This window comes from Hordeum vulgare, chromosome 7H (genome assembly GCF_904849725.1).
Source record: "Hordeum vulgare subsp. vulgare chromosome 7H, MorexV3_pseudomolecules_assembly, whole genome shotgun sequence".
In the NCBI taxonomy this organism is placed as follows: Eukaryota; Viridiplantae; Streptophyta; class Magnoliopsida; order Poales; family Poaceae; genus Hordeum; species Hordeum vulgare.
The window spans coordinates 447670243-447742331 of NC_058524.1; the positions used below are offsets into that span (position 1 = coordinate 447670243).

Below are 72089 nucleotides of genomic sequence, written 5' to 3' on the forward strand. Positions count from 1 at the left end.
TGGGATATTTGTGAATCTATAGGACGAAGAGGAACGAGACGAGGCGCTAGGGGGACCCACCACACAACAGGGCACGACAACCCGTGGGCGCGCCCTGATGTGCAGTGGCCCCTCGTGTGGCCTCCGACCTCTTGCTGGAGCTTTCAGGTCTTCTTTTGGTCGAGAAAAATCATAAAAAACTTTCGGAGCAATTGGACTTGGTTTGATAGTGTAACATGCATAGCCAAAAACATGCGGAAAACATCAAGTGGCACTGGGTTAATAGATTAGTGCTCAAAAATAATATTAATTGTTATATAAACACCCAAAAAATATCCTAGGATGACAATATTATAGCATGGAACAATACAAAATTATAGATACATTGGAGACTGATCAACGTCCAAGAGACTCGTTTCGATCGCCGAGAGCCCATGGAGACACATACACCACCATCCTTTATAGGAGTAATGTGTTAGTTGCAAAACATCCGTATTCAAATGCTAATGAGAGTCATTTCGACTAAATGCCTTTACATATATTTTTGTTCTCGCTTCAAAGCTCATGAGAGTCATTTCGACTCGACATCTTATCATGTCGAAGTGCCCCTTTTCTGATTTGTTCTGGCCAAACCAATGACATATTGATGATTTACATTTTTGACGACATTTTAACAATTTGAGGTCCACCAACCGGAGAGAGACCTGAGTATTCCGTAAAACAATGTGCGCCTGCAGCGGTTTTCGGTGCGGTTCACTTTTGGGCTAGTGACAATAGTGAGATATTTCGACGTGGCTATATAAGTTAAGATACCAATAGAGAAAAAGTCCTCACATATTAATCAAGCCACCCCCCTCCATCGTTCCTCCACAACCCTTCGCTCTTCGATAGGTCCCAACCACGACGATCGATTTAGGGGCGCAACCTCACTAGCCGGTCTCCACATTCATCCGACGTAGCTAGTGTACACCTAACCGCCTCTCCCCTCCTTCTCCAGCATCTGTATTTACTGCCGGATTGTTGCATTCGACCTTTCAAAACATCCTCGCCTCCTACTTGTATACTTCGGCTCATCCCTATCAATGGTTGGCGCTTCGTGGAATGATAAAGCAAGACGAAGGCCATGAGCAAAATCAACATCAACTTTGTCGAGGAACGGAGGTAATTCGAACTCTCGCAACCTTGGTTCTAGATCTAAATCCATATGTTTTGATTACCATTTGCACCTTTGGTTGGCGAATTGCATCCTTGTGTTTTTCTTTCTTTTCATCTTGATGAAATACAATAGTTTTTATTTTTGATGTAACATAGTACTGTAGTAGGTAAAGTTGGCATCTTGTGGCAAAGGTGTCTATGTTCATGTCCTTAGCCCAAAAGGAAAAAAAGAGAGGAAGAAACACAAAACGCTGAGCTGGTAGAGAAAGTATTTGCACCACCAGCGTCATAAACGAGTACCGGAAAGAGACAAGGAAGCCCCAGGTGTTCTCCAAACCGAACGGCGCCGCATCAACAACCTACCGCGGCCGTCTGATCCAGATCGTGCGGCGTGCCGCCGGCGTGACACCTCTCCCCCTCCACGAGGTCCAGGCGGAAGAAAAAGGAGCGATTTCCCCCCCTCCTCCTGGTTATTCACATCGTCTGGTTATTCACACCACATTGAGCAGAGGGGAGAAAATTGCGAGGAGGGGAGGAGGATTCCGAATCGCAGTTGCAACCCAGTAATCCACTCCACCACCGCACGGATTCGATCGCCGCCGCCGCCGCCGCCGCCATCGCCTCCCCCCACCGCTGTAGGAACCCTCACGGCGGCCGCCGCTACCCTCCCCCTTCCCTTCGACTAGGGTCTCCTTTCGTGCCGCACTGCGAGCTGCTAGGGTTCCCCTGGCCCTCGCCGGTTAGGGTTCCCCCGTTGGCCCCTCCTCTTCAACGGGGTGCGGGCGGACGCTGGGGAAGAAGGGCGCCTAGGGCCTCACCGCCCAATGGCTCCCGTCGCAAGGCGGGGCGCCAAGAGCGTCAAATGGAACAGAGAGCCGCAGCTCGGGGACCTCGTCCTCGCCAAGGTCAAGGGCTACCCTTTCTGGCCAGCCAAGGTCCAGCCTACACTCCTCCCCTGCCTGCTACCTAGGGTTTTTCTCCCCCCATAGCGAGCCAGTTCCCTCCCTTTCTGCATCTTTCTTGGCCACATCTCTGCCTGCCTGAATCTTGATATGTCTAGGATACTGACATGTGCTTCAGTCTTGGGGGTTAATGCTACTTGTCTATGCAGGTGAGCAGGCCAGAGGATTGGAATCAGGAGCCCACCCCGCGCAAGTTCTTTGTCCTCTTCTTTGGCACCAAAGAGATGTAAGACCATCCTCAATTCCTCATGCTCAGTAGTTACTAGCTCCTTTTGTCGCCATGTTTAACGGTATTCTAACTGCCTATTCTACCGTTGATGATTTCTTGGATAAGAGATTTAAGACCGTCCTCGCGCTCATTAGTTACTAGCTCCTTTTGTCGTTATGTTTAATGGTATTCTAACTGCCAATTCTACCGTGGATGATTTATCATATATAAGAGATGTAAGACCGTCCTCGTGCTCATTAGTTACTAGCTCCTTTTGTCGCCATGTTTAACGGTATTCTAACTGCCAATTCTATTGTGGATGATTTGTTGGATAAGGGATTTAAGACCGTCCTTGCGCTCATTAGTTACTAGCTCCTTTTGTCGCTATGTTTAATGGTATTCTAACTGCCAATTCTACCGTGGATGATTTATCATATATAAGAGATGTAAGACCGTCCTCGTGCTCATTAGTTACTAGCTCCCTTTGTCGCCATGTTTAACGGTATTCTAACTGCCAATTCTATTGTGGATGATTTGTTGGATAATAGATTTAAGACCGTCCTTGCACTCATTAGTTGCTAGCTCCTTTTGTCGCTATGTTTAATGGTATTCTAACTGCCAATTCTACCGTGGATGATTTATCGTATAAGAGATGTAAGACCGTCCTCGTGCTCATTAGTTACTAGCTCCTTTTGTCGTCATGTTTAATGGTATTCTAACTGCCAATTCTACCGTGGATGATTTATTGGCTAAGAGATTTAAGACCCTCATCGTGCTCATTAATCATTAGTTACTAGCTCCTTTTGTCGTCATGTTTAACGGTATTCTAACTGCCAATTCTACCGTGGATGATTTATTGGCTAAGAGATTTAAGACCCTTATCGTGCTCATTAGTCATTAGTTACTAGCTCCTTTTGTCGTCATGTTTAACGGTATTCTAACTGCCAATTCTACCGTTGATGATTTATTGGCTAAGAGATTTAAGACCCTCATCGTGCTCATTAGTCATTAGTTACTAGCTCCTGTTGTCGCCATGTTTAATGGTATTCTAACTGCCAATTCCATCGCGGATGACATGTCGGATACATGAATGCCAAACGTCGTCACGCTCTTGATGAATGCGCCACTTCATACTTGCCTTTTTCTGTTTGTATTCTTTACATTTATCACACAGCCGAGATCACATGCAGGAGACACTAATACTCTTTTGTAGTTATTTAGTTATTTATACCCAATCTGTTGCCTCAAATTCCGTTAAGTTCATCCATGTTAAGGTATGCCATGAGTGGGTAAGTAGTTACGCATTTTTTACTTTGGGAACATTACTACTCTGTCTCCTACAGTGACGACATATTTCTTATGTACTAGGGAAAAATAGATGAGCAGATTTAAGGCCTCAACCACCACACTCTGTAATCAGAGGACAGGGCGATCATTTGATTCTGATTTAAATAAATTCTTGTACTGCAGAGGTTACAGTTTTTAATCCTGCCTATTTTATTTACCCGAGCGTTAATTAATCTTACTTTCGGCTTGGGTGGGTAGATTACTATATACTAGATGATGCCCCAAAATAAATAGTTGCTACAAAATCATCTAAAACTAACGGAAACAAATTAAGCTTAAAACAATAAAAAATACGAAGCATATAAAAATAAAAATAAATTAAGTTAAAAGGATGTCGTTTTTAACAAAACGGGAAGGGTGAACTACATAGGTATGCTACAATTTCCCAAACATATATTATCAGTATAAAATCTAATGTAAAAAATTAACTTAGACTAACATGCATGAATTGACGATGTCACAGCACTGCATGTATAGAGTATTGCAAAATAAATAAATAATAATTTATAACTTGCATGCATGATTTGCTTATGTGGCATGATTGCATATCTAGGATAAATAGGTAGTGGGTTGTCGCTATTTAGGAATAGTAGAAGATGACATGCATGCATGACTTGCTTATGTGGCATAGCTGCATGGCTAGGAAAAATAGGTAGTGGGTTGTACCTATTTAGGAATAGAAGATCCTATATCTATACTAATAAATCCCTTTGGTGTAAAAGTTTAAGTCCTGTGATTATTGTCCCCACCAATGACCTAAGGTTACATATTGTTGTGCAAGGTCAGTCTAGGAGGTACAGTTCTTCATAGACTGAAAGATGAGAGCAGTATTTTTTACTTTTAATTGATTTATTATGAAATTCTCACTCTTTATTTCTAGTTTTCAATTATTCGTAAGTACTCTTGACCGCTCCTACAGCCTTTCATTTTCTTCCAAATAGTAAGAATGAGAATGTTATTAATTCTATTGTAACTTGAGCCTGTGCAGCAAACGGACCTACATAATGTTGAGTATGTTATTCTCAATAAATTGTTGTAGGTAATGATCTTTAGACCTCTTTAAGTTACTTTGGTGCTAATAGAGCAACTAAATTACCCCACTTGATTGATTCAGTCGGTTGCTTTAGCTTATAAGGTATTTTCTACGTGGAGTATTTCTTTAATTGCTTTAAAACTGTGTCACCATTTTGTCTAGATACAATATTGATTTGTGTTTCCCTTGCTGTCTTCCATGCCTGTGTTCTCTTTGCTGTTTTGAGCTTATTATGACAACTCTTTAAAGGCTAAAGTAAAATAATTACTTGATTGCTAATGAATGAATATCTCCGACAGTGCTTTTTTAGCTTTGCAAGATCTCCTGCCATTTACAGAAGAGGTGAAGAGTGACTTGGTAAATCAAGCTCGAGAGAAAAGATTTCCAAAAAGACATGCGAAAGGTCTTGAAGAAGCCTTGGTGGAGATATGCAAGGCCTATGACGAGCTGCCAAAATCATCTGAAACTGCCAATGGTGTGTTGCCTGATCGAACTCTTGATATGAGTGTGAAACCTACAGAATCCCTTGTAAAGCCACCTGATGATGGTGAGATTCCAAGAGTGGAACACATGGAAGTTGATAGTTCTGTGGACAACTTGAATACTTTAAGGCACAGTTCAGGAACCGAGGAGAATATGAAAGATGGTGGTCATGACAGAAAGGATATTTTGCCAACAGGTATTAATAGGAAAAAACCTGCAGAAAAGGATTCTGACCTTCCCAAGAAAAAGAAGCCTGTCACATCGAAATCAGCTATGGACATGCACCTTGAACAAATGGAAGTTGATAGTTCTGTGGACAACTTGAATACTTTAAGGCACGGTTCAGGAACTGAGGAGAACGTGAAAGATGGTGGTCATGACAGAAAGGATACTTTTTCAACAGTTACTAATAGGAAAAAATCTGTAGAAAAGGATTCTGACCATCCCCAAAAAAAGAAAGCTGTGACATCGAAGTCAGCTATCAACATGGACCTTGAACAAGCACGCTCACCAACCTCTCTCTTCTCAGGAAGAGAGACTGAAGACCAGAAAGTTGGGAAAGAGGGCCATCCAACTGAAGGTGTACTTTTGGACTGTAATGTAGAGATAGTTTGTGCCCTTGAAGTGCCAACGAAAGATAAACCCAAGATGCAGTTGAAGAATGCTGACAGGGAGGAAAACAAGCATGCCGATGGCACTGGCATTTCTGGGAGGTCTACTCCTGAGGCTCTACCTGATACTGTACCAACCAATAGTGCTGACAAAGAGAGCGGAGGATTTAAAAAGCTGAAACCGAGGATGAAACAATCACTTACAGACAAATCGGAGAGAAGGGGCCCTAACAAAGTAATGCTTGACAAGCCTAACAAGCAGTTGACTGGAAAATCACCTGTTGTCTTGTCTTCCAATAAGAAATCTGTACCTGGTAGTGGTCAGCGCAAGCCGGAGGGTAGCAGTGATATGCGTCCGGCAAAGAGGCCAAAACTAGTAGACAGAGCCAATGAAGCAGTTAAGACAGGGGCAAAGAGTGAACTTAAGTTACCTGTTGATAATGGAAAGGATAGTTCTGTGAAAAGTGAGAAATCCACTTCCGCGGGAGCCAGAAACAACACATTTCCTGAGACCGTAACTGCTGATGGCAGGACACGGAAATCAGGTGTAGTTGTATCACCACTGCCAAGGCCACATTCTGAGCGGATGGAACAGGCACCTGGTTCTGCAACCAAGTTAACTGCTTTTGAAATTGCTAAGAAGGGCTCCAGCATGAAGGAGGATGGCTCACGTGTTGGTAGGCCATTGGCACAACCCAGGAGAAGAGCATGTCGTTTCGATGATGATGAGGAGGAAGAACAACGGACCCCACCTCATAAAACTGTGGCCAAATCAATCTCCACTCATGTAACCCCAACAGTTAAGATCCATCAGACAGGTACTCGGGGGATTCCTTCATCACAAGTTGGCAATGTTTCTGCAAAAAAATCTGGTTTGGCAAGAGAAGAGAAACCCAGAAGTGTTGGGAGGTCACCTGTGAAGCATGAGCCAATTTATTCACCAAGTCAAGGTAAAGTGCATGCTAGACCACAAATGACTGGGAGAAAATCGGCGACCATCTCAGTTGATACTTCTTCTGCTTTGGGTAACAAGATTAACCCGGCAGATCGCAAATCCTCCGGCCAATTAAAAAATCCAGGATCATCTGAAGTGAAGAGACCGCAAGGTAGTTCTTCTAAAGCAGTGTACCAGACATCTGGGAACTCCCATTCTCAAAGCCATGCTGCCTTAGAAAAGAATGTACTTCTGTCTAAATCAGAAAATGCCAAGGTTAAAGCTAAGCCCAGCACACAGATAGCTATGACTGTTGAGAATAGGTTAAGTGCCACTTTGTCAGATGAACGAAGCGGGAAGCTGGATCACTCTAAAGAGGACAGGTATACTGCTTTTAATTTGCTATAAGTTTCTTTCTTATGTTTTTTTTTTGTCTACGTTCATACATGGTTAGCTATGCACTTTGTTGATGTTGCAATTTCCTCTTATGCAGATCAAATTTTGTTGATAAAGCAGATTTCGCTGAGTCTAATGCTGACTCTGACAAGTCAATTAAGGATCTTATTGCAGCTGCTCAAGCAAGGAGAAACCATCTTGCCTCTGGTCAAGGAAATTCTGATGGCTCTTCTCCACACAATGCTGTTCTTGCTTCTGCAGCGTATGGCTTGCCTGGACTAAGTCCTAGTCCTGTTTTTCACATTCCGTCTGCATCAAGAAATGCTATTTCAGAGGGTGACGTCATGCAATCTCAGGATTCCATCTGTGAACCTGGTCATCGAGTTGATCTGAAAAAGCCAGCAGAAACTGACCATGAACATGAAAAGAGTCCGAAACCTAAGCAATCCAGCGGTTCACTGGGTGGTGGTACTGATGCAGCAATTGCACGTGATGCCCTGGAGGGAATGATAGAGACACTATCGAGGACAAAGGATAGTATAGGTCGTGCTACACGTCATGCAATTGAGTGCTCGAAACATGGCATTGCTGAAGAGGTACCCCTGCACACCCACACCCACACATGCATTCATAGACACACACACATTTTTCGATCATGTACATTCATTAACCCACATGCCATCAGCATTGCCTTTTCATCACAAGCAAAGTACCCCTATTAATTTAATTCATCATATGTCATCAGATTGTTGAGCTTCTCGTAAGGAAAATTGAGAATGAGCCTAATTTGCATCGCAAAGTTGATCTCCTTTTTCTTTTGGACTCCATAACACAGTGTTCTCACTCTCAGAAAGGTAAGTTCTCTTTGTATTATGTTGCAGCAATTCACAGAACTATGCATTTCTTTAAGCCCAAGATTTAATTACCTGATTTTTGATTACTTAGGCGTTGCTGGGGCTTCATATATTCCCAGTGTTCAAGCTGCATTACCTCGTCTTTTGAGTGCTGCTGCTCCACCTGTAGCTGGTGCTCGTGAAAACCGACGCCAGTGCCTCAAAGTACCAACTTTAATACACAAATTTTAGTTGTTATTTCCACAGACAATTTTCATTTCTGTCCATTTGCTTTGTAGGTTTTAAGACTGTGGCTAGAGAGAAAGATTATGCCAGAAACTGTATTGCGAAAATACATGAATGACATAGAGGTGCCAAATGATAACACACACGCTGGTTTCCTGCTCAGGCGACCGTCCCGAGCTGAGCGTTCTGTTGATGATCCTATTAGGGAGATGGATGACATGCTTGTTGATGAATATGGGAGGTATTATGTGATCTGATAACTGATATACTCTTTGTCCTTTTTTATTTGATGTTTTAGAACCCTTACAATTAAACCTGACACCAGGCCACCATTATGGTTAAAACTCTCAAGGGAAGGTACAGGACTATGTACTAGCTTTGTCATCGGAAGTTATTGTTCTATTAATTTAATATAATAATATGAATAGGAAATTACATAAAGGCAATGGTCAAAGCCACATTTGGTCTTGGATACACAAGTCAAGACATAAAACTGAAAAAGAAAGGAGAGCAGGGTTACGTACTAGCTTTGTAACTCAGTCTAACTTCCATTTTAAAAAACTCAGTATAACTGGTTTTACAAGTTTCTATGATGGGTTCCTTAACAAATATTTTAAATCTATAATGAGTACCACTTAATGAACCATTTCAGAGCATCTCCAGGAATATAGGGCGAGCGAGTCCTTATATAATGGGAGATCACTGTTTGTGCTCTTCCACCAGCGGACTACAAATACCTCCACCCTATTTTCTTGTCTACATAGATAATGACAGGTGGAACCCACCCATCATTGGGTCATAGTTTTTCCTTTACTTTTCACCAGCAGTGCCCGTTTGAGAGCTCACAATGGTTGAGCTCGAAGGCGGATGGCGATGGCAGGTGACTGAGGCAGGTGGTGCAGCAGAGGCCTTGTATGGGCATGCTGGCGGCCTTGTATGGGCATACAGGAAGGTATAGGATAGGGTATGTTAGAGAAAATAAGAGCGTACAGGAAGGTATAGGATAGGGTATGTTAGAGAAAATAAGAGCGAGCAAATCAAGTTATATCCGTGTTGGGCGTGGCTGGGTCTTTTAAGTTTAGGAAGATATAGTTATGGTTTGGTCTCTAGTTGTGATCTGGCTTGTGAATCAATTCACTTGCCTCGATAAAGGCTATGTGTATTAATTACTGAACGAAGACTCAATAAGTCAACTAAGCTTCAGAATGTCACTACCATGATGGTGATTAGGCCCGGTGATGGTTAGATGAGGTGAATAGCCTACACCACTTGTCTTTCAACCCTTATCCCTATCAAGATCCATGACACATGAAACGGTGTCACTGACACCTCTCATTTTATAAGAAAGCCAGTAAACTCAGCAGTCTTTGTGTCAGATAGACAGATACATGTTCTGCTCAAGACATAAAACAAGGAACTGTGTTTTATACTTAACTGGTTGCTGTTCTGTAAAATCATGTACAACCATATCTGTATCGTACTTTGACCACATGCTTTGACCACAGTAAGGCCCTTAGGTACTCTAGGGCCTTCATTATATGTTCCAACAATCCAAGTGTGTCAGCTGATTTTGTTCACCTACCTCTGTGCTGGAACTTATGAAGTGGAGTTCCTTGAGATTTTAGTGGCTGTATGTGTGGTATCATCTTAATTCAACTCATTGTTGACATATGTCGTGTTTTCATTTTTGTGGTTTGTGCAGTAATACAACCATTGAGTTCTCTGGAATATTATCATCAACTGTCTTTGTAAATGATGAGGATTTCCCTCGGATTGATGGGTCGTTACCAGTTATTTCACTGCGAGTTGGAAGGGGTGGGATAAAAGAAAGTGAAGAGATTATTGCTCCAAATTCTGTTGAGGAACACATGACGGTACTAGAAAGTGCAACTAGTGATGCTGTAATGGAAGATGCTTCAGTTTTACCAAGGAACAGTCAGCAGATAGAGAGATCTGCCCTGATTGAGCATGATTCTAGGCAGGAAGCAGGTTCAGAGGGGGCATTGACTAATCAGTACGAGCTCCCCCCTCTACCTGAGGGCCCTCCACCACTTCCATTGGATTCACTACCTCCCCAGCCTTTACCTGAGGGCCCTCCACCTCTTCCATTGGATTCACCGCCTCCCCCACCTCCTTTGCCCCCTTCACCACCACCTGCTACACCACCTCCGCCGCCACCACCACTTTCACCATCTTCGCCACCTCCACCGCCACCCCTGCCATCTGGACCACCTCCACAGCCTGCTCCACCACCTCCTCATCCTTCAATCCCGCCACCTGTTCTGTCATCTCCATCATCACTGGGTTATCAGCATGCCGTGCCAGAATATTTTAGGCCTCCCAATGTAATTGTTTTTCAACTTACTTTATTTAGCAGGCCCTGTTTTGTTCTTGGTTTAATAATAAAGATTTTTGGATGCAGGGTAACCACCTAACAGGAAATTCATCAATTCAAGGTGTTGGAAATACGCCGAACTTTATGCCTGCTGGACCAGTGAATGCACAAGCTCCAGTTAATTATGTGCCATCATTGCCACCAGATTATGCAAGCAACAATATCTTTCTGCCACAGCAAGCTTCTAATGGTAATTATCAGTTTCAGTCTGGTGTATCTTTTCATCAAGGGGCTTTCAGTGCTTTTCCATCGGCACAAACACCACCAGTTCATCCCCATGCTCATCACACACACATGAACCCCATGGGCCAACAATCTGTACCACCTCCATGCAATTCTTATGGTGTACAAGCCTTTCCAAATAGCCAAAGCCAGTATACATCGGAAGAACAGTGGCGAATGGCATCTGGTAACTTCAGTCCAGATGACCAGCATAATACTTGGTTACCAGGTGGCAGATCATTATCTTGCTCAGATGGGTCATTCATGCAGGATGGTATGTTTGCCTGTAACCTGGTTTATTTATCTTATATTTGAGAAACTTGAGATGATAATGATTCACTTTTCTGATAGGATATCCGAGGTCGAACATTGACAGATCTTCAATGAATTCAATGAGTCATCAACATGCTGTACTTAACCATTTGCCATCTGGAGCACCACATCCAGGTTTTTGGCTTCTTAAAGTTCACATTGTCACTATTTTTTCCTTCTGATAGCTTGCGCATTCAAATGAGTCTTAATGAAACTTAGTAAGATCCATTGATAACTACTCCCTCCGTTCCTAAATATAAGTCTTTTTAGAGATTCTACTACGGACTACATACGAAGCAATATGAGTGAATCTACACTCTAAAGTACTCCCTCCGATCCATTTTTCTCTGCGTATAACTTCAATCCCGCATACCAAGGACAACTGCGCTCACTTTTTTCTGGACAAATTTGCCCTCGCGTGGATTCTATTTGCATGGAGTAAAAGCTGCGTTGCTTTAACCGTGCATGCAGTTGATTGGTTTGCCTGCAAGCATGCGCGCATACCTGGCTATTTCTCTGCATGCAACAGCTTTCTCTCTACTCATGAGAGGCAAGCGGCCAATAACCGCGTGGGAGGCGAGTAAATTAGGGAGATGAATTAACTGCAGGCGTTGCATGCGAAGTGAATTATTAGTGGCAGATCTGGTAAAGGCCGCTGAAAACAGGCAACATGTAGACTATACGGGAAAAAATGGAAAAAAGTTAGAAGCAGAGAAAAAATGGATCGGAGGGAGTATGTCTATATATACCCGTATGTAGTCTCTAGTGGAATCTCTAAAAGACTTATATTTAGGAACGGAGGGAGTAGATACTATGTACCCATTGTGCTGTGATGCCTCCTTGTCAGCTAATCTTGTGAATTTCGTTAAATAATCATTTGATGTATATAAGTTATATCTTTCCTTCTATTTATTTTTATTTTTAATCCTTTTGTTTCTATTTTTGTTTTTTTGACAGGCCATGTTGTTCCTCACATGCTGCCAGCCAAGCCTGATATTCATGCACTTAATTGCTGGAGGCCTTCTGGATGAACTTGTATAATTAACTATGCGGTAATCTCCTCTCTGTTGACACTTTGTACTCCCTCCGGTTCATATTACTTGTCTTGGATTTGTCTAGATATGAATTTATCTAGACATGTTTTAGTGTTAGATACATCCGCATCTAGACAAATCTAAGACAAGTAATTGGAACCAGAGGGAATATCACTTTTCTATTTGTTCCTTTGTTATCTTCACTGATCTTTAGATTAGTTGTCTACGGCACTTCCATCTATCTAGTACTGTGGTTGAGTTGACTTCTCAGTTCTTCACATACAGGTTTTGACATGGGAAATTGGAGACGTTGGGAGCCATTTTAAATGGGGATGCAACAAGAGGTGCTTATGTTAGCCTGTTCCGCGATGAGGATGTACTTTTGCCTGGGGAGTAATGATGAGATCTGATGTTAGTAATTGGAATGGACATTTTACATTGTAATTAGTCTTGACAGCGGCATCCAGCAGACTAATTGCTCTTAGTGTAAGCGCATGTTTTACATGAGACTAGTACTCTCTTGTTCATTTAGATGTTGCTTGTGGTGTGTTTCTTTGAGGAGTGCAAACTGCGGTCAATGTATTTTGCTCAGACGGTGTGTTAGACATAAGTATCAGCTCTTATAGTAAAATATTGGGAACTTATATATACAAGGGCATACTGATGGTATCTATGGTACTTTCTGCAGTTTGCTGTACCTGGACTGTTGTGCCTACTGTGCAACACATATCAAGTTTAAGCTAGATAAATCTAAGTGAAAACAGAAAAGCTAAAGTACCGTGCTTACTCTTATTCTCTAAGCACTGTGAGTTTGCTCTTTAGATAAACTTATACATCTCTCCTATCCAGTTATGTGTTAGCAGACAAGGCTAAAACTATGGGTTTATGCGGACATCATTTTAGTTTCCATAGATCGGTTGTTATTGCTGTATGCTGGTATTCATTCCAGTGGAAATTACCTGGTGCCCTATTGGGCGCCTGTGATAAATTTTGAGCTATTCAATTATTATTTATAGTACAGATATGCCAAATTTGTCCACACCTTAGGCCTCCTGCAGTGGGAGTATCATAGCTAGTATCATAGCTAGTATCATGCATGCCAAATAAGCATTTTTGGTGAGGTGGCATAGAATTAAATGAAGAAAGAGAGGGTTGAGTATCCTACCATGATACCATATCATAATAAATGCTATGCTGCTATATGTCATGCATGGCAATAAATAAGCTCATTTATAAGATACTAATCTTATGATACTATGCATTGCGGAGGTAGTATCAAACAGTAGTATCGTATGCATGATACTAACTTATGATACTACCCACTGCGGGAGGTCTTATATCACCAACATTAAATAAGCACTTTTCCGTGCAATGCTTGTTTTTTTTCTTTCCATTTTCTAGTCTATATTTCAACGTATTGGCCCTTCAAACTCTCTGTGCATGCATGGTATATACTGCATCATAGACATTTCAAATAGTGCATTTGCTCTTCAAGAAATGGATGTGTGGTGCCCATAGGGACACTAAATCTGTATTTGTTTCCCAAAAAGGTGCACTAGTTATAACTTATAAGCCCTGTACAAACTGGTTTTCAGTTATTCTAGTCTAAGTAAATAGTGCAAATTTACAGTACAACTTGCATTGAGAGAAACAATTTAATGGAAATAAAATAGGCATACAAGGTAGATTCTTAGTTTTGAAGGGGCAATATGTGCTTCCGGTATTCTTATGTGATTCATAACCATGGAAAACTGATCTGTTAGAAGTATATAGATCAGTGAGAAACTGGGAATTATGAAATTTTAGAAATTCTGCTATGTATCTTCTGATTTGGTTCTGCTCAAGATTTCCTGTGATGAGCATGATTTCTAATTAATTTTGTGGTTATTTTCCAGTGGACTTTCAAGTATTTTTGTATTCGTACGAAGTGGGTAGTAGGTGCTGGGTAGTTACAATGGACAGCAAACTGACTGAATCCTGGGAGTTATAAAATCTAGGAACTGTACTGTGTGTCTTCATACTTCAGATCTGATTTTGTGCTGTTCTATCTTTCCATGATGTATATTGACTTTGTGATTATTTCCTATTTATTTTTGAGTATTTTTGTTCCTGCGAAGTGAGTATTGGGTGCTGGCTACCTAATTCCCAGTGATACGCAGATTTGTCTAAATGCTGTACACACTTGCTCCTTCCAGTTTATATGTGCAAATTAGAAATAGGCATCCTTTTTCTTGATAAGTCAAATTATACATGTCAAGTCGCAGAAAGATTGCTTAACTGTGACAATCTTTTATGTTTGTGTATTAAGTTGTTGGATATAGTTCTGTACTTTTTCTGAATAAAGAGAAGAGCTGTGGGGTGTTTGGCCCTGTAGGACACGGTAAAAGAATAATATAATTCTGTAGCCTGGGGAAGATTGATTTGAGTATGTTTCGACTGACTTGTTTCTGAATGACCCTTTGAACTTCTTGAACACTAGAATTGGTGCTTCCAGTTTTATATGTCCTCTTTTTAGGTCAAGTTTGTTACATGTACCCGTGGAAGATTAGTTGAAGCTTCAAGATTACATTGGTTTCGTGTGTTTATGAATTTGGTTGATTTCTATAGTCAGGGGAATAAACGGTGTGAGCATGCCCGTTGCTGTCTTATTCGTATTTAAGGCACTAATCCCAAGGTCCTTTGTTTGGTCTCTTTTAATTCATGGCTGCACTTGTCGCTGATTTCAGGGTTGGTTACGGCAGTTGACAATTAGTTTCTCAGCCTGAAATATAGTTTCATGATTGATCACTGATGGATTAGAGTTTATTTAGCTTAAAATCTGGTTGGCTGCATGGCTGCCAGCTGAACATTGCATAGGCCTTTTATGGCTGGACTGCTTATGGGTATGGGTGATTTTGCATGTATGTGCTATATTGTCTGAAAAATTACCTTGTCTGACTAAAATTTCTGGTGATATGGCAGGTCTGGAAACTGTACAAGTCTGGTGGCGTACGTTATGATGTGGTTTGGAGTCGAGGGGAGCTCATGTGGTGAGTCGAGTGTTCTTTTTTACCTGAGGGGATGGATGTTGAGTGCTTAGTTTGTAGAGAGGTAGCCTCAATGAAGAATTGTACAAAAGAGATACTCAATGTACAGCTTTTTGGGCAAAACTTTGAAAAGGGCAGTTGATGTACAGTCGATAATATGTTGTTATGCGTAGTGGGTAGTCCTTGGCGCAAGCTAGGGATGATGATAGATGTGATTCCTTATTTTGTTGGACAAAATGGAAGAAAGAACTGTTGTGATGGTGAGTTGAAACATGGAAGGGTGGCGTAGCTCATGTTCTCCTGTGATGGGTTCATCTCTCTGGAAAAGAGAGGCATGCATGAGATGTTCTTATTAACTGTGCGGGGATGATGTTCTCGGTTAGGGTACGAGAAATTTGACCCTGGTGGTTATTGTAAGCAGGATGTGTGGAGGTGGATATATATTCAGTGAAGTGTTTGTTGTTTGTTGTTGAGATGGGGACAGTGACCGGCAACAGCAGAGTAGTAGCTGATGCTTGGGCCGTTTGCCTGCATCTTCATCTGCATAGTTACATATAGCGAATGGAAGGGGCATTCAGGTGAAGGCTGAATAATCTATCTGCATGCTGCGCTGTGAGGAGTACGTACTATAATCAGTGCTTTCAAGGTAATCTTGTGCTGAATGCATGCCGTGTATCAACCAAATTCAATTTAGGATTTAGTTTGGGTGGGACGGCCGCATTCATGCCAGGCAGATAGATTAGGAAGGCGTGTTCTTGGCTGCAGATATCATCACAGAACCAAACCAAACCATCCATCCCAATGATTAGGGACCCTTACCTATTTCGGGCAGATACGTGCCATTAACAAGCCAGGCAATCGCACACGTATGCACACTTTTTTAGAAAGTTTTCTATACGAGGAAATAGATAAGAGTATACGATGTTAATACGCATGCTTTTTTCTTTCTTGCAGAGAGAAGAAAAGAAGAGATTGCTTTTCCCTTTTCATAAAAAAGTTGGTGTTTTCCATACGAAGAGATAGAGTATGATACCGACAAGCACACCTTCTCTTATCTTGCCGGGAAGAAAAAATACATAAAGTATGTTATCAATACGCATACCTTTTCTTGTAGATAGATATAGAAGACAATAAATAAAAATTAAGTAGTACTAGTACTGTAGTAGAAAAAAAAAAGCCAAGAGAAAATCAGCAGCAGCCAGCAGCGTAGCAACAGCAGCCGGTCCGGTCAGGTCCGGGTCCGGTCCGGTCCGGTATATTCCTTTGCGTTTCCTCTCACCTACCAGCCCTCTCTCTCTCCCGGTCACCCACCCTCCCCCTCCCCCTCCCCATTCCCTCTCTCTCCCCACCTTCCCTTCCGATTGTATTTGACAGACGCCCACGCAGAGAGCGAGACGCCCACGCACACAGAGACAGACAGACAGACAGAGAGAGGGCTCCTCCCAATTCCGCCCGCGGCCTCCGTCGATCGACCCACCCTTCCGTCCGGACTGGGATCGGAGCGGAGCGGAGCGGCAGCTCCTCCCTCCCCCCTGCCGCGGCGGCCACCGTGCGTGCCACTCTCCCTCCCTCCCTCGCTTTCCCCTCCCGTGCTCCGATTAATTTTCCGCCTGCTTCGGAGATTGCTTTGCTTCGCTTCGCTTGCTACGGATGCGGCGTGCGCGGCCGATCTCCCATCCTATACTAGTTCAAAATCTCCGTGCTAGGTTTTGCGCTTCCCAATCGATCCGAACCCCCCACCTTGTTAGACGAGTGCGACGGGTGCTGCGATCCGTATCTCCTTCCTTGTTAGGCACGCCCATTTTATTTTTTTTGATCTGCGAGGCGAAGGCCGCCTCCTCTGCTAGCATTTCGTGCCCCGTCCTGGATCGCCTTGCTCCGGCTTCTTAATTCCCTCATTATCGATTGGTTAGGGCTGCCGTCCACGAATTTACTTTCCGTGCTCGCCTTCTCCTCTTCCGGCCGCACGGATTGATTGCTTGCTTGGTTGATTGATTGATTGCTTGCTCCTCGTGATTCACGCGCAGTGCTACTTTTGCTTACCGCATCGCTGACAGGCAGATGCTGGATTGGATTTCCTGCTGCTGCCGGTTTTCCTAGCAGTAGTAGTACTAGCTTAACTTTCTCAGCTTCATATCTGGGAACTTCGTCTGTTTGTTTATTATTTTTGTATCAGCAAACCCATTATGCCTTCGCCCTCTCGGAAGCGTTTTTAAAGTTTGGTTAGGGTTTTAATATTGGGAGTTGGGATCGAACTAGCACTACTTGACTGCATGAATAAATCTTGGGCTGCAAGTTGTTGTTTGGTCAAACATGTACTGAACCTCGAAGGTCAACATGCTACCGTCACCGGCGTTACAATATGTGGCGCCGTTTGATCTGCTTCGCTCTCTGTGAAATCATGCCTGATGTATGTGCAACATCACCCGTCTTCTGCATTGCCTTCTCTTCTACTTTTGCCGTCCCTATCGAAACATCGTCTAGCTTTGCCACAAGTCCAGTCAAAGGATTTGACACATTAGCGCACGCTTGTAGTCGTTGGGTCACACTTGTAACCGTCGTTTCGACTATGTATGTATAATAAATTGTCCACAAAACATGCTGTTTGACTTATGTATGGCTGGATGGTATTTCTCGGGTATAAAAACGAGGGCCTTTTCTCTTACGGATCACTACACATTCTTTCGAGGTTCTGATGTGTTTCACCTATGTCTAGCAGGACTGATGCAAAATGGTAACTGTGCATGGATTTGCCAATGGTACTAGTGATGGCACTGCCAACAGGAAGATTAAGCGCCTCTTTAACTCATCAGAGAGGAAGAACCCCACCAATTTCCAATTTGTATGTGCCAAATATATATATGCAAATTATTTCCCCCTTTTCTCTTTCTTAGAAGCAGTAACATCTTTTTGTTGGTATAACATATAATGTTTTCTTTCCTACACATTTTCAGGAGCGTCATGTAGCTCGTCTTGAATCTAGACAGCAGCAGCAACCCAGGTATAGTTATGTTTTTTTTCTGTGTCCATATATTTCTCCTTTCTGAATTGGCAAAATATCTCCCTTCCTTAATATCGTTCTTTTCCAAGTTCAATTACAGCGGCATCTTTTTTGCAAGAATTTTGTCCTCCATCTGTTGTTTCTGAACTGCTACCAGAAAAGAGTTATTGTATGTTGCTTCTCGTAATTCTTTACTGCTTTGTCAGGCGGTGTATCTTCACGACGATCTTACCGATTGAGTTCTTCCACACCTCATCTGAACCTACATCTCCAGAAGATAGCCTTGACTCGGCATCCTCCCCGCCATCAATTATTTTCTTGCATTTTAGTGTGGCAGATGAACCTCTCAGAAAATATTCAGCTAATCAAAGGCTGCTGGCAGAGCGATCCACATCATCCAATAGCATGTCCAATTCAGGTTTCTCAGACAATACATCTACCAAGACAAGGGTGGATGCAAGGCATACTACAAGAAGGAAAAGCAAAAAGAAAAACAAGAAGCAGAAGAAACACTTCAGAAAGCCAACTGATGGATCTGAAATTACATGTGCAGAGAGCAACAGCTCTACCCCTTCTGTTGATATGGTTGATTCTTGTGAAGGTTCGACACTTTCACCTAAGCATGTTGGTGATATACTGTTTGAGGAAAGCTTTTCTCCCAGTTCTTCGGTGAAAGAAGCCTCTGAAAAGGCTCCTGATAGTGAAAATGACAATGAGTACAATGGCTGTTCAGTTGCTTCTGTTTCAAGTGCGTCTTACTCTGATGAGACAGAACTGTCTAGACCAACTACATCAGGCCTGGAATTGTTTGGACAATGTAACAGCAGTGACTGCAGGTGCTTGGATGATGCTCCAAATTGTGAACTGATGGATTCATCTCAAGAGCTTCCTTATGCCAGCAGAAGTGGGAACTGTAGCGATACGGCCAAGACACCGTTCAGAAATGATTGTGGACATGATCCATGTGAAACAGCAGAATTTTGCAGCTCTGGTGATGGAGTTGATGATAGTTGGCTAGAGAATTCCAACAGCAGTAGTAGCTTTTGTTCTGAAAATGGTAGCAGAGGCAGTGATTTTCATCTAGTAATTTCGAGAAAGAGAGCTAGAAAAGAGAGGAAAATGTCAATGTGGAAGAGCTTTAATGGGGAGCATGCATCTGCTGTTGCGCATGGTCCAAATGAAAAATATACTGGCCGGTATTCTAGGCAGATGATTAAGGAACCCAACACTAAGGAGTGGTCACATAGACCAGATCATGTTGGTAGCATACAGCCTCAGCATGAGGTTGCGTTGAAACGCTCCATCAAGAATTTCACCCAGAGGAGGAGTAACGAAATTCCACTGAAGGACTTTGAATCAGGAGCAAGTCACAATCATTTTACAAGTCCAAAAGAAAACATCAATAGCAAACCAAATGGTGATTTTGACGAAGAGCAGAACATTGATTTAAACAAAAGGCTACCCAATGCTGTGTACTGCAGAGAGTCAAGTTCTTGTGAGATGTTATCAAATTCAGGTTCTGAACCTACAACTTCCGAGTCTGCGCAGGACAACTGTACTTCAGAATCTGGTGAATCAACAGATCATATTGTAGGAAATATTCCCATGCAGAAAACAGGATTACAAGGTTCATTCCAAGCCGATGATGCTACTGGGACAGGTTCTGGACTACCATCACCTGGTATGGCTGAATCTGCAGATCTTTTGCATACTTTTTTCCATTTCTTTCTAATGTCTAGATCTTATGATAAGATTTGACATACTACACCAAACAGACTTTCTAACACGCAACACGATCATTTTGCAGATCCTAACTCCACTCAGACTGACTCAGTGATTGGATGTGGTTTAACTCCTTTCCTTGAAGGGAATCACAGATTAGGAAAGTTTTCCAGTTCTGAAATGCATCTAATTGAGATGATCAAGGTTGTTAATGATGCCTATGAGGTGCAAGTTGCTGCAGATGCCTACATGTCTGCTGGTTATCCGATTACTGATCTCGAGACATTTCTATACTCTGCAACTCCAGTCATTGGTCATGTTCCTTGTGTGAAAAACAGAAACTGTTCACAGGATCAAGTTTTCAGGAACCCAGCTTATCAGCAGTACATGTCTAATATTAACCTAAGGAATATATGGGAGTGGTATGAAGAGCCAGGGTGCTATGGGTTGGAAGTAAGAGATCTCGATGATCTCAGTTCCATGACATCACACCACAAGAGTTCAGAGTTCTCTGCATATTTTGTACCTTATCTGTCTGCTATTCAGTTGTTTGGGTGGTCTACGAAGAATATGGATAATGGTGTTGATGTACAAGAGGGAGGTTTGTTGGGGGCATCGAATACCACAAGCGTTTTGAGTCCTCAACCTGTTCCTGCAAAGCTGCATAAACCATTTGAGCAGAGTAACACATCCTTTTCAGAATCATCTTCCTCTGCGCATGCTCATGGAGAACTCATTTTTGAATACTTCGAAACAGAGCAGCCTTCTTTTCGACCTCCGTTGTTTGAAAAGTAAGTTATCTTTGAGTCTTCCGTTGTGTTTACTGATTCTAAGCATGGCTATTGAAATTGTCTGATTTGAACTGCTTGTTGTTACTTCATCCTGAAGTTCCTCGCGCCATCAGTTCTTGTAAAGTTTCATGTCTCCTCAATCTGTCCTGTGTGTCTCAGAGATGCTTATATGGTTTTATGAGTGCAGTGGATTCCCATCTGTTATTTCGGTAGAAACAGGCAAGGATGTTTGACAGTTCTTATTATGAACAGTGTAATGCAGGCAGGGAAGCTTAGTACTTCTGTTATGACCAGTGTAACATATAAATTAGTATTGAGTTTGTGAACAATGGTGCTCATGGCAATGAAGGGTGCAAGAGACCGTTTTTCCTGTGAAATATTGTCGACATGTTTTGGTGATGCAACTTCCTGTGAAATATGGTCGACATGTTTGGGTGATGCAAATAGTTAAGGGATGATTCTGATCAAAACAAATGCAAGTTATTTGTGCCCAACTGAGTAGCTTAGAGATGTGATTTATAGGTTGCTAAGAAATCAATCATAAAATATGTTGCTGACATGCACCATATCTGAATTTGATGCAATCTTTCACATGTGAGCATTTTCTTGCCTGTGCCAGTTTAAAAAAAATCTGAAACTTGTGTGGAAATTAATTATTATTTTCTTGCACCGTCTTTTTTGTCTCCATATTTTTGTGTATTAATATTGGTACAACCAAATGCAGAATCAAGGAGCTTAGCTGCCTAAATGTATCTGGTGACTCTGAAAAGCTACAAAATGTGAAATTGCATGATCTGCATCCGGCTTCTTGGTTTGTTCCCGATCCTAGATATTTTTTTACTCCTCGGTGCTTTCTGAACTTCTGTTTGTTTTGTTATTGGAAACTTGTTGATCGTGGCAATTTTTATTTCTAGGTACTGTGTTGCCTGGTATCCTGTTTATCGCGTACCTCATGGGAACTTCCGTGCAGCATTCTTGACATACCATTCACTGGGTAAATTGGTTCCACAAATATGCTCCCCAGATTTTAGTGGTGGTCAGGACACCCGAATAGTTTGCCCAGCTGTTGGCCTGCAGAGTTACAATGACAAGGTACCACTTCAACTTTTTTCTTTATCAGGGTAGTGATTTTTTTTTTCAGTACTGAGTGTATACAGCATGTAGCTTTAAATGAAGTGAAAATTCCAGAATGTAAGGTGCAAGCCGAACTTGCTGCCTGGCTAAAGTTTGTTTCTAGTGCTTGGTTCGTTTTGTTTTGTTTTGAGTTATTGAGCCAGTACATGACAGACTCCTCAGTCTAACATGCAAGGTCCATTTTGTAGGGTGAGCAGTGGTTTGAGCTGAGATGTCGAGATTCCTCGAAGCCCAGTGGTGCTGAAGTTGTGGAGGAGAGGCTGAGGACACTGAAGCGAGGCGCATTGGCGATGGCAAGGGCTGTCATTCCTAGGGGATCGGAGGAGTCGTCTGCGAACCACCATCCAGATTATGAGTTTTTCCTGTCCCGGTCTACCTAGGCGGCTATGCTACATCCTGGAGAAGACTATGTTCCTTTGCCTGCTAACGCGTCGCGAGAATCCCATGAAGAAATTTACAAAAAAATTAGAGCATAATAGATATGACATTCCACTAACCAGTGGCCGGCAATAGTTTACCCTAGAAAGAAGAGAAGAAGAGAAGGGGAAGGGATACTATAAGTGACATTCTAACTCACTAACACCTGATGAAGTGATGATGCAAACAGGGTTAAGTTTTAGACCTTGAATGTTGTACAAGTGTGCCAAGAAGGTAGCGCTCGAGATCAAGAGTTTGGCAACATTTTCATTTTACAGATCATGCAGGTAGGCAGGCAGGCTGGTTCTGCTTCTGCAGGTGCTTCTTTTTGTACAGACAAAGAAAAATGAGAGCAAGATGAGATTTGCTACTCAATCTTTTTCCAATGCCGATGAATGCGCAAGTAATATTTTCCTTGGCAGTCCCTTGTTTATTCCTGTGATATCTAAGCAAGGCAATACTAGATGGTACTCCGTCCGTCCTATAATATAAGACGTTTTTGCATTTTAAATTGAATTGCAAAAAACGTCTTACATTATGAGACAGAGGTGGCAGAATTTTGCATTTGCTAGTTACCCTTGTCTTGCTGCTAGGGATGATCAAGTCAAAACCCTTTTTGTTTGCCTGTTTTCCCAAGGTTCTTTTATTTGATTTTGAGGGAGCGGCAAGCTCGCAACGTCTTCTTTTGTAGAACCGCACGCTCGGAGCAAGTGTATGCAAATGAAAAAGTTTGTTGCCGTTCGAAGGTCACCTCACAGCCCCTGCCACCTACCCGCTCTATTCCGGTCTCTTGACACACACGTCCTGGGCTTTTAAAGTCGCCTTTTTGGTACCGTCGAGTGTCAAAACAGTTTAAGTGAGGTCCAAAAGCACCGAAAAAGACAGCTTGACAAGAACGGACCCCACTTATGATCTCTCTACTATATGGTTTTTGCGTAAGTTGCACGTTGAGCTTCATTGTCCAAACGTGTCTACGAGGTTTTGTTACTTGTATATATACGTGGTGGTGCGTCCACCGCCATAATCAACTTTGCTGAACCACGTCAGCTGCGCACATTCACCCCCGTTTTTTGGAAGCTTCCAAACGAGTTTAGTTAATTAACGATGAATCGGGTCAGGTGCACACGCGCACTCCTGTCTTCCTCAAGCTTACTGGCGAGTTTATGTAAGTAATGAGTTGGGTCACGTGCGCATGTGCACTCGTGTCTCCCTGACCTTCTTATCGAGTGCAGATCACTAATGTTGAACCACGTCAGTTGCGTACATTCATCCTGTTTTTTCGGAGCTTCCAAACAAGTTTAGTTAATTAATGATGAATTGGGTGAGGTACACGCATGCACTCTTGTCTCCCTCGAGCTTATTAGCAAGTTTAGGTAAGTAATGATGAGTCGGGTCACGTGCACTTGTGTCTTCCTAAGCTTCTTAATGAGTGCAGATCATTAATGCAGAAACACGTCAGCTCCCCACGTTCACTCCAGTCTTTTTGGAGCTTCTTAGAAAGTTTAGCTAACTAATGATGAATCGGGTCAGTTGCGCACGTGCACTCCCGTCTCCCTTGATCTTACCCGCGAGTGCAGATCATTAATGTTGAACCACGTTAGCTGCGCACGTTCACCCCGGTCTTTTCGGAGCTTCCTAGTGAGTTTAGGTAATTAATGATGAATCGTGTCAGTTGCGAATGTGCACTCCTGTCTCCCTCGAGCTTACTCGCAAGTGCAGATCATTAATGCTCAACCACGTTAGGTGCGCGTGTTCACCCCCGTCTTTCCGAAGCCTCCTAGCGAGTTTAGGTAATTAATGATGAATCGGGCAAGGTTCACACGTGCACCCTTGTCTCCCTCGAGCTTACTGATGAGTGCATATGATTAACGTTGAACCACATTAGGTGCGCTTGTGCACTCCTGTCTCCTTGAGCGTCTTATAGAGTACAGATCATTAATCACGTCAGTTGCGCGCGTTCACCCCTGTCTTTTCAGAGCTTCCTAGCAAGTTTAGGTAATTAATGATGAATCGGGCCAGGTGCACACATGCACTCCTGTCTCCCTCGAGCCTACTGACGAGTTTAGGTAATTAATGGTGAACTGGATCAGGTGCACACGCGCACTCGTGTCTCCTTGATATTCTTAGACAGTGCAAATTATTAATGCAGAAATACGTCGGCTCCCACGTTCACCGCAATCTTTTCCAAAGCTTCCTAGCGAGTTTAGGTAATTAATGATGAATTGGGACAGGTGCGCATGTGCACTCCTGTCTCTCTCGAGCTTACTGGTGAGTGCATATCATTAATGCTGAACCATATTAGGTGCACACGTCCAACCCTGTCTCCCCGAGCTTTTTATCATGTGCAGATCATTAATGCTGAACCATGTTAGGTGCGCACGTTCACCCCCGTCTCCTAGCGACTTAAGGTATTTAATAATGAACCGCGTAAGGTGCACACGTGCACCCCTGTCTCCCCCGAGTTTGCCGGCGAGTGCATATCATTAGTGCTGAACCACATTAGGTGCACACGTTCATCCCTGTCTCCCTAAGCTTCTTATCGAGTGCATATCGTTAATCTTGAACCACGTCACCCGCGCACGTTCACCCCCGTCTTTTCGGAGCTTCCTAGCGAGTTTAGGTAACTAATGATGAATTGGGTCAGGTGCACAAGTGCAATCCTTTCTCCCTCGAGCTTACTGGCGATTTTTAGGTAATTAATGATGAACTGGGTCAGGTGCGCACATGCACTCGTCTCTCCCTGAGCTTCTTAGTGAGTGCAGATCATTAATGTAGAAACATGTTAGCTACTCAGGTTCACCCAGTATTTTCAGAGCTTCCTAGCGAGTTTAGGTGATTTATGGCGAATCGGGTCAAGTGCGCACGTGCACTCCTGTCTTTCTCGAGCTCACTGACAAGTTTAGATAGTTAATGATGAACCAAGTCAGATGCGCAGTGCACTCGTGTCTCCTTGAGCATCTTAGCGTATGCAGATCATTAATGCTGAACCACACCAACTGCACACGTTCATCCTCGTCTTTTAAGAGTTTCCTCGCAAGTTTAAGTATTAATGATGAATCAGGTCACGTGTGCACGTGCAATCATGTCTTCCTCAAGCTTACTGGCTAGTGCGAATCATTAATGTTGAACCACGTTAGGTGCGCCAGTTCACCCCCCATCTTCCCGGAGCTTCCTAGCGAGTTTAGGTAATAATGATGAACCGAGTAAGGTGAACACGTGCACCCCTATCTCCCTTGAGATTACTGGCGAGTATATATCATTAATGCTGAACCACATTAGGTGCACACGTTCACCCTGTCTTTCCGGAGCTTCCTAGAGATTTTAGGTAATTAATGATGAACCGGGTTAGGCGCACACGTGCACTCTTATCTCCCTCGAGCTTGTTGGCGAGTGTAGATCATTAATGTTCAACCACCATAGGTACACACGTTCACCTTGTCTTCCTAGAGCTTCTTAGCAAGTTTAGGTAATTAATGATGAATCGGGTAAGGTGCACACGTGCAACCCTATCTCCCTCAAACTCACTCGCGAGTGCAGATCATTAATGCCGTACCACATCAAGTGCGCATGTTCACCCTGTCGTTTTTGGAGCTTCCTAGTGAGTTTAGGTAAGTAATAATGAGTCGGCCCATGTGCACATCATGCACTCCCGTCTCCCTCCAGCTTTGGCAGCGAGTGCAGATTATTAATGCTGAACCACGTTAGGTGCACACATTCAACCCCATCTTCTCGAAGCTTCATAGCAGTTTAGGTAATTAATGATTTATCGGGCTAGGTGCGCACATGCACCTCTATCTCCCGAGCTTGCTAGCGAGTGCAGTTCATTAATGCTGAGCCACGCCAGGTGCACACGTTCACCCCGTCTTCTGGAGCTTCCTAGCGAGTTTAGATAATTAATGATAAATCAAGTGTGGTGCGCATGTGCACACATGTCTCCCTCGAGCTTACTAGCGATTTTAGACAGTTAATGATGAACCTGGTCATGTGCACATGTGACCTCCTGTATCCCTCGAGCTTCCAGGCGAATGCAGACAATTAATGTTGAACCACATCAAGTGAGCATGTTCACTCCCATCTTTTCGGAGCTTCCTAGGGAGTTTTGGTAAATGATGAACCAGATCAGGTGCGCACATGCACCCCTGTCTCCCTCGAGCTTCCTGATGAGTGCATGTCATTAATGGCGAACCACGTCAGGTGCGCACGTTCACCCCTTCTTCCGGAGCTTCCTCACGAGTTTAGGTAATTAATGATGAGCCAGGTCAGGTGCGTACATGTGCCCCATGTGAATCGAGCTTCCTCGCAAGTGACCATTAAAGTTGAAACACGCGAGGTGCGTATGTTCACCCCCGTCACCCCGGAGATTCCTAGATAATTCAGGTAATTGATGATAAACCGGGTTAGGTGCACATGTGCACCCTACCTTCCTCGAGCTTCCTAGAGAGTGCGGAACATTAATATTGAACCACGTTAGGTGCGCATGTTCACTCCCATCTTTCTGGAGCTTCCTAGCGAGTTTTGGTAATTAATGATGAACGGGTCAGGTGCGCACGTGACTCTATGTCATTGAGCTTCCTGACAAGTGCATATTATTAATGTTGAACCACGTGAGGTGCACACGTTCACCCTCGTCTTTCCGAAGCTTCCTCGCGAGTTTAGGTAATTAATGACGAACTGGGTCAGGTGCACACGTGAACCCATGTCTCCCTCGAGCTTCCTAGCGAGTGCAAACCTCTAATGTTGAACCACGTGAGGTGCACACGTTCACCGCCATCTTCCCGAAGCTTCCTAGTGAATTTAGGTAATTAGTGATGAACCGAGTCAGGTGTGAATGTGCATCCCTGTTTCCCTCGAGCTTTCTAGCAAGTGCAGATTGCTGAACCACCTCAGGAGCGCACGTTCATCCGTGTCTTCCCAGAGCTTTCTAGTGAGTTTAGGTAATTGATGATGAACTAGGTCAGGTAAGCACGTGAACCCGTGTATCCCTCGAGCTTCTTGGCGAGTGCAGATAATTATTGTTGAACCAGGTCAGGTGCACATGTGAACCCTTGTCTCCCTCAAGCTTTCTGGCAAGTACAAATCATTAATGCCGAACCATGTCAGATGCGCACGTTTACTCCCGTCTTCCCGGAGCTTCCTAGCGCGTTTATGTAACTAATGATGAACCGGGTCATATGAACACGTGCACCCCTCTCTCCCTCGAGTGCAGATCATTAATGCTGAACAATATCACATGCACACGTTCAACCCCATCTTCCTGGAGCTTCCTAGAGAGGTTAGGTAATTGATGATGAATCGGGTGAGATGCACACATGCACCCCTGTCTCTCTCGAGCTTCCTGGCGAGTGTAGATCATTAATGCCGAACCACATTAGGTGCACATGTTGACCGCTTCGTCTTGATGGAGCTTCCTAGCGAGGTTAGGTAATTGATGAAGAACCTGGTCAGGCGCGCACGTGCATCCTATCACCCTCGAGCTTCATGACAAGTGTAGACCATTATGTTGAACCACGTAATGTGCACACGTTCACCTTTGTCCTCCCAGAGCTTATTAGCAAGCTTGAGTAATTAATGATGGACCGGGGTCACATGCACACGTGCACCTCTGTCTCTCTCTCTCGCTTCATAGAGAGTTAATGCTGAACCATGTCAGGTGCTCACTTTCACGCGTGTCTCCTGGAGTTTCCTACTGGGGTTAGGTAATTGATGATGAAACGGGTTAGGGGCGCATGTGCACCACTGCCTTCCTCGAGTTTCCTGGCGAGTGCAAATCATTAATGCTAAACCATGTGAGGTGCGCATGTCACCCCGTCCTCTCGGAGCTTTCTAGTGAGTTTAGGTAACTAATGATGAACCGGGTCAGATGCACAAGTGCACCCTTGTTTTCCTCGAGTTTACTGGTGAGTGCAGATCATTAATGCTGAACCACGTCATGTGCGCATGTTTAACCCTGTCTTTCTGGAGCTTCCTAGTGTGTGCATGTAATTATTGTTGCCCCTTCCTCCTCTATTAATATCTTTTTCTTCGTGTTTCCTTCATAGTTCATACTATGATATGTAGCCACATAAGGCCATGTAAGCCTACTTCATCATAGAGGACCACCTATTGGACTACCCTGGTTGCTTTCTTCTCGATCGTATTCTCTTGGTTAAGAGCCCTAAACCCTAATAAATATCCCCAGTATGGATAAAAATCTAACAAAAATATTATGAGGCATTGTCGTATTATTTTCTACTTGACATGCTACATTGTCACTCTATTTTTCATCCAAGCTTTGATTCAATTAGACACTTCTTTGGTGGATTACAAGATGTATCCTAGAGAGTGAAATATGATCGTCTAGACTAGACACAATTGGCTTGAGATGAGATGGCATGTGTGGTGAGGTGGAATGTACATGATGAGATAAATATAAGTAGTGTGAATCAAATATTTAAGTATTGTATTTGATTATTTTAGGGCATATTTCTTCCTTAGTGGTTTTAGTGATTGATTACAATGCATTTGCGAACTAATCGTGTGCATTAAGCTTTTCAGAGAATTCTACATATGGCACATGACAATTATAACCCCTCAGTGGATAATAGTGAAGACAATTATTTTCCTGGGTTTCATTTTCGGTGGAATTGAGTCATAGGAGAACCGTACTATTAAGAGGGGATCCACATTGAAAATGTTTGGGTGGAATCAACACGTACACTTTCATTTGCACCCCAGTTCTTTTCGCACATCAATGGAGTTGTTCCAAGTTTGGCCGTGTTCTGGTCCTGAAGGACCCAAGTGATAGTACCCCGCTCGCTAGCGGTAGTACCACTTACCTCGTAAGCGGTAGTATCGCTCTAGGCTGGCGCCACTACCGCCCCCGAGTGGTAGTAGCTCTACCCAGTGCCACGCTCGGTACCGTTGGCTTCGGAGTCTTGACTTTTCGTGTCAAACTCTGCGCTTTTTGGTCGATAGTACATTGTGGTAGTACTGCTCCCAAGAGATAGTACTGCCTGTTACTACCGCACACCACCCTTCCTCTAGGTCGAGGAACTCTCAGTGAACTCCGGGCGGCAGTAGGGCGAGGTACTATTGCCCACTAGCGGTAGTTCCACTCTCGCGGGAGGTAGTACCGCTTAAGCGCAACTACCTCTGCTCCTGCCAGTGTTTTGTGTTCGTAGAGTTGTTGTACTACAACCCCAATGGTAGTACCGCTGGGGCGAGCGGTAGTACCGCTCCGGTGGCACTACCGCCTTGTGACCTCGTGCCATTGTTCTGTGTGGGTGGCTGAGCCGCCCAAGAGGTAGTACCACTCCCATGAGAAGTAGTACAACTTGTGTGCGTGCTGAGAGGGGGTAACAGCTGGATTATTCCCCCCACTATATAAAGGGTGTCTTCTTCCCCAAGAAGACCATCTCTTCCAACCCTAAGCTTCATTGTTGCTCCAAGCTCCATTTTCACCCGATCTCTCTCCATAGCCAACAAAACTTGTTAACGTCTAGGGTTTGGTTGAGAGGGCCCCGATCTACACTTCCACCAAGAGAAATTTGATTCCCCCACTAATACCTTGTGGATCTTATTATACTCTTGGGTGTTTGAGCACCCTAGATGGTTGAGATCACCTCAGAGCCATAATATATTGTGGTGAAGCTTCGTGGTGTTGTTGGGAGCCTCCAACTAAGTTATGGAGATTGCCCCAACCTTGTTTGTAATGGCTCGATCGCTGCCTTCAAACGACACCACTAGTGGAATCACGACATCTCACATTATGTGAGGGCGTGAGGAGAATACGGTGGTCCAAGTGGCTTCTTAGGGAGCATTGTGCCTCCACACCGCTCCAACGGAGACGTACTCCCCCTCAAAGGGAAGGACCTTCGGTAACACATCATCGTCTCCACTGATTCCACTTGTTACTCTGTTTACTCCAACGGAGACGTACTGCCCCTCAAAGGGAAGGAACTACTGTTATTCATTTAAAGAGAATAATGGTTACTGTGTTTACTTGAATAACACCTTCAATGGTCTTGCACCTAAAATGAATGGTTTATTGAATCTTGACCGTAGTGATACACAGGTTCATAATATTGTTGCGAGAAGATACAAAGTAGTAATGATAGTACCACTTATTTGTGGCACTGCCGCTTGAGTCATATTGGTATAAAACGCATGAAGAAGCTCCATGCTGATGGATCTTTGGGCTCACTCATTTTTGAATCGTTTGATATGTGCGGACCATGCCTATTGGTGTAAACACATGAAGAAACTCCATGCAGATGGATTGTTTAGACTCACTTGATTTTGAATCACTTGAGACATGCAAATCATGCCACATGGGCAAGATGACTGAAATACTTCATTTTTCCAGTAAGATGGAATGAGCAAGTGACTTGTTAGAAATAATACATTATGATGTATGCAGTCCAGTGAGTGCCGAGGCATGCAGTGGATATCGTTGTTTTATTACTTCACTGATGATTTGAGTAGATACATGAGTATTTTCTTGATGAATCACAAGTCTGAAATATCGAAAAGTTCAAGTAATTTCGGAGTGAAGTTGAATACCGTCATGACAAGAGGATAATATGTCTATGATGCGATCTTGGAGGTAAATATGTATCTGAGTTGCGAGTTTGGTATACATTTAAGACAATGTGAAAATTGTTTCACAACTCATGCCACCTGGAACATCATACTGTGATGGTGTGTCCGAGCGTCATAGCGGCGCCCTATTGGACATGGTGCATACTATGATGTCTCTTATCAAATTACCACTATCATTTTTGGGTTAGGCATTAGAGACAACCGCATTCACTTTAAATAGGGCACCACGTAATTCCATTGAGATGACTCTTGGGGATCGTAGTAATAATTCAAAAACTTCCCTACGTCACACCAAGATCATCTAGGAGATGCTAGCAATGAGCAAGGGGTAGAGCATCTTCATACCTTTGAAGATCGCTAAGTGGAAGCGCTACTATGAACACGGTTGATGGAGTCGTACTCGTAGCGATTCAGATCGTGGAAGATTCCGATCTAACCGCCGAACAACGACGCCTCCGTGTTCAACACACGTGCAGACCGTTGACGTCTCCTTCACCTTGATCCAACAAGGAGAGAGGAGAAGTTGAGGGAGAGCTCCGGCAACACGACGGCGTGGTGACAGTGGAGCTGCGTGGTACTCCGATAGGGTTTCGCCAAGCGCTACGGAGGAGGAGGAGGAGGAAGAGCAGGGCTACGCCAAGGGAGGAAGAAATTGTTGTGTCTTGCAGCCCTCAACCCTTGGGTATTTATAGGAGGAAGAGGAGGAGGAGGGCCTACCACCCTAGACCAATCTAGGGTGGGTGTGGCGGCCAAGGAGGGGGCGACGACCAGGGTTGAGGTGGCTTGCTCCCAAGTTGGGAGGTGGGCCACAATCGCCCTAGGGTTCCGAGCCCTAGGCGCCCATGGGCCTTGGTCGACCGAGTCAGCCCACCTAGGTGGCTGGCTCCCACCTTATTTAGGCCCTTGTGGCCCTCCGAGGCTGGTGGCCCCTCCCGGTGGGCCTCCGATACCCTTTCGGTGGTCCCGGTACAATACCGATATACCCCGGAACCTTTCTGGTGACCAAAACTCGACTTCCTATGTATAAATCTTTTCCTCCGGACCATTCCGGAGCTCCTCGTGACGTCCGGGATCTCATCCGGGACTCCGAACAACCTTAGGTAACCACATACTATTCCCATTACAACTCTAGCGTCATCGAACCTTAAGTGTGTAGACCCTACGGGTTCGTGAACCATGTAGACATGACCGAGACACCTCTTTGGTCAATAACCAACAGCGGGATCTGGATACCCATGTTGGCTCCCACATGTTCCACGATGTTCTCATCAGATGAACAACGATGTCGGGGATTCAATCAATCCCGCATGCAATTCCCTTTGTCTATCGGTATATAACTTGCTCGAGATTCGATCGTCGGTATCCCTATACCTTGTTCAATCTCGTTACCGGCAAGTCTCTTTACTCGTTCCGTAACACATCATCCTGTGGCTAACTCCTTAGTCACATTGAGCTCATTATGATGATGCATTACCGAGTGGGCCCAGAGATACCTCTCCGTCACACGGAGCGACAAATCCCAGTCTCGATTCGTACCAACCCAACAGACACTTTCGGAGATACCTGTAGTGCACTTTTATAATCACCCAGTTACGTTATAAAAGCTCTAGGAGACGAACTACACGATCTTGTTCCCGAGATACCAGTTGTGACATTTGATACACCCAAAGCACTCCTATGGTATCCGGGAGTTGCACAATCTCATGGTCTAAGGAAATGATACTTGACATTATAAAAGCTCTAGCAGACGAACTACACGATCTTGTGCTATGCTTAGGATTGGGTCTTGTCCATCACATTATTCTCCTAATGATGTGATCCCGTTATCAATGACATCCAATGCCCATGATCAAGAAACCATGATCATCTATTGATTAACAAGCTAGCCAACTAGAGGCTCACTAGGGACATGTTGTGGTCTATGTATTCACACATGTATTACGGTTTCCGGTACAATTATAGCATGAATAATAGACAATTATCATGAACAAGGAAATATAATAATAACCACTTTATTATTGCCTCTAGGGCATATTTGCAATAGTCTCCCACTTGCACTAGAGTCAATAATATAGTTACATTGTGATGAATCGAACACCCATAGAGTTCTGGTGCTGATCATGTTTCGCTCGTGGAAGAGGTTTAGTCAACGGATCTGTGACATTCAGATCCACATGTACTTTACAAATATCTATATCTCCATCCTGGATGTATCCACGAATGGAGTTGAAGCAGCGCTTGATGTGCTTGGTCTTCTTGTGAAACCTGGGCTCCTTGGCAATGGCAATAGCTCCAGTGTCGTCACACAAGAGAGTCATCGGGCCCGACGCACTGGGAATCACTCCTAGGTCGGTGATGAACTCCTTCATCCAGTCTCCTTCCTGTGCTGCTTCCGAAGTAGCTATGTACTCCGCTTCACATGTAGATGCCGCCACGACGCTTTGCTTGCAACTGCACTAGCTGAATGCCCCACCATTCAAAATATACATGTATCCGGTTTGTGACTTCGAGTCATCCGGATCTGTGTCAAAGCTAGCATCAACATAACCCTTTACGACGAGCTCTTCGACACCTCCATAAACGAGAAACATATCTTTAGTACTTTTCAGGTACTTAAGGATATTCTTTACCGCTGTCAAGTGATCCACTCCTGTATCACTTTGGTACCTCCTTACCAAACTTATGGCAAGGTTCACATCAGGTCTGGTACACAGCATGGCATGCATAATAGAGCCTATGGATGAAGCATAGGGGACGGTACTCATCTTTTCTCTATCTTCTGCCGTGGTCCGGTGCTACCTCTTGTTCGATGTGTGGAGTAATAGTAGTAGATGAAGAAAGTATCGGTCTACTTGTCTCGGACGTGATGCCTATATGTATGATCATTGCCTTAGATATCGTCATGACTTTGCGCGGTTTTATCAATTGCTCGACAGTAATTTGTTCACCCACCGTATTATTTGCTATTTTGAGAGAAGCCTCTAGTGAACACTATGGCCCCCGGGTCTACTTCACATCATATTTTCAGCCTTACACTTTTTTACTTCGTTGCACTTTTCCGCCTTCAGATCTCACTTTGCAATCAATCTTGAAGGGATTGACAACCCCTTTATAGCGTTGGGTGCAAGCTTGTTTGTGTTTGCGCAGGTACTCTGGACACCTGGCTTTGATTCTCCTACTGGATTGATACCTTGGTTCTCAAACTGAGGGAAATACTTACTGCTCCTGTGCTGCATCACCCTTTCCTCTTCAAGGGAAAACCAACACAATCTTAAGAGGCAGCAGAAGGATTTCTGGCGCCGTTGCCGGGGAGGATCAAGTTTTAGGTGAAGCTCATCCAAGTAAGTGTCGCAAACTCATCTCTTGCATTTACTTTTTTGCCTCTCGTTTTCCTCTCCCCCACTTCTGAAAAACAAAAATTTACAAAAATATTTGCCTTTTTCGTTCGCCCTTTTCTCTCGCTTGCTTTCTGTTCGCTTGTGTGCTTGTTTGCTTGATGAAGTTACCATGACTGAAAACACCAAACTTTGTGACTTCTCGAATACTAATAATAATGATTTTATTAGTACTCCGATTGCTCCCGCCACTAGTGCGGAATCATACGAAATCAATGCTGCTTTGCTGAATCTTGTTATGAAAGAGCAATTCTCAGGCCTTCCTAGTGAAGATGCCGCATCCCATCTTAATTCCTTCATTGAGCTTTGCGATATGCAAAAGAAGAAAGATGTGGATAATGATGTGATTAAATTGAAGCCTTTTCCGTTCTTGTTGCGATATCGAGCAAAAACTTGGTTTTCATCTTTGCCCAAAAATATTATTGATTCTTGGAACAAGTGCAAAGATGCTTATATATCCAAGTATTTTCCGCCGGCTAAGATTATCTCTCTCCGTAATGATATCATGAATTTTAAGCAACTTGATCATGAACATGTTGCACAATCTTGGGAGAGGATGAAATTGATGATTAGAAATTGTCCCGCTCATGGCTTGAGTCTTTGGATGATTATACAAATCTTCTACGCTGGTTTGAATTTCGCTTCTAGAAATATCTTGGACTCTGCCTCACGTGGAACGTTCATGAAAATCACATTAGGAGAGGCCACAAAACTCCTAGACAATATCATGACAAACTACTCTCAGTGGCACACTGAAAGGTCACCTACTAGTAAAAAGGTACACGCTATAGAAGAAATTAACTCGTTGAGTGCTAAGATGGATGAGTTAATGAATTTGGTTGCTAGTAGAAGTGCTCCTTTAGATCCTAATGATATGCCCTTGTCTTCCTTTATTGAGAGTAACAATGCGAGCTTGGACGTTAATTTTGTTGGTAGGAATAATTTTGGCAACAACAATGCTTTTAGAGGAAACTATGTTCCTAGGCCTTTTCCTAGTAATCCCTCTAATAACTTTGGCAACTCCTACAACAATACTCATGGAAATTACAATAAATTACCCTCTGATATAGAGAGTAATATCAAAGAGTTCATCAACTCGCAAAAGATTTTCAATGCGTCCATAGAGGAAAAACTACTCAAAATTGATGATTTGGCTAGGAGCGTTGATAGAATGTCTATTGATATTGATGCTTTGGAAGTTAGATGTGCTCCTCCTAAGATCAATATGGATGAAACTTTGAAAGCTATGCGTGTTTCCATGAATGAGAGCAAAGAAAGAACCGCCCAAATTCGTGCTAGACATGAATGGCTTAAAAAGGCGTGTTCTCGTGATAAGAATCACGAAGATCTTAAAGTGCTTGGTGTGACTCCCATTGAATCTTTGTGTTCTTGTGACAAACCTAATGATGATGGGGCTGGATATGAATCCACTTTGGTTGAAAAACGCCCCAATGATTCGGAGTCCATCTATCTTGATGCTAAAAGCATTAAAAGTGGAGTAGAAGATATCAAAACTTTGAGTAGTAATGAGACTACTACTTTGGATTTAAAGGAATTCAATTATGATAGTTGCTCCTTGATAGAATACATTTCCTTGATGCAATCCATGCTAAACTCTCCACATGCTTATTGTAGTGCCCCAGATGTAAACCTTGCCATATTTGGAACCTGTTGCAAGTGGGTCCACCTTGTCAGGGATATGATGATCTCATTTGTGCCATGACCTCATGTGATGTTCCTTTTTGTTGCCTTCCCATGCATGCATGCCATATCTTATCTTCCATGTTTCTTTGAGACTTTGTGATTGCAAGTGTGGTGTCTTGTGATTTCATGTGATGTTGGTGCATATGTGTTGGGGTGAGTAGTAGTAGTGTTTGTGGTGATAGTTGGGTTGCAAAACCCTTTGTTTGCAAAACCCATCTCTATCTTTATTCCCTAGTTCAAATAGTTACATGCTCCTAAGCTTTTTTAAAAAAAAATGTCATTTATTTAGGGGTATTGTGGGTGTTTTGTTGTGCAAGTTTGGAGATTTTTTAAAAGTGTTTAAACAGGTGCAATAAATACAAAACAGAGTCATCTTATTCTGTTTTGTGAAATAATTACTTGCTCCAAAAAAAAAATCTTGTTTTGTTTTATTTAAATAGGCCATATTTTCCTATGACCACGGGGTAATTTTCTGTTGACTTATCCCCAGTAGTTTTGACCTTGTTTTATTTTTCTTTCTGGCCTTTCTTTTAAATAGTTGGGAGGCTATAGGGCTCCCTTTCCTTAATATGGCGCAGGTGGGCTTCCTTCCCTTCCCTGGCGGCCCATCTCTCTCCTTCCATCGCGCCAGGAGCCCACGACCGCAGCCTCCTTCCCTCCCTGACGCCGTCTCCCTCCTTCCCCCGCTTTCCGTCAGAAGCTGTGAGAGAGAGCAGTGCCGCCATGAGGCACAAACGTCGAGGGGCCCCCCCTATTTAGCATGGGCGTCCGTGCCTCCCCCCTCGCCTAGGGTTCCCTCCTTTCCCTCAGCCGCTGCCTCCACCTCTCCCATCCCCATCTCCATCTCTCCCTTCCTCCCCAAGGTAAGGCTCTGTAGGTGTTAGCACAGAGAGAGAGCCGACCACCGCCGTCGATCCCCTGCCTCCCGTCGACTCTGGCACCGGCGGCCATGTCCAGGGGCGCGGGAGATCGCCCCGCATTCCATTCCCGCCATCGTTGAGGTCGAGGAGCGACCTCAACGACGGCCAGGACCTCGTCATCGCCTCGGACCAGGAGCTCTTCTTCCTCTTCTTCGGTTCTGCAACAGCAGTTCGTCTTCTTCCTCTTCATCGCCTCGTCGCCGTGGGGTCTTCCCCTACCTTCCCGAGGTGAGGCAGCCCTCCTCCCTCCTTCTTCCTCGCGGGGCTCGGCCGTAGATCGCCGGAGTCCTCTCTGTATCGAGAAGCAGATCGGTCGTGTAGGTGGTGGTTTTGTTCTTCTGTCTTGCCTTCGGTGCGGTGGTGCAAGAGAGGGGCTTCCTCCCCCTCGTGGTAGGAGCGCCGTAGCTAGGATGCACCCCCGCATCGACATAGTAGCATGGACAGAGCCCAGCACCGGCGACCTCTCTGTCGTCGGCTCGCTGGTGCAGTGCAGGGCATGGCATGAGATGTGTTACCTTGATCTAATCCCCTGTTCTGACAGTGTTCGTAGCATGGCGTACTGGTGTGGCATCCGGATGTGGATCAGGGGGTCGAGGGATCGATTCCCCGCGGCGCCACACATACCCCCCTTTTTCTTGCAGCGTTTTCCTTCGAATTGTTAGTAGTATATTCAGCAGGAAGAATTAACCTGCCTGTTCCCCTCTCTCTGTCGACTAGATGCTAGAAGGAGAGTGGTTGGCTCAGTGGCTTAGATGCAACGGCTTTGGGTTTCGATTCCCCACCAGCCCTTTTATTTTTTGTTGATGTTTCTCTGTTTTTGATTGGTAGACTTGCAGAGATGACAGTGGGGTGTTAGATCTATCTTGTGGTTTTTCATTCCTTGCTACCTCCAACAGCAGGAGTTGCTAGAATTGCTAGCTAAGTATTTGCTAGCATGTGTATATGTGAGTGTGTAGGTTGCTTGCTTAGGTGATGTTGTGTGTGCACCTTGTGAGTGATTGGCACCATGAGATGATGCATATGTAGGTACATGTGCTAGTATAATTTTGTGCTTGCAAGCATAGTGGAGTGCATGTATGTGTTGTTTCCTAGTTTACTTGTTTAGTAGATTTTGCCTTCATATTATGCTTTGGTTCAAGTACTTGTGCTCCTCCTCATGTTAATATGAGAGAGGGCATGATGATGTGTGTGTGTGGGGTGGCTTATTGAGTAGTATTTGTGTTGTTGATGTGCATGACACAAACATGGGGTTCAAACCCCCATGTCACTTTGTCATTGTGCACATGAACACAACCTTTGTAGTTGTTGTCTTAGTAGGAACTACATGAAATGATGCACTAATTACTAGGCATGATTTGGAGTAGTGTCCTCTTCCTTAATTTGTGGTCATTTGTTCCAAGTAAGTGTCCACATATTATAGATGATTTTGGGGTAGAATCTCCCAAGGAATCCAGTGGTGAAGTTTGTTTTGCCATTAGGATACTTTATGGAGTTGACATAGTCAGATTAGTTGCAAGTTTGTTCCTTGATTCCATGGAATAGGTGGAGCCCAAGGGCATGAGTTTTTGTGAGATAGTAGTAGGGGGTTTGCTATACACTATAATCGTGTCATTTATCACTTGGTGTTATGTGTGTGCAAACTATGCCTAGACAAAGTGGGCATGTGGCTGAAAAAGTCCAGCTTTGTGAAATCTGAAATTTCAGTAAGTCTGGGATTCTGGAAACATTTTCTTCCCCTATAGATGAGGATGTGCTGGTCATTCTGTTGAGAACTAGCCTTAGTTCAGTGCTAGGATTTTGAACCTGATATGTTTTTGAAGCTCCCTGTCAAATATCAAATCATTTGGAGTCCAGTAGGTTGTGTTTTGGTTACTGTCAAAAAGCTTCAGAACAGAGACAGAAACTCAGGTGCAGGAATTTTCACTAAGTCCCTGGGATCTGATGGTTTTGGGAAAGTTTGTGGACTTGTATCTTCTAGAGTTTAACTCCTTTTGTTGTGATTCTTGCTGGTGTTGGTAGTGTTCTTGGTGGGCTACAGCCACATATATTATTTGTCATGATTGAAGGCCTGTAGCTATGTTGCATGTAGCTCCCAAAGAGCTATGATGAAGATTGTGGCAGATTATGTAGTATAGTCATTTTGAACAATGTGTGTGCTTAGTTGATGTTGTGGTGTTATTACTTGATACAATCCATTCATGTTGGGTTGTTATATGTCTTGGCAACCTGGGAATACCAGATTTGTGCCATTTGAGTGTGTGGTGTTGATTCTTCCACGTAGAGCTTCATATCTTGTTTCGTTGATTCCCGTTGATCCGTAGCTCCGTTTGCAATGTTCTTTATATGGTTTTGCATCGTTTTCACGAGCCGCATTTGTTCATGCCATCCTCATGCATGTCAAAATAGCTTAGTGTAAAGTTCTGTCCAGAAACTTGCAGTAGTTTATTTTGCTTGTGCTAGTGATAGAAATAATGGTGCATGCTCAATTTTCATCTCATGCATCATGTGATTGTTGCATCTTGTGGTGCTGCTGTTCATTGGCTGTTATTCTTATGTTGGGTAGCACCGGGATCGGAGAACGAATACGTGGAGTTAGGAGAGTACGTGCAGGACGAACCAGAACCATTCCAAGCTGAGGATATCACAGGCAAGATGATATGACCTTGATTCCATCTCTAGACTTGTTATGCTAGTTTTTGATTCCATGTCATATTTCTCGCTGCCTACTACTGAATTAAATTGCCTCTTCATATGCCATGAGCCCAAACACTGTTCCCTTCCTAGCAAAACTCGAATGGCTAAGTAGGCTTTACTCAGCTACTAATGATAGCATTGCTAGATGCAGGTGCTTTGACTCATGTGATAACATGAGCTTGATATCATTATCTTAAATTCTGTTGTTTAATTAATGCACCTATATACTTGGTAAATGACGGGAGGCCTAGCCTTTTGCCGGGTGTCTTGTTCCGTTTTTGCCGCCTTAGTTACCGGTTACCGGTGTTTGATTCCATAATGATCGCTCCTAACACGTTTGGGGTTGTTATGGGGACCCCCTCGATAAATCACGTAGTGCTAAGGCTTGTCCGGCAGGACCCAACATTGGTGTTAATTTGCTAATCACTTAATAATAACCTGCATAGGGAATAGCTACCCCGAGGAATTTAATCAACAACCCGGGCCAGTGCTTCTCATGAGTGTTGGTCCAAACTGGGCAGACTATGGGGCCACCATAGGGAAACTTGAGGTTTGGTATACCTATAGTGTGACTCACCCGACGTGTCCTGAGACCGAGATACGCGGCTCTTATCAGGGTCGTCGACACGTCGGGAGGTCCTGCTAGCCTTGCCTTACCTTAGCGGTATATCTTGCGTATAGGAATCCCAGTGAAGCTTTGGCTTCCCCCAGAGTTGAGGTTTTCCTCTAAGGAATCCGACGAGATCACGAGATTCGTGATAGAGGATGCCTTTGCGGCCTGTGTTCGTTTGTGACGGACTAGTTGGAGCACCCCTGCAGGGTTTAATCTTTCGGAAAGCCGTGCCCGCGGTTATGTGGCAACTTGGAATATTTTATTAACATCTGGTATTAGAGAACTTAAACATAAGCTAATAAAATTGCCAACGGTGTGCGTAACCGTGACTGTCCCTTCGAAGATCTCTCTTCGATCGGTAACACGGTGGGGTTATGAATGCCGTAGGTAGGTGTTCAGGATCACTTAGTGATCAAGTAAACCCGACAGCTACTGTAGACCACCTTGACATTTACTTTGCGTAAGTTAGCCACTCAATCAAGCTTAGGATGCTGCAGCCTCATACACTTCACCCTTACCCTACCTAATAACATGACTAGTTCTGGCACCAAGGTCTTAGATTGCTGAGTCCTCGTGGCTCACGGATTCCTCCAAAACTCTCCAGCAGGTTCAGGTACCCCAGAGATAGATGATCCCGACGGCACCCAGCTGGCGTGGCAGTACGACGAGGAGACAGACCGTCTCTACGTGAAGTATCCAGAGGACTGAGGCGTGGTCCTGATCGTGGGCCGGTAGGCAGGGTAGCATAGCATTTCCATGTTTTGTAGTCCGTAGCGGAACTACCTTGATTGTATCTGTGTTGTACTCTGAGTTATTAATAAGAAGACAGTTGAATCCCGAATTGTCTACTTGTATTTTTATTTGTGCTATGTTACTTGCTTGCGAAACGCTTAGATGCGCTTCTTTCCTATTCGGGGGCCTCGACCCCCAGATCAGAAAGGACCGCATCTTGGTCGTTACAAATTGGTAATCAGAGCCTTACGACCATAGGAGCCTTTGTGTGATCGTATTTGGCCGAGTCGAGTCTAGAAAATGTTTTGAGTCTTAGTTATATCGGAGAGTAGGATTCTTTTTTTCTCCTCTTCTATGCTCTGGTGAGGTTCCCGTCTTAGGATATCTTTAACTCTAGTCATTTTCTCGCTCAAAATTTCTTTTTAGGATCACGCGGGTATTTGTGAAATCTATATGATTTCGATGTGACGGAATCATGTCCTGGTGCCTCCTATCTTCTCTAAGTATCAGGGGAGTTGAGCTCCAGTGATTCTTGCGCACATCGCCATCATTCAGATTTCTGAGTATCTAAGAACGGAGGGTGTTCGTTATTGCTTCAATATGGGTAGTGGTGAGATAACCCCGATGTCCCCAGTACTGGTGTAGATTGTTCGGGGATATTACCACACTTTGTATCGTTGTGATCACGAGGATCTGTTGTAGATGAAGATCCGAGATGCTAGTTGTGTGTTGAAGGATGTGATACAGGTGACGGGTTAGTTTAGGAGTTGTGTGAAATACTCCTTGTATCCGTGTACCTGATTGCATGACTAGTTATTTCGGGAATTCATAGGTGGGAATTCTAGTAGTATCTTATAGGACTATCTTCCTACAGATTCTTGATTTAGGTTTTGGGAAATCTCGGTCTTATGTTTGTTCCAAGCAGTTCTAGCTCACACTTGTTTGCAGTGGTCCTTATCGGAATTTTGTCGTCTGTTACTTTGAGGATGCACTCTTGCTATGTTGTTCGAGTGCAATGCTAAACTCTGTTCAGATATTCTGTCTTTTGATTTAGCAATATCTTCAATTATTCTGTGGACTAATATGCTGTCCGTCTTTAGGATGGCTCCACCGACTCGTCAGACCCCAACACGTGAGGATATGCCGCCTCCACCTCCTCCTCCGCCGCCGCCGCCGCCTCCTCCTGCAGAGGCTTGGCAGGCGATGATGGCAGCTACTAATGCAAACACTCAGATGCTGTTGCAGTTGATCCAGGAGAGAGCCAATCATCAGCAGGGCAATTTCCAGCAGGGTGGCAATCACTTCGCCAGTCTGAGTCAGTTCCTGTCAAACCAGCCTAAGACGTTCACTTCTTGCGATCAGCCGTTTGATGTGGAAGATTGGATCCGTGATATGAACAAGCATTTCGAGTGTAGCAATGTGCGTCCGGAGGACTATGTCAAGTTTGCTACGTTTCAGTTGAAGGGGCAGGCTTTTATTTGGTGGCAGCAGCTTAAGGACTCCAGAGGTAGCAGGGTGTTGTCTTGGGACGAGTTTTGTCGTGACTTCAGGTCCCACTACATCCCTTCCAGTTTTGTTGAGGAGATGTGTGAGAAGTTCAGGCGTTTGAAGCAGGGCAGCAATTCTGTGTACAAGTACAATGTCGAGTTCCACGAGCTGGCCCGTTACGCGTTGCAGGATGTCCCGGATCAGAAGAGCAAGATCTATCAGTTCAGGGGTGGCTTAAAGGAGGATTTGCAGTTAGCACTTGCTTTGCACGATCTCGAGGAGTTTGACAAGTTCTACAACTTAGCTCTCCGAGCAGAGGCAGCCTTGCGCAGGGTGGAGAACTCCAAGAAGCGTTTCAGAGATTCCAGCTCTTCCTCGACTCAGGTGGTTCAGAAGCAACAGAGGTTTTGGGTTTCTCCTCCTCCTCCTCGGCACTCGCAGCAGCCGAAGCACTCAGGTGGACGTGGTTCTTCCCACCCACCCAACCCTGGCTTCCAGCAGAGATATCAGCATCAGAAGCAAGGGCCTCCTCAGTCTCAGTTCCGACAGCCAGCAGATGTCATTTGTCACAAATGTGGGCAGAAGGGTCACTATGCCAACAAATGTACTTCTCAGCTCCGTCTGCCGCCTCCTCCTCCAGGCAAACCTCCAAGCAACGCTCTTGTCAAATTCAACCCCAGATCAGCTCGAGTCAACATGGTGAATGCAGCTGAAGCAGACAACTCCTCTAATGTGATCATGGGTAACCTCCTCGTCAATGATTTTCCTGCTAAAGTGTTATTCGATTCTGGTGCATCGCATTCCTTCTTGTCATATCCGTTTGCGGCAAAGCATGATTTCCATCTTCAAGAGTTGGCTAGGTCTTTGGACATTGTTTCTCCGGGTATGCTTATGAGTTCTCGTTGGGTTGCTCCGGATGTTTCTGTCAAGATAGGCAGTTATTCTTTTCTGGCCTCTCCGTATGTCTTGGGCAAGTCCGACATTGATTTGATCCTTGGTATGGACTGGTTGGCCATGAACAAGGCATCAATTGATTGTGAAGCTAAAGAAGTCAAGCTTACCCACTCTTCAGAGGATGTGATTATATTCGCGACGCGCGATGATACAATCCGTCCGTTCCCCTTGAATGAAAAGGGTGAGATCAATCCTATTGAGCAAGTTCCAGTAGTCTGCGAATATCAAGATGTGTTTCCTGAAGATCTTCCAGGCATGCCTCCGTACCGTGAAGTTGAGTTCGTCATTGAGCTTGAGCCAGGCACAGAGCCAGTGTGCAAACGGCCGTAGAAGATGGGTCCAGAAGAGTTTAAGGAACTCAAGAGGCAACTCGATGAGTAGGAGCGTTTTGGTTTGATCAGACCAAGCTCGTCTCCGTGGGGGTGTGGTGTTCTATTTGTCAAGAAGAAGGATGGTTCGGACCGGCTGTGTGTCGATTACCGCCCATTGAACAAGAAGACAATCAAGAACAAATATCCACTTCCGAACATAAATGAGTTGTTCGAACAGTTGAAAGGTGCTAAAGTATTCTCCAAGCTTGATCTCAGAATGGGCTACCATTAGATTCACATTCGCGAGGAAGACATTCCGAAGACGACATTCAGGACTAGTTTTGGCTCGTATGAGTATACGGTCATGTATTTTGGTCTGGCTAATGCTCCTCCAATTTTTTGTCGATTGATGAACTATATTTTCTCACCATACAAGAATGAATTTGTCTTGCTCTATCTCGATGACATTCTGGTCTTTTCTGAGGATGAGGAAGAACATGAGAAACATCTCAGGTTGGTGCTTGATAAACTGAGAGAATACAAGCTGTATGCCAAGTTTTCCAAGTGCGAGTTCTGGCTGAAAGAAGTGGTTTATCTTGGGCATATTATCTCTGCCGAGGGCATTGAGGTTGACCCGTCCAAGGTTCAAGCCATTGTTGAATGGGAACCTCCGCAGAATGTGAAGCAGCTTCGAAGCTTTCTCGGTCTTGCCGGATATTGCAGAAGATTCGTTGAGAACTTCTCCAAAATCGCCAAGCCGCTCTCTAGTCTTCTTCAGAAGGGTGTCAAGTATGTTTGGTCTCTAGAGTGTCAACTGGCTTTCGATACACTCAAAGAGAAGCTTATCTCCACTCCTGTATTGGCCCCTCATGATGATTCCAAGACGTACCAGGTCTTTTGCGATGCTTCTCTCCAGGGTCTCGGTGCAGTCTTGATGCAGGATAGGAAGGTGGTTGCTTATACCTCCAGGCAGCTGAAGCCTGCGGAGAAGAACTATCCTGTGCACGATCTCGAGCTAGCAGCTGTTGTGCACGCCTTGATGACTTGGAGACATCTCTTGCTGGAACGTAAGGTTGAAGTTTTCACCGATCACAAGAGCCTCAAGTACATCTTCACTCAGCCTAACTTGAATCTTCGACAAACACGTTGGGTGGGAATGCTCCAGGATTTTAATCCGAGTGTTGAGTACACGCCAGGCAAGGAAAATGTTGTGGCAGATGCATTGAGCAGGAAGGCATATTGCAACAGTCTGATTCTGCAACCTCTCCAGCCGGGTCTTTCTGAGTCTTTCAGGAAGCTCAATCTCCAGCTAGTTCCTCAGGGTTTTCTTGCGAACCTTTAGATCTCTCCTACCTTGGAAGATCAGGTCAGAGCAGCTCAGCTACTTGACGCTATGGTGAAGAAGGTCAAGATTGGCGTGGGAAAGAGTCTCCACAAGTATAAGTGTTTCACTGTTGATGCCAGGGACACATTGTTTTTCGAGGATCGCCTTGTCGTCCCGAAAGGTGATCTCAGGAAGGTGATCATGGAAGAAGCTCATAACTCTCTGCTCTCTATTCATCCTGGAAGTTCCAAAATGTACCATGACTTGAAGCAGACTTTCTGGTGGACTCGTATGAAACGTGAAATTGCACAATCCGTAAACGAGTGTGATGTATGTCGAAGGGTGAAAGCAGAACATCAAAGACCAGCGGGCCTCTTGCAGCCTTTGCCGATTCCCGAGTGTAAGTTTAATCACATTGAGATGGACTTCGTCACCGGGTTTCCGAAATCCAAGAAGGGCAATGACGCTATCTTCGCCGTCATCGACAAATTGAGTAAAGTGGCTCATTTCCTTCCAGTCAAGGAGTCCATTTCAGCAGCTCAGCTGGCAGACTTGTACACCTCCAGGATTGTCTCTTTGCACGATGTACCTATGATGATCTCGTCAGATCGCGGAAGTATCTTTACTTCCAAGTTCTGGGACTCCTTTCAGTCTGCTATCGGCACGAAGATCCGCTTCAGCACAGCGTTCCATCCTCAGACTAGTGGTCTAGTGGAGAGAGTGAATCAAGTTGTTGAGGATATGCTGAGAGCCTGTGTTATCTCTTTTGGCATGAAGTGGGAAGATTGTCTGCCTTTCGCGGAGTTCTCGTATAACAATAGTTATCAAGCTAGTTCTGGCAAGGCTCCGTTTGAAATTCTCTATGGCAGGAAGTGCCGTACTCCGCTCAACTGGTCCCAGACAGGCGAGCATCAGATCCTTGGCAATGATATGATAGAAGAAGCTGAGGAGATGTGTCGGATCATTCGCGACAACCTCAGAGCAGCGCAGTCCCATCAGAAGAGCTATTACGATAGCAAGCACCGTGACATGTCGTATGAGCTTGATGATTTTGTCTATCTCAAGGTGTCGCCTATGAAAGGTATGCAGCGTTTTGGCATCAAAGGCAAGCTTGCGCGTCGTTTCGTTGGCCCGTTCAGAGTGGTTGGCAAGAGGGGCGACCTTGCATACCAGCTCGAGCTTCCGTCAACCTTTGCAAATGTCCATGATGTGTTCCATGTTTCTCAGCTTCGGAGGTGTTTCAAGACCCCCGAGCGCACTGTGCATCTTCAAGATATCGACCTTCAGCGTGACCTTTCTTATTGTGAGCATCCAGTTGCGGTTCTCGAGGAGATTGAGCGCAAGACCCGTAACAAGACTGTCAAATTTGTCAAAGTGCAGTGGTCACACCATTCCGATAAAGAGGCTACGTGGGAATGCGAGGATCACCTCCGCTCCGAATTTCCCGATTTCTTTCAGTCTTAGATCTCGAGGGCGAGATCTTCTTTGTAGTGTGGGAGAGTTTGTAGTCCCCAGATGTAAACCTTGCCATATTTGGAACCTGTTGCAAGTGGGTCCACCTTGTCAGGGATATGATGATCTCATTTGTGCCATGACCTCATGTGATGTTCCTTTTTGTTGCCTTATGTTAGAGCATATATCTCCATATGTGGTTTTGGTAATTGATGACAACTCCTATGGACTAATGGTTGCTTTAAGTTATATTTATAGGACTTGTCCATAGGTACTTCTTGAAGTCCATATGTTGGGTTCAAGGAGTTTATATGTTGACCAAGATGTTATTCAAGTTATATCCAAAGAATGGTCATAGAAACACTAGGTTGATCAAGATCTCAGACAAAGAGTAAATCAAGATGATCAACACACAAAGCGTATAAGATGTACCGAGAGGGATCAAGTGATCCCATGGTATGGTAAGCATTGTCCATTACGTGTTTGTGTACTAACCCATGGTCTTTGTGAGGCTCCTATGTGGGGGTTAGGTGTGTTTCCATTGGGCTTGCATCAAAAGGAAGATCTCATACAACCCATGAAGGATGACGTCAAGTGGTGATCGTCATCAAGATTGTGGTGTGCAAGTTCAAGTGGATCAGCACGAATATGTCATTGAAACTATTGTCAATGATCATGTGTTGATAAGGACAATCTCATGTGCTAACAAGGACAAGATCAAGATAAGCATTCTTGAGCACTACATGCTTGATTCTTGTGGATGTTCACACATGGTGGACAAATGAAGATAAATACATAAGCTAGGCTTTCCGCATTGTGTATGGGAAAGCTACTTGAAGACTTCATCATGTCTTGCTTTCAACTTGAGCCAAGAAGGAACAACAACATCAAGCTCAGGTGAAAGGGCTAACTCAAAGGTATCAGTTCCTTTGACGTTAATTGTGCGGAGTGATGATCAGCGAATAAAAGTATACACTCAAGTATGGATCATCAGTACTCTTTTATGATTCTTGAGTCCTTAGGGATCCCGCACTATTAAGAGGGGATCATAGGTTTTGCGATGAACTTGCTCAAACTACATCATCACTTTCTGCTCAGACCACATCTCCACTGCTTTGCTGTTATCTGTAAACAGAACCAGTGCCTCGGACATCCGGCTTCCTCCGGACGTCCGAGGGCCGGACGACCGACTACCTCGGGAATCCGGAATCCTATACCAGAGAAATCAGAGCCATTTAACTCGGACTTCCGGCTCCCTCCGGACGTCCGAGGCCCGGATGTCCGGCCAAGTCCCGGAAATCCGGAAGCCTGCACCAGTAGAAGTTGAGTTCTATATCTTGGTAATCCGACTGCCTCCGGACGCCCGAGGGCCAGACGTCCGGCCTAGCTCTGGAAATCCAGAGGTCAACACCAGTAGAATGTGTGCACTATATCTCGGAAATCCGGCTTCCTCCGGATGCCCGACCACTGGACGTCCGACACACATCGGAAATCCGGAAGCCACCACTAGTAGAACTTGTGCTGTATAACACGGACTTCCGGGAAACTCCGGACGTCCGTATACTGATGAATTCAAAAATGTTCAGGCACACCTACAGGCCTCGGACGACCGACCCGTGTCGGACGTCCGGTCGCTGTTTAATTCAAACTAGTTTCAGTCGTATCTACAGGCCCCGGAATACCGACCCCTGTCGGACGTCCGACCCCTCGCGGTCGCCCGGACTTCCGACAACTATCGGACGTCCGGACCCTGTGTGACTTAAAGTGTCCCCAGCGGCTCTTTTTCTCTCCACTCTATAAATACCCCCCTCCCACTTCGTGAGAGGGTTGCCTAACACAGCCCTATCCTCATAAGAACACATTTCCACCTCACACACATTTGCTCACTCCAAATCTTAGATCCCAAGAGCATTTGTGAGCCCCTTTGAGAGTTGTTCCAATCAAAAGATAGATCTTCTCCCTCTCCTTCTCTCAACCCAAGCTATTTGTGATTTGAGCAAGTTTTGAGCATTCCCCATGATCTTGTTACTCTTCGAGGTTGGAGACTCCTAGGCGGTAGGAGTTCTTCGGAGAGGAATCAATCCGTGTGATTTCCCCCGGAAAAGTTTGTGAGGGTTTGGAAGCCACCTCAAAGGCTTACCACTAGTGGTTGAGAAACGCCTTCGTGGTGTTATCTCAAAGGGAGAATAGGGTGAGCCTTCGTGGCGTTGGTGTGCCTTCGTGGTAACATCCACCTCTCTAACGGTGACTAGCTTCCCTCCAAGGAAGTGAACATCGGGATACATCTTCGTCTCAGTGACCTTGGTTATCCTTAACCCTAACTCCTTACTTGTGGTTTACTTGTGTTATTTGAGCATAGATACATTGCATATTGCTTGTGCTCATTATATTGTGTTGGCCATTTCTTGTACAAGATTAATCATTCAAGCATACCCTCTATATTCACACGTACATACTTGCAGCCCTTGATATATCGTGTGATATAGTGTGATCTAGTATCTTGTGTTGTTCACCTACTTGTCGTGTGATATAGCTCAAGTAAGTTTGCGTAACTTACTTGTGCTTGTTAGTAACTGCATTGTGTCCATCTTAGTAGATCGTGTTGTTGATACACGTTGCAGTGCCTAGTGCATTTAGGATTTGTGCTTGACAAGTACCCTCTTAGTTTATTTCCGCATCAGGTTCAAGCCAAATCTGAAGAAGTTTTTAAATAGCCTATTCACCCCCCTCTAGGCGTCATCGAGGTCTTTTCAATTGGTAACAGAGCTAGGTCTCTCTTTAATTAGGTTTCACGACCTAGAGAGTATCGATGTCGACTATTGGATTAGTGCACAATGGCATCTTTGACTTTGATGGCACAAATTATACCCTATGGAGAATTCATATGCTTCATCACTTTCGGGCCATGGGCCCAAATACTTTACGAATTGTTCTTTTAGGGATTGCCGACAAAAAGGATGATGCATCTTCATCTACTAATGAAATGTATCTTGATTGTGAGGCCTTTCTTGCCATTCATCGAACCATAAGTCCTGAAGTGTTTAAGTCTATCTCGACTTGCAAGTCAGCTCATGAAGTTTGGACTAAACTTGAAGATATATATGGTGGGTCCCATCTTGATGAAGACGGTATTATGATGAAGGAGTTGGTGCATGAACTCTTCACTCTTTTCGATCTTAAAGAGTCCACCACTACTTCCATATCCGATTGCTTGCACACCTCAGCATCTTCAATCTCACAAGGTAATGACATGGTGAGTGAAGAAATATATGTTGATGAAAATGTCATAGACTCTATGGACACGAGCATATCTAGCACCACACATAGTGTAAATTATTGTGCTGATAGGTCATGCATTTCACCTAAAGATTCCTTGACAAATGTCTGTGGTGATATGCCTGCTTCCTCGTGTCCTCTTGATCAAAATATCTTGTTTCTCCCTAGTTGCTCTATGACTAATCATTTAGGGGATATCAAGAAGTATGAAGTACTTTTGACTAATGAAGAATCTGATTCACCAAAAGAATCATCATCAACTCCTCCAGTTCACATGTGCCTCATGGAAAGAGGTAATAATGAGGTATGATCTTCCCTGTGCAATAACGATGATATTTGCGATGAGGATGATGATGATGAGTTGACTGAAAATATCTATGTGATCAGTAAAATTCTTCATAAAGCTAAAAATAACGCTCTTCAAAGATTCCAAGATGTTCTTGCTTACTTTGAAAATTGTAAGGATTCACTTAATCATGAACAAGCTAAAAGTGAACAACTTGAACATGAACTTGAGAAGAGTCATCAAGCATGTAGAGACTTAAGATCTTCAAAAGGAGAGATTGAAGTTGCTCATGATAAACTTAAAAAGGATTTTGAGGTCCTTCTCCTTGAATGCAATAATGTCAAGGGAGAGCTCATCAAAACCTCTAAGATCTATGAGGAGCTTCAATCTACTCATGAGAAGTCTCTATTTGCTACTTACTCCTCTCATATTGTTGATGATACTTGTACATCTAACTCTACCTCATTTGAAGTACCAACATTGAAGGAGAATGTTGAGCTATGTGCTCAACTTGATTTACTAACTAGCAATTATGGGAAGTTGGAAGAAAACCATGTAATGCTCACAAGCTCTCATGCCGATCTTCTAACATCCCATAATGTGCAAAAGTTAGCTTATGAGGCTACCATCACCAAGGTAACATCAAGCGAGCCTCATGTGGACAATGGCACTACTTCTAGTCAAAGTACTATATTTCCATGTGCTAGTCCTCATAATTCGTCTACTCATAATGTTGCTACCTCGTGTGATGAATTACTTTCCTTGCCTTGTTGCTCTAACATTGAAGCTTACACTTCCTCTAGTACTTGCGTTGATACTAACCGTGCAGAGGAAATCAAATAGCTCAAGGCCCAAGTCACTTCTTTGAAGAAAGACTTGGAACAGTGTCATGAAGGGATGCCCACACTCAACAACGTCCTGTGTGAGCAAACATCTCCGAATGACAAAAATGAGTTTGGAGTAAACTCAAACAAGAACAAGAGGGGCCTAGAACAAGTCAAGAATTCGGCCAAAATCATTTGCTTCAAGTGCAAAGTTAAAGGGCACCATGTTAGATCTTGCCCTGTGAAGACGAAGTCTCAAAGTCACAAGCAACAAGGGAAGCGGCCACAAACTCAATCACATATTCAACTACAAGTTGAAGGAAGGCCTCTTCCCAATAAGACCCAAGACAACACTCCCCAAGGTGAGAAATCATCTGGGAAGAAAACAAAGGGTAGATGTTGCTACTTATGTCGTGAGAAGGGTCACGTCGCTTCGTCTTGCACGAAAGGTAACTTATCCAACCCAATCACTATTGATGATACATATTCCCTTGGGAAGGATAAGGTTGGCAATGTGTTTGCCAAGTTTGTTGGTACTCAAAATGGTGTCAATAAAAGAACCATTTGGGTTGCCAAGCCTATTGTGATTAACCTCTTAGGTCCCAACGTAGTTGGGGACCAACAAGCTCAAACTTGATCAATAGGTGACCTTGGAGGACATTAGAGACTTGGATACATAATGAAGAATTAAGGGGTCTTCATCATTCATATTATCTCAAGCCAAGTCATCTGGATTATCGAGTTCCTATCTTATATCCAATGTGCCTCCTTACGGTAACTTATACTTAAACTGTTTACATTGTTAGGTGCTTGCCCCTTTGCATGTTGTGGTTTTGTACCTTGCATGCGTTTGTATATGTTGTGCTTCCAAACTAGCTTATCTTGAGTAATCGAGTATGTGTATGTTGTTTTGCACATCATGTACATGTGAGTCCTGTATTGAGCCTATTTGCATCTTGTCTGTATTTTTGTTGGCTCTTGTGACAGATTAATGGATTATCCCATTGTGGGGGAGTGATGTGCTTTGCACACCTCACAATCCTATAAATGTGTATACATGGGGAATACCACTTAGTTTTGATGCTTCAAGATTATCTAGTGTCTATGTGGTATGTCTTACTCATGAGAAATGCAAATTCTATATGGTCCATTAAGTATCTCTTGTTGGTTTTAATTTGCCACTTGTTAATGTTATTGGTTTATCACATTATGGGGGAGTAATATGCTATGTGCATATTACAAACCTAGAAAATGTGTACATTTGACGTATTGCCACTTAGCGTTGATATTGTAAACTATCTTGTTCCTAGGTGGCATGCTAGCTCTACAAGTGTCATTTGCTTGCGTTTTATGGGTAAATATGATCTTGGATATATTTGTGATCTACCAATGGGTATCATTTCAAAAATACTTCTTGTCCTTGACAATTGGTATTCCCATCATATGATTGGAATTGATAATCATTTTCACATTGATTTTTGTGTTTCGTTTGTCTTTCTTGCCTCTTATGAATCTATTTTTAACATGTCTAGTGTGGTTATAGATATAGAGAAAGTGATGATCCCATCGTGTGCGTTTTGTATTCAAATGCAAATTCTATATAATGCACGTCCCTTGGGGGAGCTATCCTATTCCCTTTAAAAACACTCTCTTTATTCACCCATCATAAAATCACTTGATCCCCATCAAGTGTGTGTTGATGGGAGGCAAGTCTTGCTCTTTATGATGCTTTGTGCCATCATGAAAATTTGTAGAGGGCTTTGTTTGTTGGAACCTAGCTCTCTCTTAGAAACTAGATACCTCTGTTTGTTTTCCTTCAAATGGTTTCTTGTTGCCTTCGATTTGACATGTGTCAATGGATATCTCATTCCTTGATGTATCTTTTAATTGATATCTTTCAAGTGATAGTTCTTTTGTTTTAGGATCTTATTGTCACTTGATATCTTGTCTTTTGATGACTTATCAACTTTGTGTTGAGTTGATTCTTGAGAGTCTTGAGCATGCATATCTAGCTACTATATACAACTTCTTTTGCTTGCTTTCCTCCTTTGACCCAATATATAAGGGAAACTCCACCCTGTCATAAATTGGCTAAAGTGTGCATGAAATTCAAATTCATATCTATATGCACATATGTGTGTGTGGAGTTTGTCCTATGTATTGCTGGTTTTCTAACTCTTTGGTCCCAATGAGTTTGGGCAACATTTTGTTTGTTTTGTTCTTCCAGGAACAACTGGAGATGCATTGGATGCTCGGCTCACCTATAAGGAAGATGTTGAGACCATGTGATTATTGGAGCCAAGTTAGGATGATCAAAGAACAACTATCTACTACATCAATCCAATGTTGTCTCGGTAACAAGTATCCACTTCATGCATTCTTTTCTTGCAAAGGACCCAACCTGTCTTTTCTTTTCCAGGTTGCATCATGGCATGAATCTCTTGAGTTGTTCTCGTAGTACTTGTTTGCTTTCTCAAAGCATCCGAACGATGATGTCTTACTGCTAGTTGGGATGTCTTTGATGTTCGTATGTTGGAAGTTCATATTATACAATAAGAAAATATTAGGCCATGTGCTATGCTTCCAAGCAAAAGATCTCATTGATATATTTATGACTTCCCCTTTTGGATATCTAGTGTTCTTCCTTCTTGTAACCATTTCGTGTGTACATCCTTCTTTCTGGATATATATATCATCATGATTGTCTTCTACTTAGAATCTTGGTCACATGAGAGAAGTTACATCTCTAATTGATATCCTCTTTTCTTTCACGTCCACCGCTGCATTTCCTTTTTCGGTTTTGGTGGCAACGTGAAAGGATTTGTTTTGAGTGCGTATCTTATTTTCCTACATCTTGGTGCACTCTTTGGCTGTGAAGATTATTTTTCCTCATGCTTGTCTTGATGAGGGTTTTGCCATTTTCAATTAGTATCCCTCCTCTTGACAAGATTCTTACTTCCTATCTTCACAATGGGTTGTCACAAGCGTTGGTTCTTATTTTGTTTATTAGTAAGCTCGTGAACCCATTTTCTAGTATGTGTGTGTGGGAATGATATGTCTTGCACTTTGTATCTCATATTCATCAAGACTATGTTGATGAGCAATGCTCATCCTTATCTTAAGTCTTCTCAAGTGCTTTGCCATGACTCACACACATTACTTTGGTTGAGCTTATTCTTAAGTTGCTTCCTTTACATGTTGCTCAACCATTAGTTTTGTGCAATTGATATGCCTATTGTCTCATCTATCTTCTTGCACTCGTTGTGTGTGTCTATTAATTCTGGGGGAGCAACGATCCTATTTTGTGCACCTGTGTCAAATACAAAAATCTCATATTAGTGCACAAATCATGGGGAGCTTCTCTAGTTTTTGATAAAGCACTATGTTGCCTCTATCATAATATCTTTTATTCATGTGGTTCGAAGGACCATATGATTGTTTGTTCCATCTGGAATTCTTTGATTGCTTGCCTCCATCTTTGTATGTCTTTGTGGCATACAATCCTTTTATTTGCAATCTTTGGGTCCTCAATATAGTTTGTTTTCCTCCAACTACTTATCATTGTATTTGTGTATTTTTCTGCACTCATTTGCTGAGAAGTACACACTTTTTGGAGGACCACCTACTATTTTGGCTTTCTAAACTTGTCATCCATTTTGGCAATCGATGCCAATGGGGGAGAAGTTTAGAGAGTTTACTTTGGATATGTTTAGAGGGTTTTGATTTTATTGCGTAAGCATTTACATCTTGCACACATGCATTATTACCTTGTATGTGTGCGCTTGGTTATGCTTATTTCTTTACATAAACTCTCTTGAAGTGGTTGTCTTCAATTACCAAAATGGGGGAGATTGTTAGAGCATATATCTCCATATGTGGTTTTGGTAATTGATGACAACTCCTATGGACTAATGGTTGCTTTAAGTTATATTTATAGGACTTGTCCATAGGTACTTCTTGAAGTCCATCTGTTGGGTTCAAGGAGTTTATATGTTGACCAAGATGTTATTCAAGTTATTATCCAAAGAATGGTCATAGAAACACTAGGTTGATCAAGATCTCAGACAAAGAGTAAATCAAGATGATCAACACACAAAGCGTATAAGATGTACCGAGAGGGATCAAGTGATCCCATGGTATGGTAAGCATTGTCCATTACGTGTTTGTGTACTAACCCATGGTCTTTGTGAGACTCCTATGTGGGGGTTAGGTGTGTTTCCATTGGGCTTGCGTCAAAAGGAAGATCTCATACAACCCATGAAGGATGACGTCAAGTGGTGATCGTCATCAAGATTGTGGTGTGCAAGTTCAAGTGGATCAACACGAATATGTCATTGAAACTATTGTCAATGATCATGTGTTGATAAGGACAATCTCATGTGCTAACAAGGATAAGATCAAGATAAGCATTCTTGAGCACTACATGCTTGATTCTTGTGGATGTTCACACATGGTGGACAAATGAAGATAAATACATAAGCTAGGCTTTCCGCATTGTGTATGGGAAAGCTACTTGAAGACTTCATCATGTCTTGCTTTCAACTTGAGCCAAGAAGGAACAACAACATCAAGCTCAGGTGAAAGGGCTAACTCAAAGGTATCAGTTCCTTTGACGTTAGTTGTGCGGAGTGATGATCAGCGAATAAAAGTATACACTCAAGTATGGATCATCAGTACTCTTTTATGATTCTTGAGTCCTTAGGGATCCCACACTATTAAGAGGGGATCACAGGTTTTGCGATGAACTTGCTCAAACTACATCATCACTTTATGCTCAGACCACATCTCCACTGCTTTGCTGTTATCTGTAAACAGAACCAGTGCCTCGGACATCCGGCTTCCTCCGGACGTCCGAGGGCCGGACGACCGACTACCTCGGGAATCCGGAATCCTATACCAGAGAAATCAGAGCCATTTAACTCGGACTTCCGGCTCCCTCCGGACGTCCGAGGCCCGGATGTCCGGCCAAGTCCCGGAAATCCGGAAGCCTGCACCAGTAGAAGTTGAGTTCTATATCTCGGTAATCCGACTGCCTCCGGACGCCCGAGGGCCGGACGTCCGGCCAGGCTCCGGAAATCCGGAGGTCAACACGAGTAGAATGTGTGCACTATATCTCGGAAATCCGGCTTCCTCCGGATGCCCGACCACCGGATGTCCGACACACATCGGAAATCCGGAAGCTCCTTTTGAGCTTTCACATACTTATAGCTCTAGTGCATCCATTGTATGGCAATCCCTACTCATTCACATTGATATCTATTAATGGGCATCTCCATAGTCCTTTGATACGCTGAGTCAATGTGACCATCTCCTTCTTTTTGTCTCACAACCTCCACCACACTCTATTCCACCATAGTGCTATATCCATGGCTCACGCTCATGTATTGCGTGAGAGTTGAAAAAGGTTTGAGAAAGTAAGAGTGCGAAAACAATTACTTGGCCAATACCAGGGTTGTGCATGATTTAAAATAGTTGTGTGGGGATGATGGAGCATAGCCAGACTATATGATTTTGTAGGGATAACTTTCTTTGGCCTTGTTATTTCGATAGTTCATGATTACCTTGCTAGTTTGCTTGAAGTATTATTGTTTTCATGTCAATAGCAAACTATTGTTTTGAATCTTATGGATCTGAACATTCATGTCACATGAAAGAAGTTACAAAGGACAACTATGCTAGGTGGCATTCCACATCAAAAATTCAGTCTTTATCACTTCCCTACTCGAGGACGAGCAGGAGTTAAGCTTGGGGATGCTTGATACGTCTCCAACGTATCTATAATTTTTTATGGTTCCATGCTATTATCTTGTCAAACTTTGGATGTTTTGTATGCCTTTTATATCTTTTTTGGGACTAACTTATTAACTCAGTGCCAAGTGCCAGTTCCTGTTTTTCCGTGTTTTTGACCCCTTTCAGAGGAGAATTATAAACGGTGGTCAAACGGAATGAAACTTCCGAAAAGATTTTTTCCGGAACAGAAGATACGCAGGGGACATGAGAACCAAGGGAGAGGCCACCAGGGACTCCACAAGCCCCCTAGGTGCAGCCAGGGGGGCCTGCGCCTAGCAGGCTTGTGGGCCCCCTGTGGCTCGTCTGCCCTACCTCTTCCGCCTATAAATTCCCAAAAAATCCAAAACTGCGCGAGAGATCCACGAAAATACTTTTCCGCCGCCGCAAGCTTCTGTCTCCGCAAGATCCCATCTGGGGCACGTTCTGGTGCCCTCCCGGAGGGCGGATTCGGATACGGAGGGCTTCTTCATCAGCACCATGACCTCTCCGATGATGCGTGAGTAGTTCACCATAGACCTTCGGGTCCATAGCTAGTAGCTAGATGGCTTCTTCTCTCTCTTGTATCTTCAGAACAAAGTTCTCCATGATCTTCATGGAGATCTATCCGATGTAATCTTCTTTTGCGGTGTGTTTGTCGAGATCCGATGAATTGTGGATTTATGATCAGATTATCTATGAATCTTATTTGAGTTTCTTCTGATCTCTTATATACATGATTTCATATCCTTGTAATTCTCTTCGAGTTGTGGGTTTTGTTTGGCCAACTTGATCTATGATTCTTGCCATGGGAGAAGTGCTTGGTTTTGGGTTCATACCGTGCGGCGACCTCTCCCACTGACAGAAGGGGCAGCGAGGCACGCATCGTGTTGTTGCCATCAAGGGTAAAAAGATGGGGTTTACATCATTGGTTTGAGTTTATCCCTCTACATCATGTCATCTTGCTTAAGGCGTTACTCTGTTCGTCATGAACTCAATACACTAGATGCATGCTGGATAGCAGTCGATGTGTGGAGTAATAGTAGTAGATGTAGAAAGTATCGGTCTACTTGTCTCGGACGTGATGCCTATATGTATGATCATTGCCTTAGATATCGTAATGACTTTGCACGGTTCTATCAATTGCTCGATAGTAATTTGTTCACCCACCATATTATTTGCTATTTTGAGAGAAGCCTATAGTGAACACTATGGCCCCCGGGTCTACTTCACATCATATTTTCAGCCTTACATTTTTTACTTCGTTGCACTTTTCCGCCTTCAGATCTCACTTTGCAATAAATCTTGAAGGGATTGACAACCCTTTATAGCGTTGGGTGCAAGCTTGTTTGTGTTTGTGCAGGTACTCTGGACACCTGGCTTTGATTCTCCTACTGGATTGATACCTTGGTTCTCAAACTGAGGGAAATACTTACTGCTCCTGTGCTGCATCACCCTTTCCTCTTCAAGGGAAAACCAATGCAAGCTCAAGAGGCAGCAGAAGCCCATGAATTTTTGGGGCAAACCTATAACGACTAAGATGCGGTCCTTTCTGATTTAGGGAACGAGGCCCCAAAATGGAAAGAAGCGCATCTAAGCGTTTCACAAGCACGATAACATAGCACATACATAATAATAGAGTGACAAATAGGGATTCATCTGCCATCTCATTAATAATATCAGAGTTTACATCACACATTATTTCAGACAAGGTAGTTCCGCTACGGACTACATAACATGAGAAAAGGCTATGCTACCCTGCATGCTTGCCCACGATCACGACCACGCCTTAGTCTTATGGATATTTCACGTACAAGTGGTCATTCTCCTCATCGTACTTCCATGCCAGCTGCATGCCATCGGGATCACCTGTGTCGGGCGTACCTGTACCTATTGGGGTGTTGAAGTAATCTGTGAGCCACAGAGACTCAGCAATCTATGACCTCGGTGCTAGAACTAGTCAAGTTATTAGGTAAGGAAGGTTCAGTGTTTAGGTTGCAGCATCCTAATATTTATGGTGGCTAACTTACGTAGAACAAGTTATTGATGGTGGTCTATACTAGCGGGCGAAGACTAGCTGATCAATAAGTGATCCTGAACACCTACCTGTGATGTCTTCAGCTTCGAACTGCTCTTGTTCGTCCTGCACGTACTCTCCCGGATCCACGTACTCTCTCTCCGATTCTAGTGCTACCCAACATAAAAATAGCATCCAATGAACAACAACACCACAAGATGCAACAAGCACACGATGCATGAGATGAAAATGAACATGCATCTCTATTCTAGTCACTTGCACATGCATGATAAGGAAATACAAGCTTTTGGACAGAACTGCACTCTAAGCTATCTTGACATGCCTGAGGATGACATGAACAGATGCGTCACGCGAAAACAATGCAAAAACATATAAAGAACGTTACGAACGGAGCTACGGATCAACCGGAAACAACGAAACAAGAAATGGAGTCCTACAGATCAAATCCATCACAACACACTCCAATGGCATACTTATGGTGTTCCCAGGTTGCCAAATCACCAAACAACCAAGTATGGATGGGGTGGTGCAAGGAATATCACCACACCATAAACTATACACTCACAAGCATCAAAACATCAAAACTATACATTCTGGCCTAAACAACATCATAGCAGTTTGAGAGCTACATGCAAAGCACCTACAACCACCCAAATGTGCCAAATAAGATATGTGGCAGAAGCTATTCAAAATCTCTACAAGCATGAGAAAAAATATAATACAAAGGAGTTTCACACAGAAAGATCAACAACTGCTAACTTGGACAAAAATATCAGTTTTCAGGGACTTAGGGGAATTCTCAGATTCTCACTAGCTGTTTATGCTCTGAAGCATTTTGACAGCACCCAAAACAATACCTACAGGAAGCCAAATGGAATGAAAATTGACAGAGAGCTAGACAAACACAAAAGCTACAACTTCCCAGTTGATTGCAAGGGCTGATTCCCAACACATGAACTTTTGCAAGCACAACTACAAGGGAAGAAAATAATAGCAGTTTCTCAGACTTAGTGAAAATCACAGATTTTCACTAAACTGGAATTTTCAGCCACATGCCTACTTTGACTAGGCACAACTTTCACATATGAAATCCTAAGCATGAAACAAAACCAACATGCTATAGAGGGGTTTACGCTCTACTGCCACAACAAGGAATCAACCTCTTGGGCTCATCACATCACATGGAACCAAGCTCTAAACATGGAACAAAACAGAAATATGACATTCCCAGAAATTGTTCTAAAGTGGAATCTGATCCCACCATTAGATTCCTAGATGATTCTACCCCAAAAACATATATAATACCTAGGTACTTGCATAGAACATAAGGGCACAAAGCTAAGAAGAAAATATGCATGGAATCACATAGAGGTGAATAGTGCTTCATCACATGTGCTTGCACTAGCTCATCACCTCACATGCACTTGCACACACACTCACATATCCAATGTGCACATGAGGGGTAGACCTCATGTTCATGTGCCTTAGCACACCACCACACACACACTTACTTCAAGCACAACTAAAATAAGCACCTACACATGCTAGTTGGAGCACACACACTACTTACACTCACATCATGCATTACTACACCTACACATACTAACTTGCACATAGGTGCCTATCAAGGCACACCATGCATTGGGCATGTGTGAGACACACTCACACAAGCACACACAACATCACATGAACCCCTACACACACAAAGTATGTGGGGGAACCCACACACACTCACATACACACCCTTGCACTAACTAATGATCAAGATCATCACTCATGAGCATAAGTAACACACACACATGCATCACTAGCCTAGTTCAAAACACACCTACTATTACACACACACATGCATATATGGTAGCTTGCTCACGCATACACTTGCACACAATTCCTACACATGCATAAAACATCACCTACTCATGCCACATCAAACACAAACTAATACATAGGAAGTAAATCTACTGGTGGGAGGCAACCAAATATACCACACATGCTGATAGCTTACCACAACAAAACATAGCCAACAGTTGCAAACAGTAAAAGAAATGGAAACAAAAAAATAAAAGGAATGGGGGGGGGATTCGAACCCAAGACCCCCTGGCCACCAACAGTAGCTAACACCACTCCACTACACACTCTGGCTCGACAGGAACAGAGAAGGGAGCAGGGTATGCTCTCTCTGTGAAGTTACTGTGCCAAAAAACAAAATACCAAAAGGGGTGCACCGAGGGGTTTCAAACCCACGACCTAACGCTGCACCAAAAGACCCCCTACCACTACGCTGCTGCTTCAGATCTTAACAAAGTAGAGGAGGTTGCGCTATTGAGCAACCCCTCTCGTATTTCCTCTGCCCGACGGTGGCTGGAACAGGGGAAGAACCTCGCCGGCGATATGCACCAAATTTGCCTACGGCTCATCGATGGAAGGGAGAATAGGCTCCCACGGTTCCATTTCCTAAGCTAATTCCCTCGGGAAGGCCTATAGCAACGACTCCACTACGCGCCGCGGCGCCGGCAACAGAGAGGGGAATGGCGGTGAAGCTACGGCTCTATGCGCTGGATCTATCGACATGAATGGGAAAGGAAGGCTTGGGCTCACCCACTAGACGAGGGCGTCGTGCGTGCCGGAGAGGAGGTAGAGGAAGAAGTGGAAGAAGCCGCGTCGGGGAAGATCGCCGGAGAGGAAGCCGTCGTCGTCGAAGTAGTGGTAGCAGTGCAGATCCGCTCCTCATAGCTGCGGGAACGGGTTCCCTGAAGGTCCCGCGTGCTCGCCGAGGGGTTGGGGAGGACACAGAGGTACGACAACGACGGCGGGGACCTCCTCAGGTCACAGCCATGGTGGAGAAGCTCGCTCTCTTACCTGATGCCGACGACAGAGAGATGGGGAAAGAGGTGGCGGCGCTAGGGAGGAACCCTAGCCTTGGACGGACGCCTGATGTCAACCGTTCTTCCCCTTGCAATGGCACCAGAAGAATGCTGCTAGCACTCTCCGGCAATCGGGAGGACATAGAGAAACTAGAAGAATGTTGTTGACGGCCCACAAGTGCATGGGATCGTAGCAGTTTTCGAGGGTAGAGTATTCGACCCAAATTTGTTGATTCGCCAGACAGGAGGTGAGAGGATACTCTCAAGTATTAGTAGCTGAATTTATCAGATTCAACCACACCTGAAAGATTAGTATCTGCAAGCAAAGTAGTAACAACCAAGTAGTATGATAACAACGGTGTCAGAAACGATCTGTTGACGGCAGACTATTCCTAACGATTGTATCAATGGCGCCAAGTTGCCTCGTTGACGGAAGTTGTCAGTTCCCGTCAACTACCAGTGTACCCAAATTGTAGCAGGTAGCAGAAGTGTAACGAGCAATAGCAGTGGCAAGGAACAACCGTAGTGACAGCAGTAGAAAGTAGCAACAGTAGCAAGCGACAGTAGTAGCAACAGTAGCAGCAGAGCAAGACAAGGAACAGTAGTAGCAACACTAGTAACAGCAGCAGAGCAAGACAAGTAACAGCAGCAGTAGGACAAACTCGTAGGCAATGGGTCGGTGATTTGTTTGGATGATATTCATCATGCAACAGTTATAACATGGAGAGATATGTGGCTAGCTCCCGTTCGTCAATGTGATGTAGGCATGCATTCCGTGTGTCGTCATACATGCTTAGGGAAAAGAACTTGCATGACATCTATTGTCCATCCCTCCCGTGGCAGCGGGGTCCAAAAGGAAACTACGGGTTATTAAGGTTCTCCTTTGAAGAAAGAACGGGACCAACGCATTAGCACTTGGTGAACACATGAACTCCTCAAACTATGGTCATCACCGGGAGTGGTTCCGGTTATTGTCACTCCGGGGTTGCCGGATCATAACACATAGTAGGTAACTACAACTTGCAAGATCGGATCTAAAACACACATATATTGGTGACAACATAATAATTTCAGATCTGAAATCATGGCACTCGGGCCCTAGTGACAAGCATTAAGCATGGCAAAGCAGTAGCAACATCAATCTCAGAACATAGTGGATGCTAGGGATCAATCCCCATAAAACTAACTCGATTACATGATAGATCTCATCCTACTCATCACCGCCCAGCGAGCCTACGAATAGATTACTCACGAACGACGAAGAGCTTCATGGAATTGGAGAGGGAAGAAGGTTGATGATGACGATGGCGACGATTTCCCCTCTCCGGAGCCCAAGACGGACTCCAGATCTGCCCTCCTGATGAAGAACAGGTGGTGGCAGCGGCTCTGTATCGCAAACGCGACGAAAACTTCTCTTTATATTTTTTCTGGGACGAAAGTGAACTTATAGACCTGAGGTTGGGGCGGCAGAGCCGTGTGGGCCCCACAAGCCTGCCCACCGCCACCAGGGGGGTGGTGGCGGAGCGAGGGCTTGTGGCCCATTGGCCCACCCCCTCAGGTGGAACTTAGCGCATATATTTTTTATATTTTCCAAAACTGCTCCCCGTAGATTTTCAGGATGTTTGGAGAACTTTGATATCTGCACAAAAATAACACCAAGGCAATTCTGCTGAAAAAGCGTGAGTCCAGGTTAGTTCCATTCAAATCATGCAAATTAGAGTCCAAAACAAGGGCAAAAGAGTTTGGAAAAGTAGATACGATGGAGACGTATCAACTCCCCCAAGCTTAAAACCTTGCTTGTCCTCAAGCAACTCAGTTGACAAACCGAGAGAAAGAAAAACTTTGACAAACTCTGTTTGATCTTGTTGTTGCAACTATGTCTAACTCATAACCAGAATTTCAGCAAGATCACAAGTTAACCACATAAGCAAATGACACAAAGGTCTCACGGTAAACCAATATCAATGGTATAATGTGCTAACGAGCAAATAATAATGGGTTTCAAATACCAACACTTCAATCAAAACAAGCATGAAGCAATATGAATAAGTGGTATCTCGCTAGCTCTTTCTGAGACCGCAAAACATAAATGCAGAGCACTTTCAAAGATCAAGGGCTGACTAAACATTGTAATTCATAGCAATGAAGATCCAGTCATAGTCATACTCAATATCAATCAAAATAAAAGCATAAAAGTGATAGAGGTGCTCTCTAATTGGTGCTTATATAAGAGGAGGATGACTCGACAGGAAAATAAATAGACAGGCCCTTCGCAGAGGGAAGCATTGATTTGTAGAGGTGCCAGAGCTCAAGCTTTGAAAACAGAGATAATAATTTTGGGTGGCATGCTTTCATTGTCAACGCAATGACCAAGAGTTCTCAATATCTTCCATGCTACTCATGCTATAGGCGGTTCCCAAACAGAAAAGTAAAGTTTTAACTCCCCCACCACCAATCAATCACACTCCACGGCTAGCCGAATCCTCGGGTACCGTCCATACTAACATCAATCCGGGGGGAGTCTTGTTTTATAATTATGTTTTCGATTTAAGCGTGGAACTGGGCATTCCAATTACCGTCCCCTTTCTCGTGAATGACAGTGAATAAACACATGTCGAGGATAACACTCCTAGCATGGAAGATACCAATAGCCCCCTGTCACCACATGAGCGGTTCGGGCATGCAAAATAGATTATTTCTTGAAGGTTTAGAGAGTGGCACATGCAAATTTAATTGGAACGACAGGTAGATACCGCAAATAGGTAGGTATGGTGGACTCTCATGGAAAAACTTTTGGGTTTATGGAAGTGGATGCACAAGCAGTATTCCGCTTAGTACAAGTGAAGGCTAGCAAAAGACTAAGACGCGACCAACTAGAGAGCGACAACAGTCATCAAAATGCAATGAGTTTGACTAACATTGAATGCAAGCATGAACAGGATATAAATCACCATGAACACGAACATCATAGAGGCTATGTTGATTTTGTTTCAACTACATGTATGAACATGCACCAAGTCAAGCCACTTGAATCATTCAAAGGAGAATACCATCCTATCATACGACATCATAGTCATCTCAAAATCTATGTTGGCATTCAAGACAAACCATTATAAGCTCTCAACTAAATAAGCATGGCATCAGAAACTATGATCTCTAAGTTGTCATTGCAAACATGGTTCTCTCACAACAAAGCTAAATTTGGGTCGACAAGCTAGTCATATTTACAAAAACAAAATAGATAGAGTTCATACCAGCTTTTCAGTCTCAGTCACTTCATCATATATCATCATTGTTGCCTTTCATTTGCATGATCGAACGATGTGAACAATAATAAGAGTGCTCGTGCATTGGACTAAGCTGAATCTGCAGGAAAACACAAAGGAGAAGACAAAGTAATATGGCTCTTTGAAAGCTAAACAGGTATGCATGCACGAACCACTAAACATTGTAACCAATATCTTCTACCTTGACCCAAAGAAAAAGAAAACTATTTACACGGGAAAGCTCCCAACAAGCAAAAGAAGAAGGAAAAATCTTTTTGGGTTTTCTCAAAGGGACACATAACAAGAAAACAAGAAAACGAAAATAAACTAGCATGGATAATACAGTGGCAAAGTGTAAACACCGGCTAACAAAGTGAAAGCATAAGCACGAATGTAAAGTCGGTGAGAACACGTACTCCCCCAAGCTTAGGCTTTTGGCCTAGCTTGGTCTACTCCCATGGTGGGAAATAACCAGCTCCAGGATACTCCGGAGCAGACTATGGATGCCATTGCTGTGTGAGATCCTCTCGCTTCCACTAATAAACTAGCATATGGTACTCGACTGGCGGCTCGGGCACGGGTGCCTGTGGTTGGGCCAAGCCCCAATATGCGTAGATGTCCGCGGGCATAATAGTGTACCTGCCTGCATGAAGATCGAACAAACAAGGAGCAGACAAAGTAATGGTCTCTCGAGTACCCTGACTAAATACCAGGTTATAAATCATCCGCTACTAGCATCTCTATCCAGAAAATCATGGCGAACCATGCTGTCATAATGCAGATATTTCTCAAGGAGAAGCATCTCTCCTTCCTCTCCCAGTCTAATGGGTATCTCAAAGTGTCTGGCAAGACGGGTAGCGTAGATACCTCCATAGACAACACCTTTAGAATAGTTCAGGTTCAACCGTTGAGCTACTATAGCGCCCAAGCTACAAGCCTTATCGTTATAAAGGCCTTCGCGCAAAACCGCAAGGTCTGGAGAACTAAGTGATCCAGCCTCCCCACGGCCAATCAAACATTTTCCCACAAATAATGATAAGTACCGAAGCACAGGAAAATCTATGCTAGCAATTCTAGCGCGAGACACTCCTCTCTCCTCTCCAACAGCAATAGAACCAATGAAATCCTCCAAGTCCCGTGGACGAGGGTCACGGATATCCCCAACATAAGGTAATTTGCATACATTGCAAAAATCCTGCAGCGTCATGCACTGGGGCACATCGTATATCATGAACTCAACCATGGGAGGATTATTCCTCGGATAAAAGTTGAAGCTTTGAACGAAAATATTGGTGAGGAGGAGGTATTGTGAGCACTTATCTTTAATGAACGCAGTAAGACCTGCGTTCTCCACCAAGTAATAAAAGTCTTCATAAAGTCCGGCGACGTGCAAGAATTCATCACTTGGCCACTCACACGCTCGAATTTCTGTGACTCGAGGGACTACGTACTTGGGGTGGTTCTTCTCATCCTCCTTGGGGTTACGACTTGAGGAGCCTCTCAAGAACCTCCTCATCTTTTACTTTTTCTAGCTCTGAAAAATTCTAAAATTTTTAGAGACTTCGAAAGAAAAGTGAATAAAGATTAACCCAACTTGTAGCAACTACTCCTACTAGTGCCTAGAGACCATATCACGCGCTAAAACTACTTGGGACCAGCTAAAATCAACATTTCTAGCTCAAGAACAGGGTCACCAAGGTAGCAAGAATTCGCGAAGGATAAAGCACTAGAGCAAAAACTAATTGGACCAATGGAGGAGTCACTTACCAAGGAGTAATTTCCCCAAAACGGATCGGAAAATGGTGCTTTGAGCAAAGAGATCGAAAATCACAGCCAAATGAGCAAGAACACGGGTTTGAGCTGCGAAATAATTTTTTCTGGAGGTGGAAGAAGAGGATGGGAGCTGGAATGAGTGGAGGGGGTCCCTATGGGCCCCACAAGCTTGCACTCTGCCACCAGGGGGTAGGTGGCGGTGGCAGGGCTTGTGGCCCACTGGTCTGGCCCCCAGGCCTGCTCTCAGGCCCAGAAATTTTCAAAAATTCCAGAAAAAATCATACTAAATTTTCAGGACCATCGGAGAACTTTTATTTTCGAGGTATTTTTCTCCGGGACGCTAAAACAGAAAACAGGAAAAACTAAACTAACTCTATCATTTTCTTCTAAGCAAAAGAAAATGAAATCTCAAAACAGAGGCATGTGACTCTTTGATTCATCTGTTTCATGGTCATCGAAAGAAATCCGTCAATGGGGTTGATCAAGTCCTCATGACAAAACCTTTTCGAATCGCAAGGGAGAACGGATAATTTTCTAATAGCCACTAAGTCACCTCAATGGGGATATGTATCTCCCCAACAGGCAAATCATACTTCATCTTGACACGAGGAATAGGGCATTCAAAGCTCCCAATGAGAATCGATGAAGTCTTTTCGATAGCATTGATGCAATGTACTTGACATCGTTTCTTCGGAAAGTGCACTGTGTGCTCATTACTGTTGACATGGAAAGTGACATTGCCTTTGTTGCAATATATAACAGCCCCTGCAGTGTTTAAAAAAGGTCTTCCGAGGATGACAGCCATGGCATCGTCCTCAGGAATATCCAAGATAACAAAGTCTGTTAAAATATTGGTGTTAGCAACCACAACAGGCACATCCTCGCTAATGCTGATAGGGAAAACAGTTGATTTGTCAGCCTTTTGCAGAGAAATTTTAGTGGGTGTCAACTTATCCAACTCAAGTCTACGATAAAGAGAAAGCGACATAACACTACCACCGGCTCCAAGGTCACATAAGGCAGTTCTTACGTAGTTTCCTTTAATGGAGCAAGGTATAGTGGGCACTCCGGGATCACCAAGTTTCTTAGGAGTTCCACCTTTGAAAGTGTAATTGGCAAGCATGGTGGAGATCTCAAGATCTGGTATCTTCCATTTATTAGTCACGATATCTTTCATGTACTTGGCATACGGAGACATCTTGAGCATATCAGTTAACCGCATCTGCAGAAAGATGGGTCTTATCATCTCAACGAAGCGCTCAAAATCCTCATCATCCTTTTTCTTGGATGGTTTAGGAGGAAAGGGCATAGGTCTCTGAACCCATGGCTCTCTTTCTTTACCATGCTTCCTAGCAGTGAAGTCATTCTTATCGTATTTCTTAGGTTGTGGGTTATCAGGATTAACTGTAGGTTCAATCTCCACATCCTCATCATTGCTAGGTTGAGCATTACTATGAACATCACTGTCCATATTGTCACCAGGTTCATGTTATCACCAGATTGTGTTTCTGCATCAGACGCAGAAATATCATTAGGTTCTTCAGGTGTGACAGTATTTGGTGAACTGGCATGCAGGCTTCTATCATCCTTCTTCTTCTCCTTAGGATGACTAGGTGTATCAGCATTGATTCCTTGAGAATCTTAATCAATTCTCTTAGGGTGGCCTTCAGGATACAAAGGTTCCTGAGTCATTTTGCCTCCTCTAGTAATGACTCTGACAGAGTTGTCATTTAATTCATTGAGCAGGTCATTCTGAGCTTTAAGTACTTGTTCTACCTGAGTAGTAATCATAGAGGCATGTTTACTCAGAAGCTTCAGATCGTTGACATTTCTGTCTACACAAGCACTTAAATGGCTAAGCATACGAGTACTTTGTTCCAAATGTCTGCTAACATAATCATTGAAACTCTGTTGTTTGGCAACAAAGTTGTCAAATTCATCAAAGCATAGGCTAGGAGGTTTATCAAAAGGAATATCACTCTCATCAAACCTACACAGAGAATTCACTTCTACTACCTGTATCGGGTTATCGAGACCATGGATCTCTTCGATAAGTGGTAGATTTTTGACATCTTCAGCTCTAATGCCTTTCTCTTGCATAGATTTCTTGGCTTCTTGCATATCTTCGGGACTGAGGAATAGAATACCTCTTTTCTTCGGAGTTGGCTTAGGATGTGGTTCGGGAATAGTCCAAGCATTATCGTTGATCAAAATGTTATTCAGTAGGGTCTCAGCTTGTTCTACAGTTCGTTCCCTAAAAACACAACCGGCACAACTGTCTAGGTGGTCTCTAGAAGCATCGGTAAGTCCGTTATAGAGGATATCAAGTATCTCGTTCTTCTTAAGAGGGTGATCAGGCAAAGCATTTTGTAGCTGGACGAGCCTCCCCAAGCTTGTGGAAGACTCTCTTCTTGGAGTTGAGCAAAGTTGTATATTTCCTGCAAGGCAGCTTGCTTCTTATGGGCAGGGAAATATTTCTCATGGAAGTAATAGACCATCTCCTGGGGACTACTCACACACCCAGGAGCAAGAGAGGTGAACCAGGCTTTAGCATCATCCTTTAGAGAGAAAGGAAACAACTTAAGGATATAGTAGTGGCGGATCTTCTCCTAATTAGTGAAAAGGGTGGCTATATCGTGTAGTTTGGTAAGATGGGCTACGACCGTCTCAGACTCATAACCGTGAAAAGGATCAGATTCGACTAGAGAGATTATCTCAAGATCGACAGAGAATTCATAATCCTTATCGGTGATAAAGATAGGTGAAGTGGCAAACTTTGGGTCGTATTTCATCTTAGCTTCCCGAGATTTTTCCTTCCACTTGAGAAGTAATTTCTCAGCGTCATAGGCATCCTTACACGCAAGAAAATCCTTAGCTATCTCTCCCTCCATAACGTAACCCTCAGGTATATTAGGCAATTCATATCTAGGAGAGCTAGATCTAGCAGGAGCAAAAGAAGATTCTATCTCAATAGTATCGGCAGCATCAGAAGCATCACGAGCATTGATAGTAACTCTAGCAATATGAGCATCAAGGAACACTCCTAGTGGAACATCAGGCAAAGTAGTATCTCTAGCAGTATCAAGCATAGCATCATCAGGCACAATAACATCTCTAGCATCATCAGGCAAAGCAGTATCAAGCATAGCATCTCTAGCAGTATCAGGCATAGTATCAAGCATAGTATCATCAACCATAGTATCAAGCATAGTATCATCAGGCATAGTATCAAGCATAGCATCATCAGGCATAGTATCAAGCATAGCATCATCAGGCATAGTATCAAGCATAGCATCTCTAGTAGTAGCATCATAAGCATCATCAAGCACAGGCGACATATCAAGATTTCTAGCAGGAGGTGATGTCGTAAACTTACTCATAATTGAAGGTGAATCAAGTGCAGAGCTAGATGGCAGTTCCTTACCTCCCCTCGTAGTTGAGGGCAAGACTTTGGTCTTCGGATCCTTCGGATTCTTCATAGTGATCAGCAGATATAAATCCCAAGTGACTCAGAGAATATAGCAATACCTCCCCGGCAACGGCGCCGTAAAAATGCTTGATGTCAACTGTTCTTCCCCTTGCAACGGCACCAGAAGAATGCTGCTAGCACTCTCCGGCAATCGAAACTAGAAGAATGTTGTTGACGGCCCACAAGCGCATGTGATCGTAGCAGTTTTCGAGGGAAGAGTATTCGACCCAAATTTGTTGATTCGCCAGACAGGAGGTGAGAGGATACTCTCAAGTATTAGCAGGTGAATTTATCAGATTCAACCACACCTGAAAGATTAGTATCTGCAAGCAAAGTAGTAACAGCCAAGCAGTATGATAACAATGGTGTCAGGAACAATCTGTTGACGGCAGACTATTCCTAACGATTGTATCAATGGCGCCAAGTTGCCTCGTTGACGGAAGTTGTCAGTTCCCGTCAACGACCAGCGTACCAAAATTGTAGCAGGTAGAAGCAGTGTAACGAGCAATAGCAGTGGCAAGGAACATCAGTAGTGACACCCGTAGCAAGTAGCAACAGTAGCAAGCGACAGTAGTAGCAACATTAGCAGCAGAGCAAGACAAGTAACAGCAGTAGCAACAGTAGTAACAGCAGCAGAGCAAGACAAGTAACAGTAGCACTAGGAAAAACTCGTAGGCAATAGGTCGGTGATTTGTTTGGATGATATTCATCATGCAACCGTTATAACATGGAGAGATATGTGGCTAGCTCCCGTTCGTCAATGTGATGTAGGCACGCATTCCGTGTGTCGTCATACGTGCTTAGGGAAAAGAACTTGCATGACATATATTGTCCATCCCTCCCGTGGCAGCGGGGTCCAAAAGGAAACTACGGGATATTAAGGTTCTCCTTTTAATAAAGAACCGGACCAACGCATTAGCACTTGGTGAACACATGAACTCCTCAAACTATGGTCATCACCGGGAGTGGTTCCGGTTATTGTCACTCCGGAGTTGCCGGATCATAACACATAGTAGGTAACTACAACTTGCAAGATCGGATCTAAAACACACATATATTGGTGACAACATAATAATTTCAGATCTGAAATCATGGCACTCGAGCCCTAGTGACAATCATTAAGCATGTAAAAGTAGTAGCAACATCAATCTCAGAACATAGTGGATACTAGGGATCAATCCCCATCAAAACTAACTCGATTACATGATAGATCTCATCCTACTCATCACCGCCCAGCGAGCCTACGAATAGATTACTCACGGACGACGAGGAGCTTCATGGAATTGGAGAGGGAAGAAGGTTGATGATGACGATGGCGATGATTTCCCCTCTCCGGAGCCCAAGACAGACTCCAGATCTGCCCTCCAGATGAAGAACAGTTGGTGGCGGCGGCTCCGTATCGCAAACGCGACGAAAACTTCTCTTTTTATTTTTTCTCGGACGAAAGTGAACTTATAGACCGGAGGTTGGGGGCGACAGAGCCATGTGGGCCCCACAAGCCTACCCACTGCCACCAGGGGGGTGGTGGCGGAGCCAGGGCTTGTGGCCCACTCGCCCACCTCCTCAGGTGGAACTTGGCGCAAATATTTTTTATATTTTCCAAAACTGCGCCCCGTAGATTTTCAGGACGTTTGGAGAACTTTGATTTCTGCACAAAAATAACACCAAGGCAATTCTGCTGAAAACAACGTCAGTCCAGGTTAGTTCCATTCAAATCATGCAAATTAGAGTCCAAAACAAGGGCAAAAGAGTTTGGAAAAGTAGATACGATGGAGACGTATCAACGCCAAGGGGGTATATATGGAGGAGGAGGTGGCGAGGGACGCACGGCCTCGACGTCCGTGAGACAGCGTTGCTACTGGCGTGCTGTCCCTCTCTGTCTGACGAACTGACGGAGGAGGAGGAAGGGGGACGCCGTCTACACGAGAAGGGCTGCGCGCGAGGGAAGCTGGGCCGGCTAGTGGGAGAGAGCCCACTCGAAGGCGCCAGATAAGAAGAAATAAAACCCTGTGGGGTTTTCTAATTACAAAATAAACAGAAGCAAAACAAAAGCACATGCAAATTTGTTGAGGCTAAAAATAAAACAAAAATGCCCCTGGTCATAAGGAATTTTGACCTA

General features: G+C 43.8%; 2 protein-coding genes across 9 annotated transcripts; both read left to right on the forward strand.

Annotated features, from left to right (window-relative positions):
- The first annotated feature begins 822 nt into the window (after nucleotides 1–822).
- On the forward strand, nucleotides 823–15640 carry LOC123408784 (ENHANCER OF AG-4 protein 2-like). 7 transcript variants are annotated; one of them, XR_006612785.1, is made up of 14 exons: nucleotides 1597–2069; nucleotides 2246–2322; nucleotides 4984–7095; nucleotides 7206–7704; nucleotides 7854–7962; nucleotides 8054–8166; nucleotides 8241–8428; nucleotides 9890–10532; nucleotides 10610–11078; nucleotides 11156–11251; nucleotides 12074–12168; nucleotides 12436–12636; nucleotides 14877–15032; nucleotides 15112–15640. XR_006612785.1 is itself a non-coding variant. In XM_045101829.1 (12 exons), exons 1-11 carry the CDS (start codon nucleotides 1081–1083, stop codon nucleotides 12145–12147), a joined length of 4440 nt encoding a protein of 1479 aa, XP_044957764.1. In that variant the 5' UTR covers nucleotides 823–1080; the 3' UTR covers nucleotides 12148–12168; nucleotides 12436–12828. The 7 variants fall into 7 exon arrangements, 3 of the variants coding, with proteins under 3 accessions (XP_044957764.1, XP_044957762.1, XP_044957763.1); XR_006612784.1 differs by lacking the exon at nucleotides 14877–15032; XR_006612786.1 differs by lacking the exon at nucleotides 14877–15032 and having other exon boundaries at nucleotides 12436–12561.
- An 893-nt stretch (nucleotides 15641–16533) lies between these two features.
- On the forward strand, nucleotides 16534–22674 carry LOC123413182. Of its 2 annotated transcripts, none has more exons than XM_045106131.1 (8): nucleotides 16534–16725; nucleotides 17893–18018; nucleotides 18131–18177; nucleotides 18384–19858; nucleotides 19985–20690; nucleotides 21415–21501; nucleotides 21605–21782; nucleotides 22013–22674. In XM_045106131.1, exons 2-8 carry the CDS (start codon nucleotides 17908–17910, stop codon nucleotides 22202–22204), a joined length of 2796 nt encoding a protein of 931 aa, XP_044962066.1. In that variant the 5' UTR covers nucleotides 16534–16725; nucleotides 17893–17907; the 3' UTR covers nucleotides 22205–22674. The 2 variants fall into 2 exon arrangements, with proteins under 2 accessions (XP_044962066.1, XP_044962065.1); XM_045106130.1 differs by having other exon boundaries at nucleotides 17896–18018.
- Nucleotides 22675–72089: the final 49415 nt, after the last annotated feature.

Excerpts from the sequence above, each read along its gene's own strand:
- LOC123408784 (XM_045101827.1), top strand. The coding sequence starts at position 1,959 with ATGGCTCCCGTCGCAAGGCGGGGCGCCAAGAGCGTCAAATGGAACAGA. Across the intron at positions 7,096-7,205 it reads GATCACTCTAAAGAGGACAG|ATCAAATTTTGTTGATAAAG; the intron begins GTATACTGCTTT and ends CCTCTTATGCAG. Across the intron at positions 8,167-8,240 it reads ACCGACGCCAGTGCCTCAAA|GTTTTAAGACTGTGGCTAGA; the intron begins GTACCAACTTTA and ends TTTGCTTTGTAG.
- LOC123413182 (XM_045106131.1), top strand. The coding sequence starts at position 17,908 with ATGGTAACTGTGCATGGATTTGCCAATGGTACTAGTGATGGCACTGCC. Across the intron at positions 18,019-18,130 it reads ACCCCACCAATTTCCAATTT|GAGCGTCATGTAGCTCGTCT; the intron begins GTATGTGCCAAA and ends ACACATTTTCAG. Across the intron at positions 20,691-21,414 it reads CGACCTCCGTTGTTTGAAAA|AATCAAGGAGCTTAGCTGCC; the intron begins GTAAGTTATCTT and ends AACCAAATGCAG.